At 45.7% G+C, this 56,930-nt stretch overlaps 2 protein-coding genes across 2 annotated transcripts; one reads left to right on the forward strand and one right to left on the reverse strand.

Annotated features, from left to right (window-relative positions):
- Positions 1–15,264: 15,264 nt before the first annotated feature.
- LOC124476230 (protein arginine N-methyltransferase 8-B) lies at positions 15,265–27,268 on the forward strand. Its single transcript, XM_047033174.1, has 10 exons — positions 15,265–15,348; positions 17,737–17,967; positions 18,766–18,921; positions 20,538–20,601; positions 21,749–21,891; positions 22,128–22,215; positions 23,207–23,322; positions 24,401–24,551; positions 26,097–26,218; positions 26,373–27,268. The coding sequence occupies exons 1-10, from the start codon at positions 15,280–15,282 to the stop codon at positions 26,454–26,456; spliced, it is 1,224 nt and encodes a 407-aa protein (XP_046889130.1). The 5' UTR covers positions 15,265–15,279; the 3' UTR covers positions 26,457–27,268.
- A 457-nt stretch (positions 27,269–27,725) lies between these two features.
- cracr2aa (calcium release activated channel regulator 2Aa) lies at positions 27,726–41,764 on the reverse strand. Its single transcript, XM_047034384.1, has 18 exons — positions 41,656–41,764; positions 38,917–39,512; positions 37,289–37,400; positions 36,998–37,184; positions 35,439–35,585; positions 34,667–34,757; positions 34,406–34,501; positions 33,392–33,579; positions 33,194–33,265; positions 32,735–32,780; positions 32,318–32,400; positions 31,620–32,025; positions 30,911–31,043; positions 30,126–30,207; positions 29,627–29,741; positions 29,369–29,470; positions 29,140–29,216; positions 27,726–29,019 (listed from the first exon to the last, which is right to left on the reverse strand). Exons 2-18 carry the CDS (start codon positions 39,139–39,141, stop codon positions 28,938–28,940), a joined length of 2,244 nt encoding a protein of 747 aa, XP_046890340.1. The 5' UTR covers positions 39,142–39,512; positions 41,656–41,764; the 3' UTR covers positions 27,726–28,937.
- Positions 41,765–56,930: the final 15,166 nt, after the last annotated feature.

Below are 56,930 nucleotides of genomic sequence, written 5' to 3' on the forward strand. Positions count from 1 at the left end.
AGATACAGAGATGCAATGAAAAACAGGAGCACTGTGACCCAGTGCTCACAGTGCGACACTCCAAATCGCACCCCAAAGTGTCAGTGTGTCAGCCGCGGAGCCTCGTCACACGGTAATCAGAGAGGCAAGGAGCAGAGACAACTCTTTCACCTCTGTGCTGGAAACACAGTGAACCGCAAGCGACAGAATCAGACCAGAAGATTGGTATTCCTCTCAGTCCCAGAGAGGAAAATAGACCAGGAAACAGAGAGTGCGTCTATTAAGGTGGAGCTGAACAGATTGGGGGATGTGATGTGGACGATGGTTTGGTAGGGGGTGTGAGGGAGAAGGGGACAGCTGTGAAGGAAGTGCAAGCGTGTCAATGTGTGCTTGTGTGTCTCTAATGAGAGTTTCAGACGGCATCTCTCAAGGAGCTTCACGCCACTTCTCTGCCCTCCCTGCCAGCTGTGCCCCCAGGTGGTCCTAATGCTGTTGGACACCACAGCTCACAGCCCACTCAATTAACTCCACATCTACCTTAAAACCCCCATCTCCTACCACTGGATCAAATGAGTTTGTATCTCGATTTGACACCGACATGTATCCTAGAGGGGACTGTGTTAGACATTCCAAAACAGATTTAGTATTCGGTGAAGTTATGGAATGTCTCTTCCATCACAAATGGAAAGCCCAGCGGATGCTGTGTTTTCTCCTGTTTTATTCCAGCTCTCCTTTCCTTCCAACACCAAGGAGGGACCCAGTCCTAGCTGCAGAACTCGTTCAACCGCCACAAAGAAACACACACACACGCAATCTCTCAAATGTTCCGCCACATCTAGCTTTAAGAGGAGTGTTAAACTAGTGTCAAGTCTCTCAGCACCCACCCTCCACACACACTGTGCCTTGGTAAGCTGTGTGTTGAACTTGGGCAGCCCATAGTTCCTGCAGAGCACTGACAGGCACAAACAACATGTCAGAAGCTACGGAGATCTGACTAACACTTCCCCAGCAAGCCTGTGCAGCAAACTTGTGTGGACGAACGATGACATATTGGTGTTTCTTGGCTGGGTGGACAAGAAACAGAGAATGAAATGTTGGTACAATCTGTCAGCAATGTGAGACGATGATCTGGTAGTGGAAACTCAGCTCAGGGTGAATGCTAATGTTAGTGCCTTGTAATGTAGCTTAGACTGTGGAGTGGATTGAAGGCCGGGGTTAGGATTGAGGTTAGGGAACCTAACCTAACATAGGCTGAGCTCACACAGTATACACTAGAATAAAACGGAAAAACAATACTATTCTTCTGAATGCCAGTATTGATAGGTTTTGAATGGTGATATGTTCGAAGTGAATGCCTGTTGGTGGAGCTCTGAGAGGTTACTTTACTACATTGTGGTTAAGGGACCAAACAAATATGTTTCTGGTTGAAACCCGGGCCCTGTAATGTAAACTGGCTTTTTCCCTCCCTCCCTCCCTCCCTCCCTCCCTCCCTCCCTCCCTCCCTCCCTCCCTCCCTCCCTCCCTCCCTCCCTCCCTCCCTCCCTCCCTCCCTCCCTACTTCCCTCCCTCCCTCCCTACCTACCTACCTACCTCCCTTCCTCCCTCCCTCCCTACCTCAGTCATTCAGCTGTCTGCCACTGGCTGAGGCATTGCTGTGGTTGTACAATGAAAGATGGCAGCACAGTATTACTGCTGTGACTGCTTCAAATATGTGACTAACCCGGAATGATCAAAGACTCAGCAACATTTCTGTGGCTGAACGCAAGCCCCGTTTCACTTAAATTAGCACTTGCCGCGTACACACACACACACTCTCGCCACCAACAAATCTAATCAAGAAAGGAGGAACACGAGTTTGGCCTGGACCCAGACACAAGCTCCTCCAGATCCTCCTCCAAATCCCTGAAAGAGGAGACTTTAAAACACTCATTGAGAAGTCAAGTTGAGGAGAGGAGAGCATATTGTACTCAGCCTTTGGCTCGCTCTCTTAATGGCCCAGTGATCCATAGCACTGCAGCTGGGGAACACCTAGCCCAGGTCCACTGGACCAACATGTCTGGCCAGCATCCCTCTCCCCAGGGCTGGGCTAACAAAAACCTTGGAAAAAGCCAGCTGGACAAGCCAGACAAGTTGGTGTGCCATTAGGACACTGCTGCCAACTCCTACAGTACTGTACCCAACTCCACAAACTGCACTGTTCTTGTACAAACAGTGTCAGCATCCATCAGGCTTTCCATTAGTGACATTATTGGTGGGTTCATCAAGGATGTCCTGTCACAGCAGGGAAGGAACCCCCTGGTCAGGTCCAGATCAGGGGAGGAACTGCATCTCATCCACCTCCAGGCCCTATCCCAGAATTAGTCAACTGTGTCCACACATTGTTGAAAGTTACTGTGGAGAAAGTAGTATAAAGGGAAAGAAATCAAAGTTTCTGAGGACCAGAGTCTTTTTCAGTTCCTAATGGAGCTTGAAGGTTGGAAATACGTGGCTAACATTCTTTTTTGTCTAATCTATTACCCCACAGTAAACATTTCTCTACAGTTGGAGGGTGAAAGATGAAGTCAGGATCTGGCTGCAATGAGCAGAGGTGAAAATCGAATTTGCATGCTGTTTATGTTATTGTAGTGTGTTTTTCAAAAGGGAGAGGCAATACTTTCAAAACAAACAACCTCTTTTCTAATCAAAAGCAGGGTTATCTCTCTACCTCCGGCAGCTAGCTTTCTATATCCCCCCTTTTCAGTCCCTCCTTCCCTATCTCAGGCTTATTCTCCTCTCTACCTTCACCCCTTCAGCCCTTTCCTCTTCCAGCCCTTCAAGTTAATGGACCACATTACAGGCAGGCTAAAAATAGCCCTGCCGCAAACTCAAATCTCTTTTTTCCTCTTTCTAATGCTTTCCTTTTTCTGCTCTTCTTTTTCCCAGTTCTCCCACGAGGGAACCATGGATGGCCAATGATGGACGATGGACAGGGGGGATGGGAGATGGAGGGGGCGGGCGGGGGGGGGGGGGGGGGGGGGGAGATTGTTGTCAGGTCATACTTCACCCAACGGCCAGACCAGACCGCAGTACGTTATCTGGACCTCTGCGCTGTAGCCTAGGGACCAGAAACCCAGACTGTCTCATTCATCCCTCCATCATCCCTGCATGTTAGGGAGCAGCTCTTGGGGCTACAGGGCTCAGTGGAGGGTTGGTAGCCGGCTGCAAGGCTGTATTAGCGGGCTGGAAGGGTGTGATTGATCAGCGACCATGCTACTGGGGCCAGGTCAGGGTTGACTCATCTACAGATACACCCAGGTACTAGGGGTGGCAAAGGGAGAAAGAGACAGGGAGAGACATGCAGAGAGAAGGAGAAGGAGAGAAAGAGTGAGAGAGGAACCTCTCCCCATCCTCTCCTAACTTCCTCTTCCTCCTGATGGTGGAGGTTAAAAGCGCCAGCTCATGCATGTACATTTCGTTTGGCTGACTGATGTTCCGTGTTCTATGATATAGGCCTACTGGGCACTGTAAGCCAGACTCAGCCCGATCCACTTGGTACAAACTGACACTCACCATACATATAACCTGGTGCAAAGCAGGCAAATATGGAAGCAAGTAGGTCTGAATCAGGCAGCAAACAACCTGATGCAGCCAGCCAGGACAGAACCATTGCAAATCGCAGTTTTGAGATGAGACAAAAGCCTACTGTAGTCGTCTCCTTGAACAGGAAAAAAACCTCCCTCAGCATAAGGCTGCTGAGTACTGTGAAATGAAGCGTCTGCATTGATGCGACAGGATATGATTGTATTTGTCATCAGACACACAGAGAGCACCTGTGGCACCTGGCGAGCTCGACGCCACCTTGCTCAGCAGCAGCAGCACCTGGCGGATGCCAGACGGGCAGGGTCGCAGCAGGGAGGTAGGGTGGAGCGGGTGGCTGGCATGGCGTAGCCGGGAGCTGTAGGAGATCCATCTTCTCACCTGGCGACCTCATTTAAAGCCCCATCAGGCACAGTTAGAGGGCTCATCTTGCAGAGCGGAGAAGCGGAGGAACTGGGAGAGCAGCCTCCTGGCCTCAGATCTAACTTGGAACGTTCTAGATCATCTGGATTCACACAAGAGCGGTGACTCGATTTTTTAAGGCATGAATCTTCATACATTGAGGCTTTCGTAGATACGCAGCCTGGGAGAAGGGAGGGAGGAGTGCGGATCTGACTCCCTGTTTCTGCTCCACACATTACAGCACACATCCAGTAAAAAGCCTACTTGAAACCTTGAAACCGATTACTGTACTGTTACGTTTGTTTCAACATAAGTGGCAGGGAGACAGAGATGGTCACAGCACTTTGACTACAGCAGAGAAAGCATTCAAGCTCACCCGCCTTATTTAGGGCTAAGAGCTCCTAATGCCTACTTATGGGTGTGTTAAATTACCTTCACCGCAGTTGGACAAAAATGGACCCAGATAGATTTTTATTGAATTAAATTGTGTTACGGCTTGAAGCTTTCCACAGGTTTTTTTTTCGTGGGCCGCGTCTCGAGGTAGAGTCAGTAAACTCACTTCCTGATCCCCTGGGACCCACCATCCTTCAGAGACATGTTAACCATCAGCTAGTCTCTAATCAGCCCCCAGCAGACTCCCAGAGTCTGATCTGGGGTAGTGTACACTTCACACAGGGCATGTGTATACGTGTTTGGGTATGTGAGGGTTTATGTGTTGATTTGTGTTTGTATGTGAATGTGAATGTGAAGGCTTGCTTGAGTGGGTAATATCCCAGACGCCGCTGGGATCCCACCAAAGCAGCCAATCTGAACCAGCGTCACACATCCCAGAGCTGTGGTAACCAACTGTCGCTGGGCGTGGAAGGGAATCAGGGAGGATCATACAGACTAGAACACGGCGTGGTCCCACTTTCCGATCCTATGTAATATATAGATAAGACAATTTCTTGTATTACCTTCATCACCTGTTGAGAGGGATTTCAAAGACTCCAAGGACAAACTGTATGGACACCACCTTTAAGGAGTATTCTGATATTGTCTGGGCTTTGAAAGGGGAAAAGTGCTCTAATTCAAAGCTCTGCTCTGAGACCTCTCTGTTTCTCTGTCGTCCATCTCTCCCTCCCTCTCTGTCTCTCTCTGTTCAGTCCTCCTCCAGAGGAAACAAGAAGACCTTATAATGTCAACCACAATGGAGGTATCAGCCATCAGAAAAGGTTTCTTTTGAGGTCAGGTGTCCTTGGGGCCAGCGCAGACTTCTCTGGCGGGAGCAGCCCTGATTTACATTACATTTACATTTAGTCATTTAGTAGACGCTCTTATCCAGAGCGACTTGCAGTAAGTACAGGGACATTCCCCCTGAGGCAAGTAGGGCGAACTGCCTTGCCCAAGGACACAACATCATTTGGCACGGCCGGGAATCAATCTGGCAACCTTCAGATTACTAGCCCGATTCCCTCACCGTTCAGCCACCTGACTCCCTGATTTAACTAGTTTGAGGACAAAGACAAAGAGACAGTTGTGGAGGAGGAGACAGAATTAAAAGTGAGACTTTCACCATGAGGGTCAGGTTTGATCAAAACCAGATAGATGGGCAGGTAGAAAGTATGACGAGATCAACTGAAGGCCTGTGATGAAGGGCCCTGTCAGGTCATGGTTATGAGGTGAGAGGAGTGAAACTGCTCTCGAAGAGGGGAAACTGTGGACAAACAGGATGATGACAGAGAACAGTCAATTGCTGAAGTTATTGTTGAATATTAACAATGATAAGTAAAATGTTCAATAACTAACATTCAATAACTATTTGATGTTTTTTTTGAATTGTGTGATGGCATGACAGGATGTGCAAGTCGGTCGATATTTCATTTGACTGGTTCAATGCTGAACTGTGTAAGGGTTATCTGGGTTATCTGTCTGATGAATATCTCTAGCTGGAAACAAATTAAAATATCTAGAAAATATGGCAAGGAGGGAAGACTGACAGGCCTGCATGATGGCTGCCATGAGTGAATGTTCCCTATGCCCTTTGGTGTTGTTCCACAGACTAACAGGAAGGAAGCCAGGCTTCTCTTTATCCCCTCCATCTTCCTCCTGGGAGATTCCTCTAATCTATCAGATGTGAATTTCCATCTCTAATTTGTCCTTTTCCATCATCCTCCTATCTGTCATCTGTCGCCATCGAACCCAAAAGGATCATGGACAGCCTCTTATCTCAGCCTCAGAACTGAGGCTGGGACAGCCTCTCCCTACTCCTCCTGTTCCTCCTTCAGTCTGCTTTCTTTCCTTGCTGTGAAAGTTAGGGGAGAAGGTTCATTTACTAATGAGACATCATCAACAATCACCATTAATAGCAGCTAATTAAACACCCAGCTGGAACACCCTGTGGCCTTTCCTGGTTCATATATGAAACAGCATCTAAATATCACCACTAAATACTCAATCAGGGGGGTAAATATTCCTCTGATCTCACTCAGAGTAGCTCAAATAAAAGGATGACTAATTATTTCCACAATTTTCACTTTGTCATTAATGTTGTCATTCAATCTCCCCCTTCTCCACCCTCCCCAACAGAGAGCAACGCAGCATGAACCCTTAGTCTATGCTGAGATCCATTGTAGGCTAGTCATTGTAAACAGAGATGTCACACACTCATAGCACTCTCCCTACCCCACCATTATACCCCCTTCTTCACCCCCTTCCTCCCCAGTCGGTGCTTTCTTCCTGATGCCAGCGATGAATAACAGGGGGGAGATGAACGTGCAAACGGAAAATTATTCGGCCACAAGCCCTTCAGCCTGTCATGCATCCTAGACACGTGAGAGTCTAATGGAAATGAGTTGACTTTCAGGGTGAATGAGGTACTTGGTGTTCATACTGGCTTGATAGGAGGTAGGGAGATATGGAGGGAGGGCTGGAGTAAGAGAGGGATTGAGGAAAGAACAGAAAGAGGGAGATAGTGAGAACTAATGAGCTGTTATATAGCCACATCACTCTGCATACTGCGCAGCTCCTATGGGCCATTAGTCATTGAACATGACAATAGTAACAATGATGAACCATGGTCCGTACTAAAACAAGCTATAATTACAAAGTAGCATTCTGTATTTGCAGAAAAGCTGTTTATTTGAACTTCGCCTGCTGTAAAGAGAAAATATACATTGTTGCAAAATTAACAATATTACTGTGTTATAAAAAATGCAGTGTGAGATAATTGAGAGTTAGTGAAGACACAGTCAGATTTGTTGCTTATGAAACTCAACACAACAATAAAGATGAGGGTATTCTGCCTTTAATGGTCTGGATCAAACTAAATATTTAGACTACCGTGTTTAACCTTGTAGCGAATGTAGAGCCTGGGGACTAGGGCCTACCCTGTTGTAAATCACTTTGGATGGTAAACGACTCTGTAATGAGTCATAACAAACATGGCGAATGCCTGAAGCCTGGTCAGGCTCTGATGAACATGAGAATTACGTTTCCCCATGTGGCCTGATCGGGTTCTCCGGAGGTTTGTGCTCTCCAAATGAAAAGTTCCACCATCGCTCTCTGTGACGGTACCACATCAAAAAATAAAAACTTCTCTAAAACGTAGTTAGAGTGTTTCCAGAAGTCTGGGCGGGGGACTGCATTGGTGGTTCTGCCTCCGATCCTCCTCCAACGTCTCAGGCTCTCTGTAACGAGGTGGAGAGCAGAACTGATCACAGCAGACCCAACGGAACGAACTGACTCTGGTGACACGCTGTGCTCCTGATGAAAACAAACAGAGACGCACTCTCCATTATGAGACGACTTGATGAATAAAGCTTTGCAGAAGTGAGATGGCTACCACACTGAGCAAGATAAAGAGGCTCGACTCTTTCAACTGGAAGTCTCCATTTGTCTTTTCAGCTTGGGTGCTGACAGAATTGGCATCTGACCCGATGATCTGACTGATCTGGTCCACAGAGAGATTGCTCAGGTTGTCGGTTCAACTCTGCTACACCCACTAACCCAAGATTGGCTTATTGGAATCAAATGAATCAAACTAAACTATCCATCATTTTTTCTCCTCCATGCTTTATGGTGTTACGGTGCTGTGACTTCATGCATGGCTATGAAAGGTCAAGCTAACATCCAAGACTGTGTCATGGTTGTAAACCCTATCTGTTAAAACCACACCGTCTGATCCTGCCTAATCCCTGGTGAGAGGGAGAAATCTCTGGTCTTGCACAGACATAGCCATGAAATACTACCAGCACACAGGCAGGCAGTCGGACAGGCAAGCAGGGAGGAAGAGAGAGACGGAGAGGGAGAGGGGAAGAGAGTGAAAAGGAGAAACCCTCTTGTTCTCAGACAGTGGGAGCCAGTGCCTGTGCTTTCTTCAAAATACTTTGTCTGTTTTGAGGTCTCGCTGCTGGAACAAGTAGGTCACCGTGACAACTGCCTTGGAAAGTTCTTCTTAAAATAAGAATGTGCATGGCTGGTTGGGAAAACGTCCTGGAGGGGAAGGCAGCATTGCGTCAGGGGGACCTGGACTGAGCCTCATTGTCATTCAGAGAACCTCCACCTTGGTCTAGGCACACCGCACTGCTGCAAAGTCAAACACACTGATTGACTATTCAATGAATGTTTCATCAGAGCCAGGGAGTCCACCAATGCCCTGCAGACGTTTCTTATCTTTCTCAACGTACCAGCAAAGACGGAGTCGTGTTCTGATGAAGCCAGCACAGCCTGTCAGAGACCCGACAGCAGCAGCTACGAGTTTAGACCCAGGTCCCTGCTGTGCGTGGCCTATGAAATATGCATCTACCATAACAGCATCAACAGGAAAATGCTGAAGGAGAGAGACAAGAATGCAGAGATGAGAGAAGGCTCTGTCAAAAAGACTGCAGGATGAGGTGTAAACACGCAAACCCTTTTTTTTCCTCCTCCCTTCCTTCCTTTCCTTCCCTCATGCTGTTCAGGAAATGTGATTGCTCATTAGTTCATTCAGCCATTCAGTGTTTCAATTCTTTATTCTAGTCCCGAATATCTCCACGCCACTTTCTCGTCACAACATATTTTAAAAAGCAGCCAGGAAAAACAACTTGATCCCAAGATACAATCTTCCATCCCAGTACCTCTCCACCCCGTCATCCTACGGTCCTCCATTTTAGATTCTGTCTTTTTCTTCCCTCCTACCTTCCTCTACCACTCCTCTCCAAGCCTTCGTTATCATCTGCAGGGACAGGCCTGCTCTGGTCTGCAGTCACTGGTTGGACAAACGGCAACCCCTAACCTCTGCCTGCTCAGTGTGGATGTATGAATGCAAGTGCATGTGTGTTCATGAAATTGGACTCCCACCGGCTCTGCAGTGCCTCGCCCTCACAGCAGAGATGGGGCTGGGAGGCTTGTGTCTGTGCAGTGTCATCCACCACTGCCAACAGTTTACACTCATGCAAGATTAAACAGGCATCCGTGGAGTAGAGAGGAAAAGAGCAGCTGTCTTGGAGGAGTGGCTTCCATATACAAGTCCACTTTTCTCAGCAGGAAGTGATGTTTGCCATAGGAAGTAGAGGTGACTGACCTGAGCTACATGGTCATTTCAGAGTCCTGCCAGAGAATCCGTTCGTCTTTGTTGAAGGACTCACAAACTCAGCGTGCCATTAGGGGAAGGTGAGGGCCAGAATAGCTGCATATCATTTTGTGTGTTTGTATGTCATAGTGAGCTCGCTGTACAGTCACACAGCTGCCACTGTAAGACACTGCAGTCACACAAATTCCCAGCTTTTAACTTAACTGATAGCTCCACGCCCGTGATCACAGACACTGTGACAGGGTGACGCGAGGCCGTCTTTGAGGCTTTCTATCCGATGACAGGTTTGTGAGAAACCCTTCAATTAGGAAGAGACTGCTGCTCCAGTTGTCTGCCTTCATCACTCAGAGGACGGGACCAAAGAAGACGTTTTCTAAATAGACAGACGTCCCACGCGAGTGTCAGCGTGACAGATGCACGGTGCGTGTGCCAACGCGAGTGCGTCGCTGTGCATGTGCGCGTGTTCCGAATGCTGCCGTCGGGTGTCTGAAGTCAAACCACACACGGCGGAGCTGATGAATGTGACCAGGTCGGGGTATCTCTACTGGGTGTGATCCTTTCTGCAGCAGTTGGTAATGAGACTGGAGCCAGGGGCATGCTGTCTTCAAGACAACACAGTCTCACTGCAAAACTGCACAACACACTGCAATAATGACATCCCCCAACGTCAAGTTTTTTGCAACCTTAATGAGGTGACGTGGAAAGTTGGCCTGCTCAACTTTTTACATATGGTCTCAAGTTGGAATATTTCAGGAACTGTCATCCACAACTGGTCATGTGATCTCAAAAATGTCCTGGCATTTAGACACATCCCAGTCTTACTGACGTGACGGTCAATGCCTGTCCACTCTCATCCCAGACTGGATGAGCTTGGAAGCAGCTGGATATGGGGTTGGGCTGTGGCGGTTCTATTCTGAGAACTAACTACACTAGATGGATCATCTGGTAATTATATTTGACTGTCATCCATCTCTACAGCGACAGCCCACACACACACACACACACACACACGTTTATGTACAAGGACCAGTACAATCAGATTAGGACTCTTCATTAATATTGGCCACTCCATTAGTGTTGCCATAGACACCAGTCTGGCTTTATATCAACATGGAACCATTCTTTTCAGACCGTGGTGTGTGTTTGATAGGCGTGCATGTGTGTACCAACCAACCAACAAACACACATCCCTTCTGTGAATCACTGAGCCTTTGATCACAGCTTTGGGTCTGACGCCACCCATCAGTGCTGGCAGACTATCAGCTAAAACAAACACTCATAGGCTAATTAATAAGGCACATGTGTCCACAGCACACATCAGGCTTTAAAACTCCAACCACTTTCAACTGTCTATCATCTAAATCAGAGCTTAGCAGTCAGCCTCCATCCCTTTTGAGGACACTAATCATTTTACCGTAGCACAGCAAGGCTGAAAGACAAACTATAGATGCATTGGGAGGTTTGCTATTGTATAGTGGGCTTACTGAAGCTAACTACATTCCAGCGAGGTTGATTTGTTATTTGGGAAGGGCTCGAAAGCTGGCAGTAAAATGGATGTGTTGTGTCTCCGAAGCTACGAACAACAGGGATTACCTGTCTCTCTACATTCTGCAGGAGTAATGAAGTCCCCAGATCCTCTCTCCTTCTGCCTCGTGGTCAGTTTGAACCACCTGTGCCTTCTGGCAGGGTCGGGGTGTGGGAAGAGGAGGAAAGTGTTTATGATGGATGATCCAGTAGGCCGTAAGTCAAAGTGGGTTTATATTCAAATCCTACATCTCAGTAGGGCTTGGCTCCTCTGCTTCTCCTTGCACCTTCTTAAAGATGATTCTCCATTTGAGAATCAGGAGAAATGACTCACGACAAGACTACGAGCTGTATACATGTTATTACTGAGCAGATGGAAGCGATGCATCATTACATCCGGCTAAGTAGCCCCTCATAGAGATGACAGATTCCGTATGCCTGTTTGCCCAATAGGGAGTGCCAGAGAAGAGGAGGAAAAAGAAGAAAGGGGGATCTGAGGCACACCACTGGCGAAGGTGACCACAGTACGTGTTTAAAGTAAGGAGCACACCATCTTCAAACCCAAATCCAAACTGTGGGCTGTCCATATCTGGTGTGTGGAAAATGAGCTGCCATGACAGTGAAATAGGGGTGATGTTCCAAGCAACCCCAGGAGCCAGTAGGAACCGCATTGTGAACCCGCCGAGGCGTATCACTGGTGGAAAGCTACAATTTTACACCAGCTATGTCCGACATGCAGCACACTGAAATTCCTGTTGGCCGCTTCTGAAATACCCTTGTTTGCACTCGTGAGCAAGGATGAGTCAAATGAATAATAAGTTGAGTTCAAATGAATAATACAGCTTTTCCTTTCTTTTCTTAATGTTGGAATTACTAATTCAGGCTAACCACACGAAGCCACAGACTTTAGTAAATGGAAATACCATTGAACACTCGTTAGGCTTAATGCTCTCCAGGGCAGATGGAGCCGACTTCAAAGCTCGCTTCTCCCACTGCATTCCTTATGAGCTGCCCGATTCCATTGACTGGTTAGAGTCTCTAACCAATTCAGAACCTCAGAACCCTTCCAGAACGATCCAGCCGCCCATTTCTAGGGAGCAGCTCGTTGTGATCGGATTCAGTTGGCCGTCTGAATGCCCTCTCAACGCTCTGTGTTGAAGGATCCCCCAACAGTGCGTCTGTCGCTGCCTGCCATGTTTTCTAACAGGTGTGGATCAAGCTCTGTAAATGGCGAGGCGTGAGAGGAGGAGTGGAGCAGAGCTCAGGGAGGTGATGTCATCGTGGTTCTCGGACCTCACACCACCTGTTGGCACGGCAGCAGATGGCAGTGCCCGTGTGCCGTGTGGAGGTGCTCCTGTGAGAGCGTGCTTCCGTCTGGGTTTCAATCGAGATCAAAAGGGATGAAAACGCACGAGGCATCGTTTGCAGAAAAACTAAAGGAGCAGCTTTTGCCATGTGGGACACCAGCCGCCAGTCAGAGCTGGAGACACAAGGGAACAATAAAGTTCCATTCAGTCAAGATTGCCCTGTGTTCTCTTCTCTTCTAGTGAGTTGTATCTTGCCAGCAAGCTGCTCTGGGCTACTGATCTCCTGTCATTTGAACCAACAAGCTACTGTACATTTGTCAGGCTCAGAATGAGGCGCAATAGGAAAACAAAAAGGTTGCTCCTTCTGTAGGTGGATGCTAAGATTGGGATGCGAAGATGTGTGTTCTGAGTTCAGTCTCCATGTCCTGCTGTGTTCCTACCAGGCTGAAAAATGAAAAGCTTGTAGATCAAAGCAGCAGAGTCTCTTCATGTTCTTTGTTTCTGTGTCCTTAACCTACCTTGTGATCTAAGAGCCTGTTGATTAAGTTGTGTGGATCTAAACACACTCCATCTAATCTCCCTGTCACTGTAGCTTGACTGCATAATGAGTGTGGTTAGGTGAACACAACTTTTGTATTTTCAAAAACGTGTTTGTCCAAACAGTCAACAAAGACATTCTACCTACCCTGGGTCAAACCCCCACAAAACAAACACAGCCACAGGCATAGAAAGAGAATAACGTACACGAGGGAAAGCTTAGAGAGAGATGCAATCTTAGGAAGCTCCTTGTAAGTAGAAAAACATGTTTATCATCCAAGGCCGATGTTGGTTTTGCAGTTCTATTGACATAACACTTGCGGAATTTCATCTTTTGATGCCATCCCAGCTTCAATCATCATCTATACTTGAGGCACAGGATCCTTGGATAATAGCAGTACATAACGTCAACCGATTGATAGATATCATAGACATAAACAAAGGATTTTGACATAAGGGGTACTCACTGTCCCAGTGCTGTCTATGGAAAGAGAGAGCGTTGTAAAGTGAAAGAAGTTAAAACTTTTGCAAAATGGGGTTGAATTATGCACGTGTGGAAGCACCAACGTGATGCGGGTTAAGATAACGAGGCTGTCAATACTCCAGCCGCCAGAACGAGCCAATCATTGCAGCTGTGCAGTCGATGATGTCATGATTCTGCCCCATTTGTCTTTAGTCTGAGAGGAGATGGTGCAGGACAGGTTTAATGGAAGTCGTTCACAGAAGAAAGAGCGTGTATGGATTTGAGGAAGGGAAAAGGGAAAGTAATTGAAGCATTTCCAGCACATCAATCTTAGAAGAAGCTCTCACTGTGGAAATGATGAAGGAATCTGTTGTTGAGAGAGAGAAAGAGGAACAGAGAAACCGAGATAGAAAGAGCACTGATATTACTTTTTAGAACTTTGTATTGTCTTCACACCAAATCCAACCAAAACTTCTACTTAAAAATGTGCATGTGTTCTGACAGAAATATATTTTTGGGGGTCTTTAACAAAGGGAATAAGACCATGCATTTTCCTCAGAGACCTTATCCGACACAAATAGCTGAAAGAGCAAAGAAATTGCCTTTTAGAAGCAACATTTTGATGTGTGTGTGTGTGTGTGCGTTTGTGTGTGTGTGTGCAAGTTTATTTGTATGCAATGACATGGACCTATGGGAGCATCAGAGAACATAGTCTGTCTGCTTGTTGCCTGCTTGTTGCCTGCTTGTTGCTTGCTGGCTGCTTGGAGAGTGGAGTGGCTGCCCCCTTTGATGCGTTATGCAATGGATGGTGTGGGTGGCAGAGGAGCAGTCTTCCAAAATAAACCCATCAGCGAGGGATCCTTAGCTAGCTGAAAGACCAACATGCAGAAAGTGATAATGAGTTACAGCAGTTTCTGTGTTACATTTGAATGTAAAATTATATTTGGTCAAAGCTACTGTTAATGGACATGGAAGAACTGAGGTGCTGTCTGGTTATATTTATATTTTGGAAGGAGAGTGAGAGATGGGCTGGGGGGGGGGGGGGGGCAACCTCTGTTTGTCACACTGAGTGGTCCAATCTGATTCATCTCATGATCAGTTGTGCAGGTGAAGCACCAAGCCGGCCCTGCTGCATGCTATAATTTGACTCTTGTATTGTAACCGAGTTACTTCTATCATCATCGATTTTTTTGGGGTGTGATTTAAAGTTCAACTTACATTGTGATATTCAAGCTCGCCATGGAATCCCAAAAAATGGCAAATAAATCAAGCACAGCGACAGGAAAATGACCGTGATTGGAGCTGGACATCAGGAGAGGGGACTGTGAGTTAAGAAGTGTCCTGATTGCATACTAAAGTTATTGTAATACTCTCATGCGCGGACATGGAAACATGTACGGAATGATCAAGGACGAATACACCGCAAATTCAGTCCGATTCTGACACGTCGCGGGAATAAGACATATCTTAACGGTACTATGAAGACCTGGATAAAACTCCATACAATTCTATATATAGAAACAGTGTTGCAGAACATAGCCTACATTTGTAAACTGCACCCATATTGTACGGGTCGATCTGACTGTTGAATTTTACAGATTTCCCATACAAAACCGCATGGATTGCGGAATATGCTCATCTTTATTTTAAACTGAAGTGATGTCAAGTGATGAAAATGTGCTTTCTAATCTCCAAGAAAGGAAGATAGCGAACTTTTGAACTATGGATTCCACAACACTTTATTTTAACAGGGGGTAGCCCATTCACCTTGGACATCTTGGAATCTTACGACAGATAATTTTCTTATACGTTTTTTTTATTCAATTAAAACAAGATTAGCAAATGATGATGAGTGTACACATGGCAAAATAACTGCTCTCAAGGGAAATCAAATCTTTTAAAAGCCTTCATATCAAGTTGTGCAGATCTCGCCGGTTCTCATGGGAATAAAACACTCTTCTCGCTGTATGCTTCTGAGGAGAAAGATGGCGGAGTCAGAGAGCTCTGAGGTACGTTTGAAAATAATATTACGTTATAGTTCAAAAATATATGTTCTGACATCTTATATTTGGCACAGACGCATTTGGGTCTTATAGATAGCCTACACTAAACAGGCATCTCTTCGAACAAGAATAGTCGAAGCAAATATAACATGTCATTCCGGCATGGAGTTGGTGTGCATTAGGCTGTTTCCTACCAGTAGCCAAAATGAGTAAAATCGTCCACCAGCCAATGACTGTCAGTTTCTTTCTTCCAGGTTTGAACGCGCGACACGGGAACGTTCTTAAATCAATATGCCGCTTCTTAGACATTTGATCATTTTGATTGCCTAGTCATTGCACCGTCTGTGCCAGTCAAGTTTTTATCTTGCTCTGGCCATGACGCCGGTATCCTAACAGTCTATTGCTCCGTTTGGAGCTCCGGTGCTGTAGGCGAATGTGCGCTCTGCTCTGGAGCTGCAAGTTGCTCTGTCCATGGTCCTGCAGGCAGGACACAGCTGGCACCCCACGGTCCGCGTTGTTCAGATTAAACTTCCCTTCTAAAACGAGTTAAACGAGTTAATTTACGCTACATAGGCCTGATGCTTGCTTTATTCAGAGCGCCGAAGAGAAGTATATACCAATTGTTTTAGTGCAAGTTTTTTCAGAAGACTCATTTATCTCATTGGCAGTCAGTGGAGAATGTGTTGAAGGTAAGCTGACAAAGTTTAGAAATGGCCCTAATGTGACGGTAACAGATCGCCCCTGGGTTGGACACAACACACACCAGCACAAATAATACAGTTCTCTGTATTCCTCTGGTTAATCTGATTGGCCAGCACACTGAGGCGAGCAAGGACACTGTGATCTCTCTTTCTCTCCTCTCTGAGACTACTGAATACTGTCTCTTATACAGCAGCATTGGAACATTTATATAATGTTCCACTTGACTAATCCAGACCATCTAGTTTTTCTAGAGCATTTCAAGCTTCAAGTGTGTTAAAATATCCATCCGCTAAAATACACCAGCACACGCCGCGCCCTGGCAGCAACAATGAAACAGCATGACAGTCAGCATGCAGCATCCTCAGAGCGCTTCACTAACGCCCTCCTAAACCAAACCTCCAAGGTAGGCTGTGAAGCTGACTGCAGAGGCCACAGGACCAGAACACAGTCTGCCCCCCCGCCGCCCCCCCCCCCCCCCCCCCCAGCAGTCCTACTCAGGCCCAGCTCTCTGACTGATTGACACCAGCTCATCTCATTTGCATTTAGAAGACTAAGAAATGTTACAGAATTTGGGGGGCAGAAATATTGTGCTGTAGTGAAGTAGAGGGAGATGTCATGTGATAGGATTGGACACACAGGCTTTACTGTGCCTGGGTCTCCCTATGGGCTGGAGGCTCTCAGGTGCTTCTCCCACGAGGTGAATTGCAGCAATGTTTTTCTATTTACTGCAGGGCTTCAGTGAACTGGATGCTTCCAGCAACAGCTTGGGATTCTGAACCGTCTGGAAATGGTTGTCATCAGTAATGCTCACCCTGACAGATCTTGTTCGGAAAAAAAAAGTCTCAACTTAATCAACACAATTTCGAATTGTGTGTGTCTGAAAAGACCTGCTTGGTCTGAGTGTGAATAGAACAGGTGTTTGAAGAGGCTGCCTACTTGCTACCAGCCCAGCCTGGTCTTGTCCCAGCCTGGTCTCACTCCTCAGCGTTAACACAAGGACAAGCCTAGATATGTGTAGCCAGTGTGTCTGCTAAGCACAGAAAGACAAAGAAGAGTGCCTGACAAAATTCCTTCAAGCGAAATCAATACCACTCAGAGCCATTAGAACAAAATGCATTGAGTTGGGGCTGATTCGTTTGTCAATCTCCTGACCTCTCTGTTTGTCCTGGCGCTCTGTTGGAGATGGTGTGAGTCACATGTCTCCCTCTGAGTCCTGGAACAGGCTTATTGAAGGGGCCATCCCAGAAGACCTTGCAGGTGACAGTCAGAGACAGCTCCCCCTCCCCGTTCCCTGTCAACAGACATATTTGTTGTCTCTAGGAATGTGGCGTCTGTGGTTTCACCTGGGGTTTCCCCCCAGGTGCGGCATCTGACAGAGAGCTGAAAGGCAATGGGAGACTTTGGGCAAGAGGTAGGAAGAGAGGGAATTAAACAGGTGCCAAGACATGAGCTGTTGTCTCGGTGTGAAGTAAATGCTAATATTAGTCCCTCTTTCAGAGCTCCCACTGAGGTAAGGGAGAGCTTTCCTTTGGCCATCAGCCCTCAGAATGTGTAAGAGGGAGGAGGGCTGTCCTCCTCAAGCGGTGTTTGTTCTGTTTCTGTTCTTTCATTCTTTGTCGTTCACTTTCTCTTTCTTTGTTTCTCTCTCTCTGTCTCTCTTTGTCCTTCCTTTTTTTCCCCGCTCTTTTGCAGCAGCAGCATCCACAGCCAATCCGCATCATCCAGTCCCAGTCGACCCAGCCCACCCCATTGCCCAGGCCCGTGCCCTCGGTCCACCATGTGCCTAGACCACCCCACGCGCCTCACTCTGCCAGCCTGCCCAGCTGTCCCGGCCGAGGGAAGATGGCCAAGTCCCTCAACCCCGAGGACATGACTTCCAGAGACTACTACTTTGACTCCTATGCCCATTTTGGCATCCATGAGGTAGGGACTGCTCCTTTGTGTTCAGAGACCATGTGTCATGGAAGAGAAATAGAGAGTGTTGTCATTACAAAGCTCTAAAGTGGGCAATGACATTAGCGTAAGAAACCCCTAACCACTCCAGTCTTCCCTATAGTACTATAATAAGAACACTTTACTACAACTCTGTGATTTTACGTACCTACTGTATCGGGCAAGGCCATGTTTATGTATAAGTCCATGGCAGCTCTATAAACCACTCTGTATTCAGAGCAGCCTTAGCTTTGTGGAGATAAGGTTTCGGGAGGTATAAAGAATACTGAATGGAGGGAGGGAGGGAGTCTGAGAGAACGAGGGGTGTAGAGAGAGCTGGTTTAGAGTGTGACCCAAAGGTTGATTTTTGTTCTGTTACATTTTTAGAATGTGTTTGCTCGACATGATTCCTTCTGCTGCAGTGTATGTGCCTGAATGACTAAAAAGGAATTAAAGGAATACTCACCATTTTTAACTGTATCTCTGTGCATGTGAGGGGTAAGGCCAGGATTACTGAAACTGCAGGGAAGAGACTCCTGCCTCTTCCGTCACCATCCTCAGACTTGCACCTCGTTCAGAGGGCTGGGCGTGGACATTTCATGCATCGTGTTTTCTGAATATACCCCTAGAGAGATCAGGTTAAAAGAAAAATAAGGTGAACTTTGCGGCGCAACTGGACCAGTTCACGTTCCAAATAAGGTTCACGTTTGCGGCGGTGCAGTTCCAGGGCACGCGGCGGCTGCCTGTGTTTCCGTTCCCGGTCTCAGCCCGGTCATGTGTCCCTGTCAGGAGATGCTGAAGGACGAGGTGCGGACCCTGACCTACAGGAACGCCATGTACCACAACAAGCACGTCTTCAAAGACAAGGTGGTGCTGGACGTGGGCAGTGGGACAGGCATCCTGGCCATGTTTGCTGCCAAGGCAGGAGCCAAGCACGTGTACGGGGTAAGACTCTCCTGGCACTCGGGATCCGTGTGTGTGTGTGTGTGTGTGTGAATGCTTGGTTCACTGGTCCCTGGGTGTGGTGTTATCTGGCGTTGTGTCTGGGAAGAGTGGGGCACTGTGTGTGTGTGTGTGTGGGTCAGCCTGGTTCACTGGTCTCTGGGTGGGCTGTGATCAGGCTGAATCATCTCTATGATGCCAGGGGGCTGTGAGAACTGCCTGAGAAGCTGCTCTTCCAGACTGTGTGTGTGTGTGTTACTAGGCAGACATTTTTCTTAAAGTGAGATAGCGGATGTGTGTAACCATCAGGTGAGTTGACTGCGTCTGTGTCCCAGCCCCCCACAAGCTTGCTTTAGGGCACGACTCATAATGCAGGAGGGCCACGGGGATTTGACAGTCAGCAGCACCATATAGATAGGACTACCAGGGAGAACATGTCTACTCACGCTTGACTGACCATAGGCTATGCCAGTCATGCTTTACTGGGCTGGACAGAACAGGTATGCCCAAGGTGACAGGCCCAGTGTGCTCCAGGGAGGGCAGCTTCATCCCGGATTTACTCTCCACCGCAGACACACACACACACACACACAGACACTGGGGGCTCTGCTCAGCACACAGCAGAGAGCCATTAGGCAGGTGAGAGACACTGCAGGTCTCTCTCTGTCTGTGTCCCAGCACACTGCCCTCCCTGGATGATCAGGAAGAGCAGTTGTGAAACAGGCACTCGCAGGTTCTCGGCCACAGGCTCCACAGAGGCATGTTGGGATGAAATCTATACCCTCTGCACCACCTGGACTTTTTAAAGTTCACCATTGATCTCCGTCTCAGTCGTCCTCCACACGAGGCCTCTCAGAAACACCAGTGTCCACTGTTGACGTATGGGAGTCCTCTTGGCAGAATAACTGTCTTCGATTTCACTCGGTTATTTCTGTCAGCTCAATAAATCGGGTGCGTTAGCAGGGTTGTGTGTGTGTCTGTGTGTTTGAACTCCTGATAGCCCCAGGCAGAGCCCCTGGGGTCTGGATGATACGGCTCACACACACACACACACATGCATACTGCACACTCCTACACACATACTGACGCCAATGCGCTTGGGTGCACACGCACACACGCACACAACCAAGGTGGGTGCTATTTCAGGGCGTACACTCACTGTGTTTTATATTTCAACAGTGAGAGAAGCTGTGAAAAGAGCGGGAGGTGCTGGAGGTGGTTAGATGTACTCTTCACATGGATGTGTGAGAGAGGAAGGAACCCGAGAGAAGGCATCAACCAATCAGGGAGCGGAAACCGACTGGGTGTTAGCGAGGGGCGAGTGTGTCTCCAGGCCCTGTCTGAGTAGAGATGTTTGCGAGCTAACCCTTCCTGAGTCCATGACCTGTCTAACCAGGCGTGACAAGCAGCTCGACCCAGGGACATCCCTGCTCCTGACGTGGGCACAGTGCTGTCACACAGACGGGTTGGAACATCCACAGTTACCCAACAGGACTGTGGTTGGGGAGCTCCAGCATCATATATTGTATTGTGTGTGTGTGTGTGTGTGTATGCATGTGTGTGTGTGTGTGTTCTCACTGCTTCGAATGTTCTGAATAGATGTGCTTCTGTTTCTGCAGATTGAGTGCTCCAGTATATCTGAATACTCTGAGAGGATCATCAAGTCGAACCACTTGGATAGTGGTAGGTTGTCAACAAACACACAAACACACACACACACGCACACACACGCACAATGATTTCTTGAATGACCGTCAGGAGTCAGATGGCTGAGCGGTGAGGGAGTTGGGTTAGTAATCAGATGGTTGCCGGATCGGCAAGGCACTTCACTCTACTTGCCTCGGGGGGAATGTCCCTGTACTTACTGTAAGTCGCTCTGGATAAGAGCGTCTGCTAAATGACTAAATGCAAATGTAAGTACCAACACCACAGGACTTCAGAATAAATAACATCAGATAACAAAGCATTGTCATAGTTTCTACAGTACTTCTCCTCTGAGAGACTTTCGCAATCCTGTGGAAGCCCTCTAGATGTTATTGCCAAGTGAAGACTTACTACAGCAATAACGTGAAACATGGAAATAACAACACTGTCAACAGAAGCCTCCTCCCTGGAGCAGCTTGCATGTAGTACTGAGGGTCTGGTTAAGGTAACAGAAGGGACTGCTGAGGTGAATGCCGGGCTGTGCAGGGTAAGGGCAAACCGTGAGCAGTCCTGGGTCAGGGTGGGAGCTGCACGTTTTCCGCTGAGAAAGACTTCCTGTTATCAGAGGAGCTGCTGAATTCCCAGTGTGTTGCCAATTCCTCTCAGCTGGAGAGCCATTCTGCTGGCCTCCACCAGCAGAGCCGATTAGCATGAAGACACTGAGGGCTGTTTGGGTTCTGTTAGCTCAGGGACAGAGGTGGGGGGTGGGTGGTGGAGACTCACAGAGACTTCCACCCTGGGTGTCAAAGATCTGGTTGTCCCTGGGGGAAGGATCTCACAATGGAGGTACACATGGATAACAGTGGGATGTGTAGAAACACATGTACTTTTATATAGTGTTTATATGTATGTATATGTATGTATGTTTATGTGTTTTCAGGCCATTTCCATGGGACAGATTGTTCTGGTGAATTGCAGACTTAAAGTTTTTCATATTAAAGACTTCACAGTTGTCAATTTATATATTTATAAGAATTGTGTAATTGAGGAAATATAGGCGTTGGTTTGTACGTTACAAGATTAGGCCCTAAGCATACAGTTAGCTTCACAGCTTTCTTGCGCAATCTGACCTTAGCATGTGCTACGATGCCACTGGAGAGCTGTAACAGTCTGCTGTGGGTTGCAGTCATCACCATCTTCAACGGCAAGGTGGAGGAGGTGGAGCTTCCTGTGGAGGAGGTGGACATCATCATCTCTGAGTGGATGGGCTACAGCCTCTTCTACGAGTCCATGCTCAACACGGTCATCTTCGCCAGGGACAAGTGGCTGGTATGGCATAGTACAGTACTCAGAGGGTGGGGGGGAAGGGGGGGGGGCATGTAAGTGTGTTAGTCTGTGGGGAGAGATCCTCCCTTTGTTTGTTGATTTCCTGAGACAGAATCTGAGGTTTTAACCAAACTGACCGCCGGTTTGGCCGGTGTTCCTGCCCACTGGGCCGAGAGTGGCTGCCAGGGTGCCCTGCTCTCCGCGCTTGAGTCAAGCTGTTTCTCCTCCTCCTCTGACAGAAACCTGGCGGCCTGATGTTTCCAGATCGTGCTGCCCTGTATGTGGTGGCCATAGAAGACCGGCAGTACAAGGACTTCAAGATCCACTGTGAGTTAGAGTGCCTGTGTTTCGCTCCCCAGTTCCTCCCTGCGGAGTCTATTCGAGCTGGATTATTTCAGCTTTGCTAATGGACCGTGAACGTGGAATGCCTGCAAGACTGAACCAGACGCACGCACCCACGACCCCTCCTCCTCACACACAAATATTCACACACACATACACATAGAGGCACGCACGCACAAGCTGAGCATCAATAGGGTCCTACATTTTTACACAAACACACACACGCTCTGTGGGGCTGCTAATATGTTTACCCTTTCCCTGGGCAAAGCGATGATCGATGTTGCAAGTTAACAAGCCTCTTCACCCCTGGACTACCTCACTGCAGGAGGGTGTCATTTCTCCATGGCAGCCCAAAGACATGCTGGAACAAAGCCTCTCTGAGACACACACACATACAGCACACACACACACACACACCTCCAAACATCAGGTTCCCAGTCGTCTTACTCAAACGTTTCACCTGTATTGTCCCCTGTCTGTTTTCCTAACAGACAGGTGGCTGTGGATACCATTTAGAGGAGGGCGGCACGCATGGAGGCTGGGGTCTGTCGGAGACTATATCCAGTCATTAGTCCAGGTCTTAGAGGCAGGCAGGCTGGCCCACCCAGGCACCAGTCTGGGCTGCAAGATGGAGCTTCAACCTGTTCATTATCCCCCTTCCCTCCCTGTCACACTCCACCACGTTCTTAATGCGATAGGATAATAGAGATGCTTACCACACACTATCCTATCCAGACATGAATAATGCATGAGTTTAGCCAGAGGGAAGTGCCCATTAAGAAACAGAGGGGCATCTTGATGCTTTGTGATGACTCGAGAGAGCAGGGCTGAACTGCTTAACTGAGTGACATTCAACAGAAGACACTGTGCAACTCTGACAAAGGCTTGGGTTAGTGGGGGTGAGTACCAGAGCTGAATACATGTTGATGCATGTATATGTCTGTGTGTGTGTGTGTGTGTGTGTGTGTGTGTACAGGGTGGGAGAATGTGTATGGTTTTGACATGACTTGCATCCGGAACGTGGCAATGAAGGAACCATTGGTGGACATAGTGGACTCCAAACATGTGGTCACCAACTCCTGCCTGGTCAAGGTAAGCAGAAGAGGAAGAGGCTTTGCTCAGCCACAGGGAGGAGAGAGAGGAAGAGACAGATTTGTGAGTTTGGACTGGATTGGTGGACGAGGGCTTGGAGAGGGGCTGTTTGTGAGTTTGTCAGTTGTGTTCTGGAGAGAGCACACTATCGATCATCTGGTAGCATCTTGTAAATGTTGCAGTGTCATGTAAACAGTCCACATTACAACAAGAAATTCGATTGTTTGTAGCTTAAAAAGCTTGATTTGATTACGTTTTGGGGACAGTAAGTTGACTGAATGGATAACTGAATTCATTCCATGTATCTCGTAAACATCTATTAGGCCAATAATCATTCCATTTCAATAATGTTATTACTGAGTGTCAAGGGTTTATGATGAGTCAGTGGAGGAACTGGAGATGTCTGGACTGTGTGATGGGCTTCAGTGGGAACGTGAGCAGAATAAGTCATGTTGGTGCTTATGGACCCACTGTCTGTGAAATCGACAGTAGGAACCATGCTCTTAGTTGTTTCTGCTGGCGGCATGATATCAAAACAGTGTATTTTTCGAAAATATGTTTTCTTTTGGAGACCCAGCTAGCCTCATCCATTACACAACAAGCGAGGCTTGAAATGACGTGATTTATGTCTGCAAGGTGATGGGAAATGATGTTGTTTCCCCGACTGGGCCTTCTGTGTTTACCTGTGTTCCTTGGTTGATGTGGAAGGAGTTTGTTGGGGTTCTATGGAGATTGAGGGGGATGGTGGAGCGGGGGTGGTGATAGTCAGGCCAGGCATAGGCGTAGTTTGACTGTCCCCTGGCTTCCATCAGACTTTAACAGGACCTGGGGGGAGGAGGGACAGACCAGATGGTCTGGAATTCTGTCTGCTCCAAAGACTCAACTCTCATTTTCCCTTTTATCCTGTCAGTACCCACTCGAGGGAAGGAATCATGTTAGCGTTGATCAACCGTTTTTTATTGTGAGAGCCCTATACAGTAAGGTTAACAGGCACATACCTCGACATCATCAAATCTGCCTTCCCTTCGAACACACCTGCCGTAGGAGTGATTCTTTACGGCTCTGCTTTTCTCCGCAGGAAATAGACATCTACACAGTGAAGACCGAGGACCTGTCCTTCACGTCCGCCTTCTGCCTGCAGATCAACAGGAACGACTACGTCCACGCTCTGGTCACCTACTTCAACATCGAGTTCACCAAGTGTCACAAGAAAACTGGCTTCTCCACCGGTGAGAAAGCAGCCACTGGATCTTGTTTGTCACCTCATCCACACAGACTGGCCTATATAAAGCCAGCGTGACCTTTCTGACTGGTGTCAAATACCACAGTAGGTTGCCTTTACAGAGGACCTAAAGACTGGTAAGCCCTTCAACCCATTGGATATCCAGGCAGGAGTTTATTCCCAGTGTTGCTGGGACCCCAGGTAGTGATTCTCTTCATCGGAAGTGTACTAGCAGTAAATAGCATGTGGTAATACTGTATGTGTGATCCCACTGCCCTGGTTACAACCCTGCTAGCACCCAGCCTAGTTCTCAAAGCCTCTTGCCTTACCAAAATAATGCAGGAGGCTGTCTTCCAGACTAAGACTTTCCACTACTGAGCTATGTATTAAGGCTGAGGTTCCTGCACTACAGCAGAACGCACTGATATCTGAATACATTATAACAACTTAGTGCTCCCTGTTTTATGGTCATGGTCCTCAGAAAGAATAAGCTGTGTTCATTTTTGTGATTTATAAGTGACTGACCTCTAGTGGTGACTTTGTAGACTGTCAGAAAGATGACAGGTCTGGTTTGAACGAGGACAAGTTTTACCTCAAAATTAATACATGACAGTTGAATGACTGTCCGTAACTGAGTCACCCGTATGGCAACGTGACAGTGGCATGTTGGTAAGTAAGCATTTTCAGTCTCCTTTGTCCTTTAAATTGATTCCTGTTTATCTATCACAGTCCAGGGCCGATAACCAGCTTGCCTGTGATTAACATCTAAAGACCTGAGAACTTGCATTGATTCTCTATAATCTCCTTCCTGGAGGACATCAGCCGTTATTGAGGTTTAGGTTCACACACACACAAACATTTTTTTATTTATACCCACCCAGTCATACACACACATACTCAGATACTCAGATATCATTGGCCAGGAAGGTCAGTAACTGTTTCTCAGGAAATGTCATCTCACCTTTAACGTTAGCATACCAAATATCCGTGACTGTGCAGGTGTATGGTGCCCTGCTGGCCGGCTGGTCTTTGATCAGCAGATTGCTTTTAAAGCTGCTAGTCCAGCTGCCCCTGGGCATTCAGATGAATCTCCCATTGAATGGCTTAAACCTTTGAGTGTGAGCCAAGCTGTCAATGAACCGACGGGGATGCAGGGGGTGCCCACTCCTGTGTGGGGTCAGCTATCAGCTCTGTGCAGCTGGAGATTAGTATTCCCTCTCCCTCTCGCACGCGCACATATACACGCACACACTTAAGTTGACCAAGCGCCGCGTACTAGGTGGAGGCCCTGGCTTGTACCACTGTGGGGGGGGGGGGGGGGGGGGGTGATAGGTGATAGTAGTTGTGTTCAGTTCCACTGTGTCTGTGGGTCTTATCAGAGCTGTCTGACTCATAAACCAAACTTGGAGGTAAGGTATGTCTTATCTGGCCTACAGCAGCCCTATGAAGATAACAGACACTACCGTTCTGGCAACGATCAATAGATGAAGTGCTATCTCAATTCAGACTGAGGTATGTGTGTGTGTGTGTGTGTGTGTGTGTGTGCATCCAGCCCCTGACGCCCCCTACACTCACTGGAAGCAGACAGTGTTCTATTTGGAGGACTACTTGACTGTCCGCAGGGGGGAGGAGATCATCGGCAGCATCGCTATGAAGCCCAACGAGAAGAACATAGTGAGTCCCTTCACTGCATCTCCAGAAACTGGAAATAAGGCTGCTTGGATTCAACTTTCTCGCTCTCTCGCTCTCCCTCTCCCTCTCTCTCTGTCTCTCTCTGTCTCTCTCTCTCTCTTAATAACACGTTTGCCTCCTTTCCACCCTTGTACAGCGTGACCTGGATTTCACATTTGAGCTCGACTTTAAAGGACAGTTGTGTGAGGCAGCCATCTCCCATGACTACAAGATGCGCTAGGTGGCCAGCAGGGGGCGACAGTGCTGAGAGCGGCCCGGCCAACCAACATAGGGGGCTGAGAGCACCTGCCTGGAATACACTGCGCCACCCGAGGAGCCCTTGAGAGCTCAGGTCAGAAGAGCATCACAGCTCAAAGGTCCGTCAAGCAATATCAGAAATCCTCCAATGTCTACTACTACTAGGTAGACTGTTTTTTCAGAACAACTTTGAATGTAACACCTTTTGAATCAGAGAATGTTCTTCTATGGTATTTATGAATGTTATTCCGTATGTAAGAGATCATCTTGTTTTTGACTTGTATTGAGTTATTGGTCTTTGTTATTCTAAAATAATATAACCACAGACGTGAAGGAGGTTCCTTTGCACTTCTAAAGAAATGTACATATATCTCTGCGGAAGAGATGTTAGCTCCTGTGTTTAACGGCTAACTGGAATCTCCAGTCGTTTGTTATTGTACATGTATTAACTTTAGGACATTCTAAAATGAGTTAGTATTTCCATCAATTAAGCCTTTGCTCTGTTGATTGTTTTGAAATCATGTTGACTTTGTGTGTAAAGTACAGCCATTATTCAAGCCAAGGAAAACTCATTGCGTATGTGTCTTGTGAACGTTTGTTTGTCTTTGCAATCAACTGATATACTGTAACTTAAGGGAGTGTGCAATGTAGTGTCTGGAGACTCACAAGATGTATGCACAGTTTGCACTCCAAAGTGAGCTTTGTGGTCTCTGTGTGAGGGAACATTATCTGTCAGAATGTCAGGTGGTCTAACTGTCCCTTCTCCAAATACCCAGATAAAGATTTGGACTTTTACAATGACATCCTGTTATTCATTCTTAACGCCATACATCAATGTATCGATGTTCAATTGTGACTTTGTTACACTAGTGGTCACTGCTACACTGGATCCACTCAGGTAAGCACCTCTGGAACCATAGCACGTCACTGGGAACAATCAGTCATAAAGTTGCCTTTAGTTATATTTACTGGACTACAAGTCTACAACACTTGAAAACCTTCATTTTTTACTGTTTGAAAGATGGTTACCATTCAGCCTAACAATTTTGTTTCAATAACTGACAAGCAGTTACTTTGGTAATACGGCTATTACCTAATTACTGTTTTCCTGTTAATTCAGCATGCTCTGTTGTCAATTGATTAAATACTGACTTTGATCAATCTGGCCACTAGGTGTCCTCTGGAACCAAGACTTCAAACTGTTAGTTGAATCATCAGTAGTTATTGCATGTATTCACAGCATATACTTAGGTACAGATTTTAAATATTTTTTATTATACAGATATTTGTTCAATATGTATTCATATTTACATATACATATTTGTGCAAACACATTGTCTTTAGTGTGGCACATGTGGTGACCCTAGTCCATGAAAAGCACATAATACACAAGCAAAATGTATGTGTGTATAAAAGAGGATTTCTTAGTGTGCCTTATACACTCTGAACAACACATTTGTTACAAAACATTTTTTTTACAAAAACACATTCTAAAGTGTACAAAAAATAAGCATATTGAAATTTTTGACTAGATACTTGGATTAATACACTGAAAACAGCATTATAACCAATCCCAAACATCAACATGCAAAATATGTGGCAGGTGTAATAGGAAAAGTAATAAACGTCGAAAATATAAGAAACATATTCTTTACACAGTTAATAATCTTGTCAACACATTTTAAATGATGCAACAGTTAAACTTGCTAGTGTGCTGGTATGCTATACAGAATTCCTTTAGCATGCTGTGCTGGTGTTGGTATCTGTTGTGTTGGCAAGTACTGTGCAGTGTGGCTGGGTTGGTTTTCTAACCCTGACCCAATCAAATGTAAACAAACATGTCTTTTTCACTGGGATTTGTTCATTTCAAAATAATTATGGTCATCTTAAAAACTCTTTCCAAGTCATTCACTTACACTCCAGTACATTGATATGGTACCCACGTAAACCGAAAATACATTTGTATTTTGTTTTCATAAAATAAATACTTCTACTTTTTTGTAATAGTGCAATATCATATTTGTAAGTGATTGGAGCCCCTCTTGCAGTGAGACTAGGTGGGCTGGTCTATGTCTAGAATGAGACAGTGAGACAGTCTCAAAAATTGTTGTGTACATAGACACAACAGGTGCCATAATAACCACAGGTGGACTGAGGGGGAGGGAGTGGGGGGTTATGGATGAGAGGAACAGTATTGTGTAAAGAACAGATCTAGAGATACACGTGGACACACTGCAATGGTGCTGGCAGTCCATACAGGAGCTCAGGTTTGCTTCAATTCCACTCAGACTTCAAATTCAATTCCAAATCCCAAAACAATTTTCTATCAATATTTTCTTTCAAGTTTGTCATTTTGTAGTTATAAAAAAAAAAAAAAGGAACTAAACTCAAACCCTGGTCCTTCCTCCTGATTGGTTGAGCCTAAACCAGGTCCTTCATCTTGATTGGCTGAGTCCAACCCTGGTTAGCAACAGGACCTTTTCTTGGGACTGTTCACCAGGATGACCGTCTTCTCTTTCTGTCTGTCCTCCTGCTCCTTCAGGACCCTGCCACAGGAGAGGACACAGGATGGGGCAGGTCTATTTACAGAGTATGACTCTAGTATGTCATCGGGTCTGAAACGAGGGCGAGGCCGTTTGCTGGTCCAGAGCTAGACAGGGTCTCACCTGGCCAAATGCACCATGGAGTCCACCACATTGTGTCCAGAGCAGGCGCTGCACTCGTAGAAAATCAGTTGGTGGTCCTGTCAATCATCACACAGCACCCGCCCCATCATCACCGGAGAAGATAAAGCAAGAAGCACAAAAGTCAACATAACATCGTAATACGGGTACGGCACACATCACGTGTTCAGCTCTTCTTGAAGCCTGTTCTCCACAGCAGACACACACAGACCTTGGCTAGTTTCTTTCCTACTCTGCCCTGGACCTCTCTTTCACTCTCTTTGTCTGTCTTGTTGCCCAGCAGCATGATGGGAATGTCCTCACCAGCTCCTTCCTGCGCGGGGAGGGAGGGGAACAAAACAGGGAGAACCAAGGGACAGGAAGAAGGAGAGACAGACAGAGAGGAGTTGAGCTATATCCTCGTTGATGCTTTGAGTTCCCCTTCCCAAACTAAATGAATATTCAAATGTTGCTATGCCTGGTGTATCACCTGTACACTGGTCAGCCACTGCCTGACAGCGGTGAAGCTTTGCTCAGATGTGATGTCATACATAACAACCACTCCATCTGCCTTCCGGAAGAACTGCTTAGTAATGCTTCGGTACCTGCAGAGGAGGAGGAAGAGTAGGAGGGGGGAGGGGGAGTAGGAGGGGGGAGGGGGAGAAGGCCACAGACATGAAGGAGCAGGAACACAATGGAAGGGAGGGGTAGAAGGAAGAGGAAACCACACATGCACGCCATAGTGAAGTATCATCTTACTTACTAGTAACACAATACTTTAAAACCCATTTCTTTCCTGTTTGCTAGCATCAAAATAGGTCCCGACCCTTCAACCCTTCAGTTACAGTGGCTGGAGTTTCCACACTCATGTGGCCTGTCCCAGCAGGGGGGGGGGGGGGGGCTAGGGCTTGGTGCAGAGGAGTCGGTCAGGTAAAGAGGTGTGTTGTGACCGATTTCTCCCTCCACTTTCTCCTCTAGTTGATCCTCACCTCTCCTGTCCTGCTGTGTCCCACATCTGCAGCGCCACCTGGCTGCTGTCCACGGTAATGGTCTTTACACTGTAGTCTATACCTGGAGGGAGTGAAGGCAATCAGCAAAATGTATGTTTACAGTACATTTAACACACAGCTACAGTAACATATTCTACAAGACAGACTCTGTTCACTGTTGATGATATCAAAGTCACAAAAGGGTCGACAGGATATCAAATGTTGTACTGCAGAACTCATGAACACCTTGAGAGAATAAGTGGTCAAATTGGAAGATGAAAGGATGGTTCATCTATATAGACATGACTACAAAAAAAAAGATGAATTTCCAAAGGCAGAGATGGACTCGTTTCTTTCCATCGTCATCGGTGTCTAGACCCTGCACCAGTCTGAACGCATCTTTGAAACATCAACGATGCGCATTGAAGTAGCAGGCATTCTAATATACGTCACAGGTAACATAGAAAACGGTGCTACCCGGCCAACACAGGCCCACTACTCCTCAGCATGAAAGCCCCTGGAGCTGTGATGTGTGGGCCACATATGAGCCGAGCCGGGTGTATATTGTGTATCACTACCACCCATGCAGTCCAAGAATGTCTAGCCGCCGCGGCCGCCACCCCTGCCTAAGATCAGCTGTAATCAGCTTTTCACACTGCTGAGTGTGAAGCTTAGCTGGGAGAGGTTGGGAGGAGGGCCACAGGGCTGTGCCTGGTGTTGTTTGCGTGTCTGCGCGCGTGTGGTTGGATATGTGCAAGTGTGTGTGTGTGTGTGTGTGTACTGACCCACGGTGGCAGCGGTGCCTGGGTAGAATAAGTCATCACAAAAGCGTCTGAGGAGGGAGGTCTTCCCAACGCTCGAGTTGCCCACCAGGACCACCTTAAAGAGCCGGTCAGGGGGCAAGCACGCACCCTCCTCCTGGAGAGAGAAACAGAGAGAGAGCGAGAGAGAGAGACAGTGACAACGAGCATGCGAGACAATTGGAGCAATGAAAGCCGTGCCCAGAAACCCCACAATGTCTTAATTTGAAGTAGATCAGCATGATCTTAGAACCAGGGTCTGCTAAGTTACTTAGGGAAATCAAACGAATCCTTTAGCCCTTGGGGAGATAAGCCTCCAGTTCTCGGTGAGGGCAGTCGCAAGGTCACAAGCACCCTGAACTCTCCCTCTCCGAGTGAGAAAGTCAACAGCTGTGACTGACTGTTCCTATCTCTGCTCACCTGGTCTGGTGGAAAAACAGCATGGCCAAATGAACTCTGTCCTGTAAAGCACAGGCAAGCTGGGCTGCCAGGCTAGACACATGGACAGATCATCAGCTCATCTCTTATGAAACATGATCCCATCTGAGAACCACTGTGGCCCCGACTTCGTACAGCCGATGCCTGCATGTGTGAGTCTGTGACTCGCATGTGTGCAAGGCTTTCTGTGTGTACTGAATGGCCCCGAGTCAAGTCAACGTGTCTGCGTGTAATGAATCCAATGGCGCATGCTTACATTCTGAACCGTTTCCTTGCCAACGGGCTGACCTCGGGGCGAAGTGGGCGCCGCCCTCTCTCCCCTGCCCTCCTCCTTCCCATGCCACTGCTGCTCGTCCTGGGAGGCGGGTCCAACAATGGTCATCTCCAGATCTGTCTCCTCCTCTTCCTCCTCCTCCTCCTCCTCCTCTGCCTCCACCCCCTCCTCCTCCTCCTCCTCTCTCCAGTCTCGGAGCTCGGCGTGATAGTCCTCCTGCAGGAGATAGGGGAGGTGGTCCTCCTCGATGGAGATGATCCTCTGGAGATGACGTCGCTGGGGGGGCTGGGGGGCCCCCCGGCCCCCGCACACCTCCTCCTCCAGGCTGCAGCCATTCACCCCCGCCATGCTCTTCTTCTTGTGCGAGGCCACCTCCCCTTCATCTTCACTGGGGGGACGGAGGGGGGACAGAGGTATTAGCTACATCTTCTCTCGCAGCAACATCTGACACGAAGTAACAAAGTATGCAACTGATGGAGAGATCTGATTGGTCGGGGTCGCTCCACTCTGTGAAACTAGACTTGAAAGCATGTTTGTCATTTTCTAAGAAGCTCCATCATCTCCATTAAAACGACTCAGCTAAAAGGATGCTTTTAAAGCAGTATTTAAGAATAGACTGCAGGTTGGTTAGATCTTTCCATGGCTGCGCTAGACCAGACTAATGTCATTAGCCAGTGTACCTTCTGAAGGCCTCACTGTCTGTGTGTTTCACAGTACTGGATCCAGACCTCTGCTTCCATCCTGGCTTTTTAATGTTCATGGGCTTTGAGGAAAAAAGACAAACACAATTAATGACCAGTCAGGTTCAGTAAGTTGCACTTTCAGGATTTCTGAGAAGGGTTTCAGACTCCAGACTCAGGGGCTCAAGGATGTCATAAATATCACAAATTGAAAAAGCAAAACTGCATTAGGGTCACATTAACTACCATGTCAAAGAATAGCAATACCTATAGGAAACAACATTGCAGTCACATAGCAACTGCTACGTTGTGACAGTCCACTTCATAATGGTTTCGAAGTTCAAGTGAAATTCACTCTGCTGGAAAGTGTTTACATTAAATGTTAACATTCCTTTGTGCAGTGCACAAGTATTTTACCTGTTGGAAGATGTCTCGCTCGTCTCGTAAATGCTTGTTCATCTCTCTGAATACAAAAACAGAAATACAAGGATTTATTAAAAGCTAAATCTTGGACCATGGATAAATAACTGTTTTTTTTCTATGAAGAGTTGTGAGCATTTGACTCTCAGTTACTGCAACAGTATGTAAACTGCAAATGTATGTCCTTGGTCTAAATACGTGTGTTGTTTGCAGCCACGCTCTGCTCTAGATGACAACGCCCTTGTTGTGACAAACACGGAGCAGAACCATCTTCTTTTAAACACACAAACCACTCGAAATGACGTCAAGCATATTATGGAGAATTGCTGCAGCTTGCTGGGAGTCTAAAAGCAGTACAGTCAGTGGGGCTCAGTCTGACTCTGAGACACTATGAGTTACATGGGCTTTTTGCATCCACTACTTGACTAACCTGTAGCAATGATAAAGCGTACTTACCTCAGGAGGTCCAGCTGTTTCAGCAGGCTGGATCTCTCTCTCTGCAGTCCCTCAGTCACCCGGTACATCTCCCTGAGGTGAACGACATCATACATTCATAGAATAAACACTAGTTTTACAGTACTTTACCAGATATACTGTGTACTGGAATAAAGGCCTTGGTTTCTGGTGGTGCCATGAAGTGGTTGAGAAGCGTACATCTCCCTGTCGTCATGCAGACGAGAGGCCTGCTCCTGCAGGAGGTCCAGCTGCTGTTGGGCCACCTCCAGCTCCTGGCTGGTGTGCTCCAGGTCCCTGGCCAGATCCTCGTTGGTCTGCTTCAACATCACGTTCTCCACCCTGGTCACGTGCTGCTCGCTGTGCAGATCCTGGCACTGGTGCTCCAGCTGAGACAAGGACCAGGAGAACGTCAAGACGAGGTCGTGATATGGTCATGGGGTAGTCCAGGCATGGCCAATGAAGACGGGTTTGAGTCAAATGGGAGAAAGATTTGCCTGGAAATGTTCATTTCCACCAGAAAGCTTAAGATTTATCCCCACTCCCAACACAATTTTGAATGGGAACGAATTGTCGGTCCTCACTAGGATGGAAAAACGAACTTGTGTGTGTGTGAGAGTGAGTACATGTGTATGTCTGCTTAAGTGTACAGTATGTGTGAATGCAATCAACAGTTTTGAAAGGAGAGAGCAGAACGGCAGAGCTGTGAGACAAAGCCAGAGCAGGAGCAGTACGCAGATTTACCTCCAAGTAATTCGTTTTAAAAGTCTGAGAGCAGTTTTGCCCAGATTGAGGTGTTACAGTGCCAATTAACAGTTGTTTGTAGATATTAAGGCACACGCTGCATTGTGCTGTTAGAGCTGATTGAAATCTGGAAACAATCAGCGTTTGGACAACACTTCAGTGTTACTCATGACTGTGGTGTAAGCCGCTGGGGGCGATAAGTGTGCCGTAAAAAGAAGCGATGTCTGTAGGGCTAAGGATCAACAGTGTTACCGTCACCCAAACAACCCTCCTTATCTCCTGACTCCTTGAACACTTGCTTAGATCTGAAAGATGGATATGTGGGAGCAAAGCTATTGTCTTTTTGTTGTTGTATTCTTTTCACTTGGAAGTTAGGACAGGGGGTTGGGCTTTGGCAGGGCCTGCTGCCTGGTGGTTTCACTCTTTCTCCATTACCCTCTACCCCTATGTCTCTCGTTCACCCTCTCTCACCCTCCTCTCCTTCTGGAAGAGCTGCTCCAGCTCCCGTTCCTTACTGGTCAGCTGGCCTTCCAGGTCCTGACTGTACGTCAGGAACCTCTCAGAGTCCTGCAGCACACAGAGAGAGAGAGAGAGAGAGAGAGAGAGAGAGAGAGACAGAGACAGAGAGAGAGAGAGGTAGAGTGAGAGGGAGGGAGAAGGAGCGTTCAGTGTGACTCAGGAAGACGGGCTGAGGACAAGCCCAGGCCGGGCCTCCTTCCAGCCAGACGGTACCTGCGTCAGGATCCGCTCCTTCTCAGTCTTGATCTGCTGCTCCATCTCCTCATACAGTCGCTGGATCTCGTCATCGTGCGTGGCTGCTTTCCTGTTTCAGAGGGAAGATCAGCGCAGCGCTGTCAGCCTGTTTTTCAGCAGGTATGCACGTAAACGTGTGCTGCAGCCAAGCACATGTGGAGTATGAGCAGAGCCTGCTGATCCTCAACACTACCCTGCATCAGACACGTCGCACTTTAGCTGTACTTTATGGAGACCTGATGGGTCTTCTTAGTCTGTTCTGTGCTATGAAGCTTCCATTGTAAAATAATCCACACTCAAATGTTTTACCTCACCAGAGCCACAGACCAATTCTTGAGCAGCTACATTGAGTTAATTCCCCATATTTGGGGATTTCTAGATTAAAAAACATTCCAATGAGGATAAGTGATTTTAATTGTCTACAGAAATTCCCGTCAAAACAAAGCATGAACATTTCCCTAACATGTTAGGGGACATTGTGTGCTTTGAAAGAAAAAAACTGTGGAGCTGGGTGGTTGGGTAACGTGTCCATAAAAATGTGCGCTGGGCCCATACTGTAAAACGTAAACACTGTTCCCAATAAAACACTAGTTTTCAATGTATGGAACTCTGATCTTGTCGAGAGGAAAATCGAGTGTGGAAAAAGATATGACTGAAATGAAATTCTATTGACAGTAATGTTACGGTGAAATAAAAGAGGCAAGTTTGCATGAACAATTGAACTTTGACGACAGTGTGCTCAGAGTTCTACCTCTTGAGGGCGGTCTCCATCTCCCTCTTCTCCTGGTTAACCTCCTTGATCTGGAAGGTGACCCGGGCAAGGAATTCTTCAAAGTTGGAGAGGAGATGCGGCTCATCTCTCCTCAGCTGAGCCCACAGGCTCCGCACCTCACCAGGTCTAAGGAGGCAAGAGAAGGAGAGGAGGAAGAGACAGGAGGACAGGACGAGTGGAAGTGACAGAAGAGAAGCAGGAGAGGAGACGGGGAGAATAGAAGGAGATGGGGAAGATGACACATGAGGAAGAAGGGAGGACAGGAGGAGGACAAGAGACAGGAAGAGGAGAGGAGACAGGAAGGGAGCAAATGAGGCGATGTTGAGATCCAGGCTTCATATGAGACAGGAGGAGATACGAGGGGAGAGCTCAGTTTAATATCAGCATGGCCAAGGTCTAAATATGAAAAAATGTCCAACCCCCCTTTTCATTTGGTACATAAAATGTCAAGGACAAGTTTATTAGACACAACTAAAGTAATGTATAAAGCCAGAAAGGACTACATTCACATTCAAGAGCCACAATCACTGTGCTTGTTCTTAGGTTCCTAAATCCTAAAGCTAAATCCACATGTGGTCAAGATGTTCTTGCCATTCATAATATGATTTCCTGTTATTAAAATACTGACGCACTGGCTGACAACCACTGCCAAAGAATTTACGTCACTGCACACAGGTGCCTGAATCTCTGAACCTAACATTTGACAGGAGTCACGATGCACGTTCATGTGGAGAAAACCTTTGACAGGTGAATGATGTATAGCTGTATTAAGCCCGAAAGGTTGTTGCACAAAGTGATGTGATCTAAATTGTCTGCATTCCTGTGTATTTGTGGACTGGGCTTGTCAGAGAGTCAATAGGATGTGCTTCTTAGTCTGACGTTTGTCTACACCACTGTTGACCTTTAGTGAGCAGTCGTGTTTGCTAAAGGTGAGTCTAATCAAGCATTGGAAAAGGCCCAGCTCTGACTCTGCTGAGCCCAGAGTTTAGAAGGCCAGACCAGAGACAGCAGGCCTGCACACCAGACAGAGCACCACAGACACAATGTCAGCTGAACCGTGACACAACATGAAAATGCAGCGTCAACAACATAGATGCAGGTTTCTTTCTAATCATCTTTGCTTCATGCTATCTCCCGTGCACCTTCACAGCTAGGAAGCTGAGCTCTTTCTCTTTGACCACAAAGCTGCCCACACTCGTGACACAGAATTGAACACTGTCATCAAATTTGAGTTGGTTTGTTCAGCTGACTTCCACACAGCTCCACACTAAGACAACAACAGCAGAGGAGATTGGGGGACTTAGCTGAAGGAGGGACATCAGATTATAAGTAAACAGCTCAGGTTTCCACACACCTAAGGCAATTACAGATATCCAGATAAGGACAAGGATAGAGGTGTGTTTAATTGGCCTAACAGCTGATACTGTAATTATGGGGGCTGACCCACTGGTTTCCTCGCAGTGGCAAGACAAAGGAAGTGCATTTCAGTACAGGACTGTACAGTATTTTCATATGGGAATTAACACGCTTTCACCCACTCCTCAAAGACATTGCTGGCTCCAAGGCTGTCCATCAGCATGCAGAAGTGCTTCTCCTCATCATCCTCACTCCCAGCCAGCTGTTCCTCCCACTGGCTCTGGTACAGGGTCTCCGCCGCTGTCTCACAGGGGCTGGCCTCCCCCGTCCGGTCTCCCACTGACAGTCTCTGTCCAAATATGAACTCACCTGGAGAAAAACAGGAAGACCCGAGACAGGTTCCGCTAAACATTTTTGAGATGTTGAGGTAAATGCTAGCTGGATTCAGAGAACTCGAGTCGTTTAGAACCTACTGAAGCCAGAGGAGAACTCGTCCAGAGTAAGGTATCCGTTGCCGTCCAAGTCCAGAGTGTCAAACACATTCTCCAGCTCGTCTGCGCTCAGCGGCAGCTCTCCGTGGAGCCTCTGAACAGAGAGGAACACAGGTGGCATTGACACGATCATGCCGGCTGAAAGACTTTTAGGATAGGTCAACTGTGAAAAACCCTTGGAATACACAATGATGCTGCACGACTGACACTGTATCAATACAGTTAGCTATATTACAATGATGTCAAAAACTATAATGTTCCCCAATCCATCTCTTCAACATCCAACACAAGCAGAATCCACATCAAATGTGTTGTCCCTATTTCAATTCATATTTAGAAGCAGGTTTACTTATATGCTTTGTGCACTATCTGAACAGGGCTTTGGAACTAAGAGTAGTATGAAATGTGTGTGGTGTGTGTTTAGTGCACTGTAGCTCAGTGGCCGTTCCAGACACTCATAAAGTACTTTGGTGTTCTGATACTACAAGATGGGTAAACAAGAGACAGCCAGTGTTTTACTGCTTGTTAAAGCTGTTATCAGTCTGGAGCACAGGCCTTGGGTCAGCAGTTGCATGGTTCATGGTGTGGTCATGGTGTGAAACGGTTGACAAGTTGGCATCAGCAGAAAAACATCTTATCTATCAGTTAAGCATTTTTGGCGATGCTTGAGTGGCTAAAATAACAAAAAGGACATCCACAGTTCCCGAACACTAAAATACCAACTGTTTCGCCCATCGCAATTCTACCCGAAAATGACCAAGAAATAGCTTTCGGTAATGTGATCCTATAATAAGGACAGATTATTACATAATGGCATGTGCTTGAAAAAAAAGTCAGCAACATTATCTAGCCAATACATGTCCCCCTACTACCATACAAGAGACCCTATCTGAGAATGATACTGAGCAAAGCTATGCTTATTTCAATACTTTTACTGCCTAAAAAAAAAAACTGGATATCCAGCGGGCTGCATCCCTAATCTCCAAATAATTTCCATAACCATGGAATGGATCAAAGAGGTGTTCCTATTGAGCAGCCCTCCTAAGTGCGTGGGCCCGTGAGGGCTTCATCAAAGAGCATCCACAACAGATGGCCTTCTGACGGAGACGAAACAAATCTACACAATAATGCTGCTGGAGAAGGTGTAGAACAAAGCTTCCGCCTGTCTTTCTGCTCCCGTTTACGTACTCCTCTCCCCTCTCGCCTCCTCTCCACACCCCTCCTTCATGCTCTCCTCCAGGATAGGTGGAGCTGTGACCCTATGAGCACCTCTCTGAAGAGCACATGCAGTCCCCGGTCCCAGGAATCATGTGAAAGGGCCAGGTGGTTGCCCTCAAGTATTACTAGAGAGGCCTACGGGTTATGGCTGATATTAGGACACTGACCCAGATACTGACTGTCCTCATTGTCTGTAAGCTAAGGAGAGGGACTTGCATCATTCATATGTTCTATAAAAAGCCAATGCTGACCTTTATGGGATGAAAATCAGTGACCAATCAACAATTATTTTCGTATCCTTTCCTTTGTTCCGTTTCCTTTGTTCCCCCAGTATATTGCATCTGTTTCGGTAGCAAAACTCTCCAAACTTAATAGATTGAATATTTTCTTACCTGCATGTCTCTGCGCGTGATGAAGCCCTTGTCCTCGATGTCACAGATCTGGAAGAACTCATGAGTCTTCTCCTGGATGGTGCTGCCCGCATTTTCCTCACCTCCATCACCTGAGCCCCCCCAGAGAGACCCTTTATTGGCCCCCTCAGGGGGGTCCTTCCTGGGTCTAACACTCCTGGATCCTGGGGTTAAAGACGCTGTATAGATACTGGTGGAAGCTGCCATTAGGGTGTGTGTGCCGCCTGTTCGCTTTTCTGTCTGTCCGTCTGTCTGTCTGTCTGTCTGTCCGTCTGTCTGCGTGTCGGCCTCTGTCTACCCGTCTGCCTGCCTGTCACTGTATATCTGTCTCTCTCTCTCTCTGTGCCTCCAGGTCTGATGCTCTGCTCGTTACTGTGTATGTGTGTCTGTCTGGATGGCCCAGTCTCCTCCTCCTCCTCTTCACATGTGTGTGAGTGGGCTGGGGACGAGCAGGCAGAAGGGACCCAGACCCAGGACTCTCTCACTCAGCTCCAGCCTCTGGCACATCACAGGGCTCTCAGCGATGTCATCGCTCGTCATCTCTTAGCAACCGCCTCTCTTTAATTAGTGAATAATGCCTAGGAGAAGAAACAGGGAGGCCGATAGGCAACAGGGCCAAGTGAATGTAGAACCATCATACATGCAGCATGTGCCTTGTTGTTAGTTGATGAAGTCATTTTTTATCTTGAAATCGTACTAATAACAGACTTTTCGTTTTTTTCCATAGTTTCACGCATAATCTGAGAATCTTGAATTCAGAATGGTATTGAAAAGGCGAGGAAATTCAAAAAGCACCTCGAAGAACAAGGGAAAGCGAACAAAGAAGGATCCATTGTTGAAAGAGTATAGGGAGTGTCACTACACAGGCTGGATTAGACTGCATGTAGTCGTCTAGTCTACAGATAGAAACTCCCCAATAGTAAACACACTCACAACAGATGGTCAATGTTCAATTGCCACTTCAATTGGACTAGGCTCAAGTTATGCCTACATTAGGGTTAGGCATTTGAGGTGATTCGTCTTTTGAATGAGGTGGTCAGAAAGGAGACTTCACGATGCCAATTAAGTCTTTGTCCACTATTTTTAAGTTAATCTACCTATCTGTTTGGGTGGGTGAAGTCTGTATTTAGCGAAAGACTGAAGTCATGGTGGGTTAAATAGGCTAAAACCGAAGTTATAAAGTAAAAACTACAGAGCGCACTAGTGTGGATGACTGCCTTCAGCGTCTGTCCCCTCAATCGACTAGCCTAGCCCCCAGACTGAGTCACCGCAGGAAGACGGCAGACAGAATTCACCCACACGAACAAACACTCACGCTGCCATATGCACGGATGCAAAAGCACTCAAACAGCCACATGTGAAAAAAGTGAAACCACCACAAACCACCGCGAAAGCACCCCGCCCCTTTTAAAGCAGAACAATTAGGTCAAGATAAAGTTGATGTGAGTAACACATAGCCTAGCATGACACATTGACTAACATCCCAACACAACCACCAAGGGAAAAAATGAATTGGCAGGGGTAAGCCAGTGCTTCTTAGCAGTGCCAGCATAAAGAGTCGCACAGTGGGTACACCAGTTAATATTCTAGGTCCAGGGAAACGGTGTAGGCTAGAGGGAGATACTACAAACCCCAAACTCCAACTTGTCAGCATCCCTGGGTCATTTAAATGGCCAGTTTAGGGAAATCGGCTATGGCCTGTAGGCATACTGTTTTGAATACTGCATCTTATCTGTTAGGGCAAGACTATTTAGGATGTTACACCGGTCTAGACCACACAAGACAAAGGCCATAATGTATCAAACTACTTTTTAAACATGTAACCTAGTTCAGAAACTAGAATTTGCTTTCTCTGTTTAAAAGCCTAGTGTTTATTTTTTCAGACTGACCCTACCCTGACTTAAAAACTGAACAAACCCGTTTAGAGAGTGTTAGTCTGGCAAGGCATTCTGTAAGAAGCACAAGGCTTCTAAGTCAGAACAGAAAAAAATGTAAGGTGTGCTGTATCTCATAGTCTGATGGTTAGTAGTGGGGCACCTCACCCAGCTACCATATCTTCATAACACGGCCAAGGCTAAATGAACTGTCTAAATGAACTAAATGAAGGAGCTCTTTTCAATCACCAAAAGTGCAACATATCTATACATCATAATGTTCAAAGTCTAACTAGAGGTATTTCAGGTCTAGCCTGTCCAGCTGCCAACAACAAATATTCCTTCCTGCTTACAAAGCCGAAAGGTATTATTTGAAGGGTAAGCTGTGAGAGAACAGTGTTTGGGGAGGGGGTGGTGGGGGGGGGGGGCGGGGGCGGGGGGACATTTGAACGATTCTTCAGTTATACTTGCAAAACCTCACACTCAAAAGTTCAGTTAAAGGTACACGTGTAGCAACAACCATACTTCCTCATCACAGGAAGTGACTTTAACTTCCTAAAAATAAATAGTGCTAGTGCCTAGTGCTAGCTATCAGATCCGTTACTTTCAGACATCAGACAACATAGTTACACACCTGTGGCTAAATAAAACTACAAAAAACACTAATCTGACTATAGGATGTGGCGTCTCTTTTATTTGTGTGATAAAAGTAGCTAACTAGGAGCTACAGTACACAACTACTGATCTACAGCAGGCCTATGTTTTACTAGCCTAACAATATTGTTCGCGGAAAAGCAGTGACATAAACCAGAACTTTGATTGAGAGCGAAATAAGTAAATTACTTACCATGAAGTATATCAAAGCAGTCAAAAGTAGTATTTAAACGACCTACGGTCGCACTGCTCTTCTCAGTACCGGAATGTGACTGACACTTTTCGCCGGTCATGGGAGGGACTACTATTAAAAAGACTCACATCGTTTGTAGCTAAGCAACCTGCCGTGCTGAAGTGTAGCTGCTCAAAACCAACTAGACTTTACCGGAGCCGAGCCTTGTGTCATGGTAGGCCACGTTCTTGTGGCCACGTAATCCAAATGTTGGGATTAAATAATTTAATCGTGATCTTGACTAAAGATCCTTGTTCTCATTGATTCCAATTCCTTTGCAAGGTTTGCCTCTTTCAGTTTTTGCAAACCTCCCCTAGATGGCAGGCTTAAGCTAGCCTATAACTGAGCAGACTGCAGCCGTTCAATAAAGCACCTGCTGTTGGACCAGCAAGAATTGCCAAAGACACAAATGGAAGTCATGAAGTCACTTCTCCCAGAAGTTAGCAGTCTTTTGAAGGTAACGATGTATGTCCATATACACCGGATCACATTCACGTAAGCCTAGGAACATCTGCATTTTAAGCCTGGCAATAGTTAGTATCTGTTCATTTTGCTGGGCTGTTTTCGGGCAAGTTTAAATGCTGGATGTAAAGATAGTTTCGCTTTGTATTCATGACCTACCAACAGGTGTGTGGATCTGTTACAATGTGACCCGTGCAACAACCCCTCTCTTACATCAGTCACAAAACATTCCCTTGTTTTTGTGTACCAATATTGTTGCAGTCTACCAATGTTTTCACCGTTGATAGATTTGAACCAACCTTACTTATTTTCCTATAATGAAGTCATGATTGGCATGCGTTCATGCAGCAAGGCCTAAAAACCTATCCGTGCTTGGCTGATGGCTGTATGCAGGGTAGGGTGCTGCTGCTATCCACTCTTATCACACAGAGTCTTATTGTGCAAGACAAGCTATTACATGCTCCATTTTCAGCCTGGCTGCAGATACTGGAGTGGAAGTAGAGGTTGCCAGATGACTTTGTGATATGGAAGCAAAGCTGCTACAGTACCCATTACACCCTTGTCACCAATCCATCCCCAAAGCCTGGGCCCCATTAAGATTAGCAGACCCTAAATTGCTGCTAATTGATTAGTCAGGTTGCTAGGCTAAGCTGGCGTGTGTTGGTACAGTACTTACCCATACAGTTCATGTGCATCAGGGGTTTCCACCACCTCCCCGATTTGGATGTGAGCCATATACATGATTGCATGTAAGTACCACTTCTTAAAGGTCTCTCCCCCAAGAACATGTGGTTCCCATTGCTCTCGAAATGAGCACACTGGTCTCTCAGGCTTTCCACTTTCTCATCTCCCTCCCAGAGTTCTGCTCTCTCCGGTGTTCCAGTACGCCAGTAACTACGGTTACAGCAGGGGTTTAGCCGGCCACAGTGACTATTGGAGATGTTGGACACTGTTAACAACCCTACTGTATTTTATAAAAGTGTTTCAAAGGGTTACTATGTTGTGATTAGCAACTTATAGTTGATCAAATTCATGTTGATTTCAACATTCTTAGGAGTTAGTGTGATCTAATGACAAACTGGGACTGAGGAAATCCCGTAAGGGTTCCTTGTTTCAGAAGTGAGTATTACAGCCTCATGCAGGTGATTTTTCAGTTAGTGTGCTGCTTTTAACATCTGCCTGTGTGCCTTAAAATCCTTTAATTTCAGCTCAAACCATAACCTGGGCAAGTAAAAACATTATCTTTTTATATTTTTTTGGCTCACAAGCTCACAAGTCCCTTTAAACATCCCACAGGAGTTTGAGCTCACTTTCAATGGAGGAGAAAAGCCAACGTTGGGGCCTGTACAGCTTCAAGATACATTTTGCATGTAGAAATGTATTGCAGATGTTATTTCAATCATGCCATGGTCCTGTTTTCAGTATAAATATGTTAAGGCTTTGGTAAAACTGAACTAAACTTTACTTTGTGTTTTTTGGCTATCAAACTAAAGCAAAGCAGTGAAACTTTATCTACTCTCTCCAGACAGTAACAATGTCATTTTGGTTCACACTTTTCACAGAATGTGCCCCCTTCACATCAGAATGTATTCAGGACATTGTACAGATCATCTAGTGGTGTTGGAATGTCACACTAAATGTCAGTCTTTTGGCAGTTAGTTCTACAGTGTAATCACTTCAGACTTCTCTTGTAATTTTGCCAAACTTTGTTGGCCTGACTCGATGAATACCATGACTGGTTCTCCACAAATAACTGAACAGATCATCGGTGGCTGCTGTTGCATGATTGGAAAGTTGGATGGTATGAATGTGTGGCTGACATTGGTGCTTGGGGTCATAGTTCAATCCCATTATGCCACTCATAGAATCAGAACCATCTGAACTATCATCTCACCAATCCTGCAGTATTTACAAAGCTATTCTTCTCTCGGCCATTTGGTGTGGAAATGTGACAGTGTTTGAGCAGTGGGGATTACAAGTCACATGTTTTCCTCAGTAAAAGAACATCTGATGTGTCCCTCCTGAACGGGTATGTAGAAATGTGAGTGAATTCATAAACTAGCACTTGTTTTTAAATGGAAAAGCTTGAAATATATTGCCGGCTTAGCTAAGCTACCTGGAAATGTGTTGGTTATTCAGCCGATATTGTATTTAAATTGAACAAATGCCACAAGGTGGCATGTCAATGTAATGTGGCCCGAGTGAACTATAATGATAGTACTGAAAGGTCTTGGAACACACAATACAGGAGGTACAATCTTCCATCTCATCACTTCCTGTCATCTAGTCTCTGTGGACTGCTACTAGCCATCTTTCCATTGCCTCCTCATCTCTTCAAGCTAAGTCAAAGAGGTTGCTATTAAATGGAACTGCATTTAAAGTCTAGGCTCATGTAGAAAATGAAATTCTCTGTCTACTCTCGTCTTTATAGCCATGGCCATAAATAACTGATTGATTTATGAAGCTGAAGGAGAGCCAGGTGAAGTAGTCTCGGTTCGGTCTTGGAGGTCATACCGGTTGAAAATGCTATTTTAATCACACTTGGTCTTGCCTCATTAAGGTTCTGCTTGGTCCAGTTTCTCAGATGGCTGTCTGAAAGTTTCACCTGGGTCAGTGGACTCAGGTCTTTGTAAATCGCTTCTTCAACGGCTCTCTTTTTAAAGCATTTATTTTTTGTTTTTCCTATTTATTACACGACTGCACGAGTCTTTCGTCTTCTTTTCTATCAGAATACAGTGTTTTTTCAGTGTACTATCATGTATAATAACAGTGGCATTTCTGTGATAGACACTCAACACAAAGTTAAGGAGGAAATCATTAACTCTTTCAGTATGTGTCAGCAGTGTCATTGCATTTTATGACTCCTTTTTAATACGTTTTGAAAATGAAACCTGACAAATAAAACGCTTGAGTTGGCTTTTATTAGATACAGTATGTCAACTACCTGACATACTGTCCCTGTAGATATCTTATTGATCCAATCATAATGTATTGTCGTTTCTCAATGGTATTATTGTGTTTGACTACAAAGTGTAATTTCTCTCCTGGTTTCCATGAGTCAGATTTCAATATATCAGTTATTATTTTGGAAGTAATATGTGTAGGGCCATCAGTGAAGTCTACTTGAAGATCATGACCGGCTATAGAGAGATATTGCTCAGGAGAATTATCAGAAAATCTCTAAATGAAAGAATAACGATGAAACCAATCAAACATAGGAGACCTAGTAATTAACTAAAGAGGAACAATTGAAGTCAGATAGCAAGTATCTGCTTGTCTGCACTGTAAAGTGTCACATCAGTGTGTCAAAAAGAAAATTACATTTGATATCTAGAGATTTCTACATCCGTCCGTCTGTCTCAATTATTATTATTAAACATCTTGAACTGATTCAGTTTCTCCCTTGCAGTCAGCACACACCAGGGCCCGACAAGCCTCCTGTCCTGATAGGGTGTGGATGATCACAACTTTCAAAGCTTGTCATTTCTCTTTTACATTTCTCTGGTTAAGGGATGAAAGTAAGAGACTGCATAGAAATTCTGCTTACATCTGAGGGTTTCTGGAAGATTTATTCAGTAACATTTAGCCAAAGTAAATACTTTATAAGATCCCCCACTCTATGGTGTAAAAATGTCCTTAGAACTTAGAGGTGGGGTTCACCTCGCCTCACCACTCCAGTGGGAGAGGAAAGCACTCTGTGTGAGGGGTATTTCCAGACTCCGAGAGCTGGTTTCCCAGAAACAGATTTATCCTAGTCCTAAACTCTAATTCTTCATGTTGATGGAGAATCTCCACTGAAAGGGCCTGTGAGTATCAGACTAGGATTAGCCAGAGTTTGCACGCCCACTGGATTGATCCCATTGTGTCACACGATAGGAGCTCCTGTGGAATCATGGTAATAGAGGTCTCCATGGGTTTGTCTGAATGGTGTCTTCGTCTATTAGACAATGTTGTGTCAGGGTATAGTCCCCAATCAAATTGGAATGTATTTAGTGGAAATGTTTTGAAATGTGGTGTCTTTGAAGACACATGATCACAAAACAAAGAATATTTAAAGAACAAGGTTGTTAAATGGATGTGCATCTACTGAGATGATCACATGTGCTGAATTGTATACAATTACATAGATTGTATGGGGTTATGTATATTCATGTGCTGTAGTGAATGTTTTCCTTTTCTGAAGGAGACAGCCTGCACACACACACAGGGTTTCTTTGGCCATGAGACAAGCTAGCCACGCATAATGTTTGCAGCTAAATCCGTTAGTGAAATATTTACATTTCATTATTTCGACCCCGCAGATGTATACAGAAAAAGAACATGGACTTCGGTAACGATTATTACTCACAGTTACTCCACTAATTGTTTTGTGATTTATCTTGAGAATTGTCAGTTAGACATCATTGACTTTCTTGGCTTTTTCATTTTCATTTTACAAGCTGTACAGCACAACTGTTGCAAAAAGCTGTAGACCTTTTTTTCTTTACTCTTGTAGTGTATCACGTGTGGATTCCACTCCAGTCACAATACATTTAGCATCACCCTCAAACTTAACAGGATAAGAGTGTGGTCAGAACCCCATCTCCCTTCGGGGGGGACGGAAATGTTTTAATTCAGAGGTAGAGCTTCTTCTACAGCCAGCCTTCTACTGATTCTTTCCACTCTGACCCACAGGAACCACCGCTGCCAAAACCCACCAGTTTTCTTTTCTTCCCATGGAGAGAGAGTGTGCAGGCCTCAGAATGGTGCAGCTGAGACAGCATGTGCAGCAGGACTTCACAGCCTCTCAGGCCATGGAGAGGATAGCAGCGTTTGCTCTAGGATGTGTTCCTCCTGCTTGATCTCTGTTCATGCTTGTCTGAAAGTTCTGTAACTGAGTGATGGGTGATGGGCCAGTCGGCACAGATTCACCGTGGGTATGATGTCAGCACCCAGCTACCTGTGTGGTGCTGGGAGAAAAAGGGAGGGACAGAGAGAAACAGGAAAATACCAAGTTGGTGAAAGAGAGAGAGAGAGACAGAGAGAGAGAGAGAGAGAGAGAGAGAGAGAGAGAGAGAGAGAGAGAGAGAGAGAGAGAGAGAGAGAGAGAGAGAGAGAGAGAGAGAGACAGATAGAGAGAGACCACCCACTGATGGCAGGAGCTGAGTGGACACTGCTGTCTGTATGGGTGGCATGCGGTACCTTGAAGAGATGACCTCATCCACAGTCAGACAGCTACAGCCAGGCCATGCCAGGCTAGCACTATGCATCGTGTCTGGTTAGTGCCTGAAAGCCAAGGCCTCAGACTGAAACTTAAAGATCCAGAGAGTTGCTTAACCTCCAAACCTCACCTTATCCAAGGCCAAGAGGTCCGCTTACATGTTGACTGTTTTATTAAATTTGTCTTGGAGAAGTCAACGAACGTTTAAAGACGTGAGACTACATAATTTCCATGATAATTCAGATCTGTCAGACAAGGATACATGGTGGTATTAGCTGTCTCCCTGTCTAACTCCCTTGCAGCTTTGAAAGGGCTCACCTCAGAAGTGAACCTGTATATCCAGGTTAGGACTCTCCAAAATGTTTACATTAGATTGAATTGCTTCAATTTATGCAATCTGATATTCTAGCAGTGGTTTAGCTGTGTGATTTATTTATCTATCAATTTAACAAGAACACAGTCAATGATGTCACAAAATCTTTCCAGATATGTATTTCACCGGGAATGTTTTGTTATTCACACCAGTCATGATTTAGCATACTGCCCTTTTGTCCAGTTGAGAACTTTAAAGATTATTTAAAACAATTGGATCTATTAACTTTTGGCTGGGGACTGTGACTGTAAATGTCAAGCGATAAGCTATAACTCAGGACTTTTCTGGATGAGCTTTGTGAAAGAGGTATGTAGTTTATAGTGGAGAGAGTTGCGCTGAATCCTTCTCGGTCTTCTACTGCACCTTGGAGACAGAACTGGTGCTCTCCCCGTTCCTTGAGAACCTGGCTCATATGCTTGAGGAGAGATTGTCTAACTCTAACCCCACATGACCTACCTTGGAGAGAGAGCTGTTGTGCTGTCATTCTGAACGTGGCATGGTTCAGTATCAGTGAAGGCCATGTTATAGGAATACCAGAGGGGGGCACACTTTCCCTCCTGTTGAAGAAGGTTCAGCTTCCTGTCTGACCTGGCACAGTCCACAATATCCGGTGTTTTTCAAACAGTCCACTCTGAGCTGCCTGTTGTAATATGGCAAAGTAGTAGTCTGAGTAAAAAAAAAAAACATATTTAACGAAATAACAGTTCATTACCACCTCCAGCTTATCGACGTTTTTATCTTTGATGATGAAAGAGCAAAAATAAACTGTCCTTAACTCACCCTGAAAGGTTTAAATACTGAAGTTAGTGTTGGCTGACGAGAGAAGCTGTTGGCAGTCAAGGGAGGTGTGAGTGTGAGAATGTCTCTGTGTGTGGCATGGCAGAGCTCATCCAAGACTTGCTATACAGAGGGAGCTGGAACGACATCCTAGTGCAGATGTGGAGAACATCAACCTCAGTTAATCCGATTTGACAAAACAATACACAGTGGTTTGATCTTGGACTACTGGTCATCCAAACCAGCAAAATCATGTTTTTTTTCTTTGCTATCTGGATGGCAACCGTCAGAAACCACTGAGCAGTTTATGTTAGCCCCAAAATAAGATTGTGACAGACTTCTCCTCCAAGCCTTAAATTGTGGAGTGCTGCTCTGAGATGGGTATAGTACACTGTACTCGTGTATTCAGAATCTACTGTAGATCTGCAGGGAATACTGTATAAAGTACTGTACAAACTGAATCACAATGTAGAATACACATTATTGTATTTAGTTTTATTTGACTTGAAACTGACAATAATGTGAGACAATGTTGACAATTTCTTAGAGATCACTCGGTGATTTCATAGTCCAAGAGGTTAATATCTCAGGTCATCACGGTGCTTCACTTTTTCAGAAGCAACAGGAACTCCATTTGATTTGGTTGGTTTGTTTGCCAATTTGAATTAGAGGCATTAAACACTATAACTGAGTGAACATAGCACAGTCATCATCTGTGGCCAATTAAATGGACTTGATTTTCCATGCTGGTTCACCTGCTCAGACGACCACTGCTGCCCCGGCTGATGCATCGCTCCACTAAGGCTTTGACTCTGGTCCAGAGAATGAAATGAGGCATTTCAAACATACGTCTTACCTTGAAGTTGTATAAATGAAGTGTGTGTTATGGATGTATTTGGGCAACCAAGGGAAATATGTCAGGCTGTTCACAGTGCACAACCAACTCCCTAGTAATCGTCTTATATACATATATATTTTAATCCATGATGGATGAAATGTTCTTGACCGCAATTTCTGTTCCAAGAGTTACATTTAGGGCAGAGATGTGAGCAATATTAATCATGCTGAATGTTAGCTCATGGAATGCTGAGGAAATGTCCTCAAACAGGCTCTGGCTTTGGCAGAGGGAACACAAATAATGTGAGAAAATAAATTGCATTTACAGGAGTGAATGCAGCAGGAGTCAGTTTGGACCTGATCAGCAGAAATGCATTGTTAGTCATGAACTGTATCTGAACATGACTGTGCCAGAAGGTCAGAACAGCCACTGTGATTCTGTTGGAGCTAAGCATACTTCTGTATTCCATGGGTCTATTGAACTACCCAGCTCAGTCCTTCTATGATTCTGCATTCACCTCATCACAGATTTGTCACATTCCTCTTGCTATGGATGCACAGTACGACTGGCCAAAACCCCATAGTATTCACGTTTTGCTAACAGTAACTGGACCAGTCCTTGCTGTATCTCATGTCTGCATCTCTGACTGGTCCATTCACTGATTTCTGCTCCCATTATCTAAGATGGAAAGGCTCTTCAAGATGCCTCCATGCTGCCTTAGAGAGCAGTTCAAATGTTCACTTCCTCAGGTGGACTTTTGAGGAAAATAGCTGATAATAAGAAGGTCTCCCTCCTGGTGAGGTGGAGTCATAGTTTACAACCTTTTGCATTTGTGGCTGCTGGATCCATCCATGGATCTGACACACGGGACTACATGTGATCTCTCTCAGCCTCTCTGTCAGACACCACGTTCCTGCACTTATGGGTAAGTGTTGCAGTTGGAGAGACCTGAGGCTTTTTTATGGTTTTTAGTGGCTGGTGATCTTACCACACCTGTTACTTGACTTTCTCTGATCCCCCTTAGACCTGCGCTGCCCTGCGTTGCCTCACAAAAGTTTCCACGTTCCTGCCTCGTCACCAATCAAACGGCCCAAGGTCGACCAACCGGGCATTTTAAAGAAGACATTTGAGTATTGGTCTTATTGTCCACAGCCTAATTGTGCTGTTTTGTACATGAAGAAATTGCTTTCCTTCTAGCCTCTCTTTGCCTCCTCCTCACCTGAACAATAGTAATTCAAGTGCTGATTTACTGATGAAAAGCTGACATTTTTTACTGATGTACTTCGTACTAGAACTTGGAAAACCAATGGGGGCCATTCTGGTGGGGTTCCAGTCCAACATGTGTTTCCAGTCTTGGGTTTTTTCTTCCTCTTTCTTTTTCGATATTTTATATAATGGAAAATGCTCTTGAAAGAGATAAGAGATATCAAGCAGACTGAGACAGCATGAATCAAGTGTCCTTTTGTTCCAGGTTGAAATCTGGGGGCCATCTGCTCCATAAATCCCCCGTACCTGGGTGGAGAGAAGAGGCCTGGGGTGACTTCACCTTCCTGCTGACTCCATCTGCACAGGGAGCTCCTGCTCTCCATAGCTGTTCAAATCAATGCCTTCATACTTCAGAGTCACTGACATGTGGATTAGTGTTGTGTGAGTTTTCCAGAAGAACCATTTTGTTGTTCTGCAGCCTGCAGTATACATTGTGAAGTGTCTGAGTGTGATCTATACAGGTGTGCCAAAAACCTGTTTATGTTATGACATAGCTCCAAAACTCCTAACACCTCATTAATGTCTGGCTGCTTTTGAACAGAAAGTCCAGGGACTGTTCATATAATGTTGCCAAGTAATCCAGTAAAGTGACTGAGAAAAGATCTGTAACATACTTCATTTTTGGCTGCCTTTTAGAGACATCACTAGGTTGTCTTTCAGACTACACTTTCAGTTTGTGTGCATGTGTGCGTTTGTGTGTGTGTGTGTGTGTGTAAAGGACACAATTCACCCTACAAAAACCTTCTAACCATCCCCAAAAACTCCCTTTGGTTGCCAGGTCTCCAACATATTGAACCAACCCATCATGCGTTTCACATGTAGGAGTTTAATAAGTGGCCAGATATGTGCAAATATTTCTTTCCGATTGTGTTTTTATATTCTGCTATCCAGAGACAACCCCCCACTTTGTGTGATAAATCAGGTAGCCAGTCATGTGTGAAAATGTTTTTTTTTTTCAGTAGTTCATTTAGTAAACATTTAAGACAATTCCCCTGTGTAATATTGCATTTACTCATTAAGCGAAGCGCTCTCAGACTACTACAATAACAAAGAATTCCCCTGATGTACAGAGTTGCTATAGCGAAACCCCAATGGATCCTAGCATGTTCTGAATGTATGAATGCAATAAGATCTTTATTTTTGTTATCTTTCCCCTATTTTCCTGAAGCGAGCATTGGGCTGAAACAATGCCAGATTGAACACATCCATCAGCAGAAGTATCAGAGCAGGAATGTGTTTGGCTAACTCTGATTGACCTGTGGAGTGCGGAGCTTTCCTTTGCCACGACAGCTCTTTGTGCTTATAAGTATTATAGGGCTGAAGATGTATTTGAAAGGATTCCAACCAATGTGATGAATGAGCAGCAAAACATAAATCAAATGAGAGAGCCCTTGTGTTCTTGTACAGAACTTCTTCCCACACCAACGGTTCAACTCCCGGGGCTGAAGTGCTGTTTATTTTGTCTGTGCCAACTGTCCTTAAGGACGTTATTAATGATGAGACTGTTGCTTAAAGAGGAGTTCAATATGAAAATAATACAAGGCTGTCTTTCTCTCCCTCTCCATGGAATACACTAACAACTCCCAACTCAACTTCACACAAGGCAATATCAGTGTCCTTGTGCCTGGGTCACCTGCTGCAGCTGGTAAACCTGGGGTGCCAGCTGTCTCTCGTGGCCAGGATCAGTGGCCGTCAGTTTGAAACAGTACAGCTCATCGGTCCACACATTCTAACATGTGCATTAGATGGATGCACATAACGTGTGCATCCATCTAAAGCCCTGTACTTGTGTTTGACTTGGGGTTGTGCTCTGTAAGTGGGTCTAGGACTGGCCTTTGAACAGCAGTTCCTGACAGCAATACTCACATATACATTTATTCATTTAGCAGGCGCTTTTATCCAAAGCGACTTCCAAGAGAGGGATTTACAAAAGTGCATAGGTCACTGATCATAAACAACGTACTTGGAGGAACCCAACCCATTAGTTTTTCTGATGCAATCTTTGTCTTCATGTCCAAAAGATCTAGAAAAAGTCTCCCACTAATGTGCATGCAGCTGCACACAACCCATTTTTCCCCTCAGTTGTCATCAAGGTGAGAACTTTGCCAAGCTAGTCTGGTCTGACGGATACCTACAGTATGTGTTTCATGGGCCAATGTTTATGATCACAGGCCTGCTGTGCAAACACCACAGCTGGGAAGGTGTCTGTGATCTATCAAGATGAGCTGCCTGAAAACTAGAGGCACATCTCTCTCTCTCTCTCTCTCTCTCTCTCTCTCTCTCTCTCTCTCTCTCTCTCTCTCTCTCTCTCTCTCTCACACCAACCCACACCCTGAAAGGATGGAAATATCACAGATCTCTGTACAAATCTAAATTAATGAATGTAATAGAGCTGCTGCAATGCCACAACATGTATATAAATTGTATATTTGTTTAATGTGTGTGATTAATGTGGACTAATTATGTGGTTATTTGAGATGGATTTAATGCAGTTGCGCACACACACACACACACACACACTCACACTATCATGATTAACCAACATCTTTTGATTTATAGCCCTGAACTGAAAATAAACTAACAAGAGGGAAACTTCAGTGCTATGGATTTGAGCTTTACATCATTTTAGCTCACTGCCCTTCTTTGAAAATATCATTGGAAAATGGTTTGACACCTCTTGTTTCCAATATCCAACAGAGCCCTGGTGACCAAGCCTAACTGGAGATCACCTGGAGGTCACCTGGAGGTTCCTGGTTTATTAAGGCTACATATATGACACAGGAAGCATCCTCAGACAAGGACAGATGCATCAGGCAGGTAGCAGGAGGCATGTACACCACTGTAATAATTACAGTACATGCTTTCAGATCTTTGACTGTGCGGTGCCCGTCTCACGTCTTCTCACTGCCTCTCCTTCTCACTGCCTCGCCTTCTCACTGCCTCTCCTTCTCACTGCCTCTCCTTCTCACTGCCTCTCCTTTTGTTTTCTTTTGTATCTGCTTACTCTACTCGTCCTCATTCCCCGCACAACATAGCCTGATGTGCTGTAACTACAATCATGTTGCCCTATTTACAGTGTCTGTGACCTAAATACTGGCTCAAAGTTTTTCATCACTGCAAGAATTTAAACTCTGTAGAATTCAAAACTTTTTTAGTTTACCAAAGAGTTTCAACAAGCAGCATTATATGCGTGTTTTTGTCGGAGAGAAAAGAGTGAGTTTGTGACTGCATGACTATGCAGTGTGACTGAGTGTATCCACCTGCGTGTAATTTGTTGTAGCTGTACAAATAGAAATTACATTTTACCAGTCGGTTGAGATTTAATTGAAATCAGCTTCATTTTGTGATTGAATGTCATGAAAACACAGGTATGGAATATGCGAGGGAAGTTCACAGTCTCTTACTTTAAAGTTACTAAATCTTTACTGAACAAAGATGTATTCATTGGTAAGTACCTCCTCTATTTTTCTCCTAGGCCCTACTCAAACTGGACTCCGGCGTGGTGAAAATCAAGTAAGGAAACTAAATGTCATGTTCTCAAACAACAGTGACACTCAGATGGAGTCATTCAGCCATCAGGACCTGCATTGCAGGCAGCTTCTCAGCTTCAGCATCCTGTCTTAGAGACCACTGCCCCCCACACACATTTGGATTCAATTTATAGAAAGTCTGTGTTGTTCGACAATTATATTTAATTCTATGTTCATTTTTTTCCAGGGTGGTCATGTTGTTGTGGAAAGAGTTAGGAGCTCTTTGGGATCCCATGTCTGGGGAGTTCTGGAGCAACGTTGTGGCGGGGTTTCATCCCAGCTGCAGCTGCCCGGACCTGGGCTGCAGAAGAGGAGACACCAGCCCCTCCCCCACCCCCTCATCCCCCGGGGCTGCTCAGCTAGACCCACACCCTCTCCTGTGGAGGATGGATGGGGGGGCTGGGCCAATGGGATCGACAACCACATAGATGTATCGTTACGTCCTCTGTGTTCAGGTCGAATGAGTTCAAGAGGAGAACACTACTGCTCTGTCTGTTTGGGGTGTCAGACAGTTTGGGAAAAGAGAAATGTGAAGTTGAAGGGAGTGTAGGATTATACCAATACTTATATACAGAGTTTTGGACGCGCCAAGACAAAATACAGGGAGGTTGACAGTGTGTGTTGTTTTGGATGAAGAATCTTCAGTCTGAATATTACACCATATGTTTGAGGCCCTGGGGTGTTTAGATGTCACATTATTATGGGAGCTTCTTTCTTTAGGGATAGGAACCTGTTAAAGAGACGAGCTGTTGTCTGACAAAGGAGAAAACATATATGAAATTTGGGTTCCCAAAAGATTGAAGTTGAATGCGTCAAAACTTATCATGTTCCATAAAGTACACTGATTGTAAGTCCATGTAAATTATATACCCTATCTACTGTATGAATGGTGAGAATAGGCCTGCCTTATTATTCTGATGACCGGTATCAAAATATGTGACCTCTTGTTTCCAAATCCAGATGTTGACCAAACCGGTGATTGTCTTTTCTTTATACATGGCAAGGACAAATGAGTCACCTGAGATGGTTTTGTTGGTGTGTCAGAAATTTTCAGTCATGTAAAAGGGAGCTCACATATTCTGTCAACAGCTATCAAGTCCAGATTTGGGGGGAAAAAGGGTTCATTTCACAGCAGTGTGTGACCTCTTGTTTCCAGGTCCAGATCTTAACCAGATGGGTCATCTTCTTCAGGTTATACATCACAAGGACAGATCAGTCACCGGAGATGTTTTGGTTGGTATGTCAGACATTTTCAGCCATGTAACAGGGAGGTCACATCATGTGAACTTCTGTTGAACTTGATCTAACAGCACAGATAGACCTCTGGCTGCAGTCACTCCAGAGTGGTCCTGGGGGTCAGGGGAGTTTCTTGTCATGTTTTTAGTTCATAAACACTCGGAACCAGGGAACTGGTTTATTCAAGCCTGCTGGGAGTAAAATAGATCCCCCCCCTTGTGCCTTAATGGTCATCATATATCCTGTGAGGCTCTTGGAGGAGGAGGGGGGGGGGTGAAGTGAGCTCTACGGCATGAAGCACACTAAGATCCAGGGAGACTTGATGCATCCACCAGGACTTTCTCTATCACGTATGTTCCTGCTCAGTGTTTTCACATCAAATAATCACGATACCAGGAAAGTTGAGTCACATGACTCACATGTCGGTGATTGTGGGCTAAGGCAAGCAGCCGAGGGCTACAAGGCTATGAAAACATGTTGAAGGTGGAGACCGTTTGACACCATATTCACAGCTTTGAGGTCTGTTGGTGTCTGTCCTTGTAGAGGAAATTGCTCTGTACTGATTTTTAGTCTGTGATGCTTTAGCTTTGTGATAGTTGTGATAGCATGGGAAATGTGTAGGTAATGGTTCCTCTATGCACAAGCTCCTACCAGAAAGACATCACATTGAACAGGATATATGTCCACAGACCACCTACAGAAGTACGCACACCTGCTATATCGATTTCTGTTGTGTATTTTCCTCTGTTTTCTTCATATATCTTGTTTTAAGTGTGTCCTATGAGCACAATGGTAACACGGCATCCAGCTATCCCCTAGCAGTCTAAATTGGGCAGTAAATCAGAGTGGGGAGCTCCCAGAGTGCAGGCTGAGATGCAGTAGCCTGTGTCCTTACTGGCAAACAGCCCAAGTCCTATCTCACAGTCCTCTGGTCTTTCTTTATAATGATCAAGGACAGACAACACTTGCATTGCACACACACACACACACACACACAAGTGTTGGAGCTGAGTCTGAGGTGGGGTGAGGCTGAGTCCAAGGTTGAGTCACACAATTATTCCACACAGGCCTCTCCAGCAAGGACACCAGCTCATCATTGTCTCCTCTGGATTCCATTGCCCCCCCCCCCCCCCCCACCGAAACAGACGTGGTCTTTCGTCTGTATTATAATTAGATATAATTATAGATCCCATTGTAATTGCTTAATTACACACCGTTCCTCCATCTGAGAGACAGAGGGGACATTTGCTGCCTTCAGTTTAAATGTCATCAGGATGTAGTATCTGTGAGACCAGGGCTTTTACCTTGGTTGATGTTAATGGAAAATCACCAGGACTCCAGGTCAGCTCTCATGTGCTAATGTCCATATAATTAGACACAAGATGGAGGACCTGGAGACAAGACAATAACCATGAGAGCACATCATCATCATGTCCTATTTATCTCTAATGAGCCTTACTTGATGTGCTGAACCAGTACTATCTGTAATACTGGCACACACATATCATTGAAACTGGATTTTGGTGCAGGCTAGCTATCTGTTTAATAATTAAA

The sequence above is a fragment of the Hypomesus transpacificus genome, chromosome 14, assembly GCF_021917145.1.
Source record: "Hypomesus transpacificus isolate Combined female chromosome 14, fHypTra1, whole genome shotgun sequence".
Classification (NCBI taxonomy): Eukaryota; Metazoa; Chordata; class Actinopteri; order Osmeriformes; family Osmeridae; genus Hypomesus; species Hypomesus transpacificus.

What these genes read in the sequence shown, in the direction of transcription:
- LOC124476230 (XM_047033174.1), top strand. Translation starts at nt 15,280, where the DNA reads ATGGGAATAAAACACTCTTCTCGCTGTATGCTTCTGAGGAGAAAGATG. An exon ending in GTCGAACCACTTGGATAGTG is followed by an intron (nt 20,602 to 21,748) that starts GTAGGTTGTCAA and finishes TGTGGGTTGCAG; the next exon opens with TCATCACCATCTTCAACGGC. An exon ending in CAAGGACTTCAAGATCCACT is followed by an intron (nt 22,216 to 23,206) that starts GTGAGTTAGAGT and finishes GTGTGTGTACAG; the next exon opens with GGTGGGAGAATGTGTATGGT.
- cracr2aa (XM_047034384.1), bottom strand. Translation starts at nt 39,141, where the DNA reads ATGGCAGCTTCCACCAGTATCTATACAGCGTCTTTAACCCCAGGATCC. An exon ending in TCACGCGCAGAGACATGCAG is followed by an intron (nt 37,401 to 38,916) that starts GTAAGAAAATAT and finishes CTCTCTGTTCAG; the next exon opens with AGGCTCCACGGAGAGCTGCC. An exon ending in AGTGGCTGACCAGTGTACAG is followed by an intron (nt 29,471 to 29,626) that starts GTGATACACCAG and finishes CTCCCCGCGCAG; the next exon opens with GAAGGAGCTGGTGAGGACAT.